General features: G+C 43.2%; 2 protein-coding genes across 2 annotated transcripts; one reads left to right on the top strand and one right to left on the bottom strand.

Moving 5' to 3' along the window:
• Window positions 1-7,950: 7,950 nt before the first annotated feature.
• On the top strand, window positions 7,951-35,272 carry LOC306737628 (glycine receptor subunit beta-like; the record flags this gene model as incomplete). Its single annotated transcript, XM_079219377.1, has 11 exons — window positions 7,951-7,969; window positions 12,876-12,993; window positions 24,831-24,937; window positions 25,802-25,869; window positions 26,124-26,350; window positions 27,023-27,105; window positions 28,226-28,363; window positions 30,331-30,483; window positions 32,889-33,037; window positions 33,849-34,004; window positions 34,621-35,272. 11 exons carry the CDS (start codon window positions 7,951-7,953, stop codon window positions 34,912-34,914), a joined length of 1,512 nt encoding a protein of 503 aa, XP_079075503.1. The 3' UTR covers window positions 34,915-35,272.
• Window positions 35,273-40,044: 4,772 nt separating this feature from the next.
• Window positions 40,045-56,772, bottom strand: LOC306737508 (uncharacterized protein; the record flags this gene model as incomplete). The annotated part of the gene is made up of 9 exons (XM_079219241.1): window positions 40,045-40,298; window positions 41,748-41,996; window positions 42,152-42,981; window positions 44,063-45,159; window positions 46,675-46,749; window positions 48,040-48,373; window positions 49,203-49,284; window positions 49,602-49,696; window positions 56,678-56,772. 9 exons carry the CDS (start codon window positions 56,770-56,772, stop codon window positions 40,045-40,047), a joined length of 3,111 nt encoding a protein of 1,036 aa, XP_079075367.1.
• Window positions 56,773-64,560: the final 7,788 nt, after the last annotated feature.

Raw genomic sequence — 64,560 nt, forward strand, 5'->3', positions numbered from 1 at the left:
ACATACAATTAACAAATGAAATACAACATATAGTAACATATTCCGTATATCCACAAACACACATCTGATACATCCGTGGACCGACACCTAGGTGTCGAGGAAGCGGCTCGGTCCAAAATAATATGGAAGCAAAAGAATACAATTACCATCTCTGGTCCATTAGTATCAAAAGGTAATTAGCTATCTTTTTAATGCCCTTTTATGTCAGCTGGTTGCTAGGCAACGGGTGGGGGCAGGAACAGCTGATGAAGCAAACAGGAAATCCTCTGTAGATCAGAGAGTCTCTTTTCAGACAGCGGATTAGGACTCAGCTTTACTTTGGCATTTGAGGGAAGTGTAATGTTGGATACAATAAGAGCCATGAAGCACAAAAGCTGAGGCTCTGAACTTTGGGACATGGGCACTTCTTCTATGCCAGTGCATTGGAAAACAATATCTAAACTACATTTTTTAATTTGTAGTATAACAACACAAATAATAATGATAACATAACCCAGCAAAATGTTGTAAAAGAAAGAGAGAGAAAAAGCTTTCTAATTTGGTTTAGGTCAAAAGTGACGGGGCATTTTATTCATGACGTTAAAAAGACTTTGTCTATTCAATAAATCCATTTCAACAAAAATATAATTACAAAGAAATGTTTAGTTATATAACATATAATTATAAACCCTATATATTCCAGTATTTGGTTTGACTTAAATTGTCTTTTTCACCTCTTAAGCTTCATGTGTCAGCATCCTGACATCTTGCAACCAAAATAAATAATCCTCAATACCACAACTTGAAGATGTCTGTTAACATAAAATCAATGAATTATCAATGTTTCAAAGCTGGAACTGAACGCTGTATCCCGTCTCTGCTGTCCTGACTGCCCTCATTTCTTACACGCGTCGTGCACTACTTTACGGGTCAGTTTGCGACGGCCTGGAGCCGGAGCAGTGACCTGTGAGGTTACTGGAGCCAGCATCAGCTGAGGGCCCCGAGGGGCTTCAAGACACAAGCTGTCTGCCATTTATATTGCTTAACAATCTGAATAATGCTGTCATAAAATGGCATAAAAATGATATAGAATATAAACCATGAAAGAGACAACAACCTGGAATGAACCTGTTAGGGTGGCAGCGAACGGACTCCAGGGAATGTGGACCCTCAGGCACAGCGGTACCTGGTGGAGACCACGCCCCTCTTGATGATGGTGCCGCCTACCTCCGCTGGATGCACTGCGGGGTTTCTGCACACACCAAATGTGCTCCATGTGCTCCATGTGCTCCTGGTCCAGCAGGTCTCTACCCCCAAGCTTCTCTAGCATCCGTTCGATGAGGTTGATGGCGGCCTCCTTACCGCATGCCTAGTGGCCCCTACTTGCCGATTCACGTGTCCACCGGACGATCAATACTGGCCGGCGCGCCCTCCTACATGAGCTGCTCTCTCTTTGCCTGCTGCATGCATCCTATACTCGAAGATGCAAGCTGAGAGGCAGCCCACAAAGGTCGGGTAGAGGGGATGAGCGTCGGTGTGGCAGCCCATGGCCAGCCCTCCTCATGAAGATCCAGATGTGCAGCCGTACGTGGCGGTATGGCCTCTCTGCAAACCCGGTATACAACGTGCAAAACGCCTCGGTCACGCAGCAGCGAGAGTCAATGTGAGGCAGCACCAGCGGTGCAACAGATGCTCCATCACACCAGAGGCCATCGCATCCAGTCCCGCCGATCCAGAACCGTCAGCACACTGGTGAGGATCTGGCCGACCTCCGATGGAGTCATCCAGAGTGCTGTCCCCCTTCCCAGGCCAGCCAGCTTCTTTGTGATCTGTGTTGTGACAACCTTAAAATTACACCCTTTTTTTCACATTATTTATAGCAGTAAGGGTAGGGAGATGTATTACACAGCACACATTAATATTAACTGTATGTAATGTTGCAACAAATCAATGTGTACAGGAGAGTATATACATATATATAAAAATGAACATGGAAATCTGTAACACAATCATATTATTTATTAGCTTTTGGGTTGAGTCCATAGGATCTCCCTGCTGTACAGGGAAAGCAGCCAGGTGGGCATGTCTTCAAGCTGCTCTCACCAGTTGTGTTGCAAGTCCTCTCCCAAAGCAGCCGAATGACACGGATGTCACAAGCATCCCTGTCATTCAAATTTAATTTAATTTAATTTGTTTGCTTATTAAATATGGACAGTGTATAATAATAAATGCACTAGTCTATTTCGCGCCTGTATTGTATGTAGTCATGAATACATTTCAGACATAAATCATTGGGGTCCTCCTAGCCACTAATTGAAGCTTCAGAGAGACAGACTGTGACCCACCAACGCCTGATTTAGTGAACTGAAGGGAGAACGCATGTTCATTTTAAGATGTAGCACACATACAAAATATGCACGACATGAATTCAGATCTGGCTGCAGCAGTCTGAGGCCACAGACTGTGACGTTTCACTATTTAGCCTGGAGTGAGTCACTCTGGTTGACATTATCTGCAATACCATATAACCAATTTGTCGAGGTCAATTGGATACCATGCATACGAGTGACACCAAAGAGTAATAGGTACTATTTATTTTACCATCTGATAGTGGTCATACTGTTGCCTTGGGGCTGGTTATTGCATCCTGCAGAAGGCCAAACCTCCTCTCTGTCTCCTCTGGCCTTGCGGCTCTTATGTTTTGTGCTCATCTTTAGACAGCATGGATATCATAACAATATCTAAATCTACATATGCATAAACATGATGTGTTGAGCAAGTGCATCCTGATGAGTATAGTGACACAGTGACTGTTAGTTAAGCAATCTTAACTGATAACGTCAGTTATTTTATACATTTACTCATTTTAATACACACATAAATACATAAAAAATAAATAGATGTGTATATCATGTCCATATATTATATCAGTCTGTATAATTAACATTAATTAAGTAGCATTACCATCACTGTGTCTGGCAGAAAGTTAGCAAACATTTCTGTAACAAAGTTACTAAACTGTGACTTAACTGTCAATACTGGGACGTTTGTGTGTTTCCACTTATAGGTAGTATTTATATATTTCTCTGTCCGGTCACTAATATCTCAGGTAACATTATTACATGTAGTCATGTTAGCGTAAGCAAAACCGATGTATCGTACAACGTAAGGTGACAACAAATTGATAACATCACTATATGTGACGGATGGAAATATAACATTTATGCCTATTAAAGAAGAACATATCAACATAATGTCAAATACATTGACAGGTTTTCTTGCACTTTGCTGACAAGTCCAATGCCAAACAGCAGCGTGACCTGTGTGTACTCACGTGACCTTGGTGTTATAGGAGAGAAGCACAGCTGTGATTGGCCGTGTCCAATGTCATACTGCAGCTTGATTGGCCTGAAGTTAATCTCTAGGTTGGACAATGAATATCGTGATTTGGTGCTGACATTGGAGTCCTGACAGACATTCTGGACCCAAGTAGCGCTAAAGGTACCCCAATAAATATATTGCAAATAGATTTTCAGTGCAAAAATGGACAGTTGCAAATTAGGGTTTAATGATCAATACTACGTACTTAAGAAAGATCAATGGTGACCGCAACAGTAGAAAATGGATGCTCTGAGGGTGTGGATGATGCTTGTGCACAGAACTACCTGTACAGTGACATAACGTTTTACAAGTGAAATGGCTACACTGGGGACAAATATCATCAGACATGCTTATAATTGTTCTCATTGGATCCACAATCGTCTCAGTTTTCCATTTATACACAAGTGATGTGATTCCAATCCATTGTTTCTGGAGTATGCCCAGTATGTTCAAATACACCATTTTAGAATAGGTGAAAATAACACCTGTCAATAAAATGATAAAGTAAAGTCTGATAAAACGGTCATGAGAATGATGGCTAGTCAAAGGCCATGGGCCGAAATCCAATACCCATTGGAAAGTCATTGTTGTGTCTGATGAGCATTTATATCTCTTAACGGTAGCTAAAGCTTGAGAGAAGGATGAAGGTAAAGTGAAGTTTTCAAAGTACTCGAATAACACGTGAATACTTGTATATGCAGTGAGTAATTGGTAAATGGATGGACCTGTACTTGTAGAGTGCTTTTCTAGTCTTTCGACCACTCAATGAGCTTTCACGCTACTTGTCATCATTCACCCATTCACACCCATCCATACACTGGTGGGTAAAGAAGGACGTGCTAGATGTGGAGGTATTAGACCTTTTGGGAACTGTGGGAAAGATGTGCCGGTTAGATGTTGTAATTGTGGAGGAGATCACTGTGCAGTGTTTGTGAAGTACAAAAGCATGCAAGAGAAGTACAAAAATGAACTAAAAGTACCAAACAAAGTTTCGTATGCAGAGGCTGCTAAGAGAGTTAACCACGAACAAAAAGCAAAGGGAATCAGCTCTGAAAGGAATAACACAAGAAACAATAGCAATGCTCATAGTTCAGAAAGCAGACAGTTAGACAAGAGACATTGCATAAGTGCAGAGTAAAAGAGGGAACCGTGTTAGTGGATAAAGTAAATGTCAAATTGCATTTCAATGTAAAGTGTCTTACATTAGATTAGAGCAAAATGACAGGAATGAGAGAATCAAAACAATAGTGGAAGCAGCAAAAGAGTATCTTCGTGTCTCAAGTACAACGTGTAAAGCAATGTGAGGATTTAAATATGAAATAAATATATAAAGATAGTATATGTGTTCAAGAAACATGGCTTACCACATCTAGATATTATTAAGCAGGATACAACTTAAGGGGGTGGTTGTGTCAAATTCATCAAAGATAATATAGCATAGAGGAATAAATCCTTCAGGTGGACATTAATGCACAACTGTTGAGGTGTACAGAACACAAGACTCGTTCTAAATAATTAACATTTACAATCCATATCCAACTTTACCTGCAGTAATGTTTAAGGAAATTCTGAGAGCGGCAAGCTGAGATACATTTGTTGTAGAGATTTAAATGCACATTGTAGTTTACTTGGAAGTGATCATACTGATAAGTACCTAGTCCCTCCTGTCACCGGGATGCCAGTACCTCCTGTCACCGGGATGCCAGTACCTAGTGCCTCCTGTCACCGGATGCCAGTACCACCTGTCACCGGGATGCCAGTACCACCTGTCACCGGGATGCCAGTACCTAGTGCCTCCTGTCACCGGGATGCCAGTACCTAGTGCCTCCTGTCACCGGGGTGCCAGTACCACCTGTCACCAGGATGCCAGTACCTAGTGCCTCCTGTCACCGCGGTGCCAGTACCACCTGTCACCGGGATGCCAGTACCTAGTGCCTCCTGTCACCGGGGTGCCAGTACCTCCTGTCACCAGGATGCCAGTACCTAGTGCCTCCTGTCACCGTGGTGCCAGTACCTAGTGCCCCCTGTCACCGGGATGCCAGTACCTAGTGCCTCCTATCACTGTGGTGCCAGTGCAATATGGTGCCTCCTGCCTCCTTCCAGCAACCGCAGTAGCTTGCTCCAGCCGGAGATCCTGGCACCAAGATGGTTCCTCTGTCTCCCACCTTCACTAGTCCCTGCTGCTCATGTCAGCTGGAGCTACTGGCACTAGCTGCCCTCGCAGCAGCTAGTTCTACCCATACTTTAATCCCAGTGGGCTACCATCAACATCATCCCGTACACCTCTCCTTCATGGGCCACCTCAACTTTGCCCGACGTATCATTCCCCGAGAGCGAGATTTTATGTCTCTCCTGCTATCAATCCCTTCTTCCAACATCTCTTGGACTATATCTCACCGGACTGTTCAACCTGCACCGAACTCCATCTTGCAAACCGGAACAGGATAACCGTCTTTCTAAGATGATCAACCGACGGACCCACAGAAAATTAGTCCGTACAGCGATGCCGCCCCTTAAGCCGTTCTGGGGGGTTTCATGACGGAAGATGATTCGCTGGAGATCAGCTCCCGGAGCTTGCAAGTACCTGCCAAGTCCTTTTTCTCTCTGCTCTACGAAATCTACCCCATAGTAGTCTCTGCCATTCCGTGGGGCCACAAATGGTCTAGCAAGTCCGTCTCTTAACTCTTGACCTTGCAGTCATTTACCTAACCAACAAAGGAAGCCGCAACGCTTCATCACCATGCCTTCCACTCACTGTTAGACATCAGTAGGTTCTCCACGTAGCAAAGATCGGCCCTCTTGCAGACACCCATCCAATATCGGCTTCTCCATAGTCCACGCTGTTGTTGAACTTGTAAATTCTCCCCAAATTTCACAAATGTATTCCCAGAGCTTCATCATTGATAACCCATCAGCCTCAACTTGTTTTACTGCTTGGAAGAGTTTCCTCTAGTTCGGCCATCAAAAACCCTGACCATCAAAATGTACCTTAGTGGAATGAACTTCTTCTCTCAGCTCTTACGCGGATGCCTGAGCCTGGTCTCCAGCCAGCTCCTGCTGTTTAACCTAATCCATAACATCACTCTCAAAGATCTTCTATGAAAAGGGCCTGCAGCTATCGTGTCACTGTTCACTCACTCTGAGTATGTATCCACACCATCCGCTCCGGATACAATAACCTGCACATTGCTCTAACTTTTTTTTCGCCTTTTTCGGTATCCTCAGATATGCAGAGTTCTCCGCCTCATCCCAACACTTCAACCCATGCCATCCCCGTTTATCATAGGTTCAGGACAAATGGCTATCTCCACCACATTCTCTTAAACCGTACAAAAACCTCAGCTCTGCTCAATTTCGGTGTCCGTTGTGGCCGGGTACTATGGATTCCCTATCGAAGCTACCTAGCAGAACTTCAGGAGCAGGACCACTACTCAACCACGCCACATTCTGCCTATCCATAAATACCTTTCCTAACCCACTCCTACTGTTCTGCTCCCGTATTCATTGCCGCTCCCTCCCATCTCTTCTCTTCCTCTCTCCTCCTCCTCTCCTCTGGTCCTGAGGGGTTCGTCATGCCTGGGCGGATTCTCTATCGAAGCTTCCCCACAAAACAGATGAGCGACACAAAGTTGAAGCCTCGCATCTCAATCACGTTTTCCTAAATCTTAAGAAAAAAGAGCTCTTATTTGATGTTATGGTCCTTGCTAGTTAATAGAAGACTGACGTTTAGACACAAAGTGTTTGCACACAAACCAACCTTCTGTTGATTAACATTATCTTTCATAACTGATTCAACACAGCTGGAAAAAGAGGGAGGAGACAACACGGCGCATGTTGGGGTTCATCATATCGTAATAAATAGAGACAAGAAGAAGTAATTAAATAAAGAGCTAATTTGGGACATTACATCAGTAATAACGTCCCTCTAAATGTATAAAAAATATTGGTAATATTAATGCATTACTTGGTAGCGATGGTGATGGTGCAAACAGTCTCACATAGCCAACAATCAGTTAATCTAATTTAAGTTATGCAGTCATGCCACAGAGTATTCTGCTCAGTGATGATGCATTATGATCTGTATTGTGTTATGGATATTGTGAAGCCTATTAACTTGAGTGCATATTTTTGCTGTAAAGGGGTTGACATCATTTAGTGGCGGAGGCTGTACTTACTGCAGTTTTGATACATTCTTCTTCATTTAATTTCTTCTAATTATCTCTGCCTCTGTAATCTCTCTAATAGGGAGCAAACATACAACAAAATATTGTTTTAGTTTTTGATGTAGCACCTGAAGGTAAACGTATCCATTAAAAAGCAGCCTATTAATGAAGACATTTCAGTAATTCTGTTAAGAAGAGAGAATAGTCAATAATAGTACTGTGCTACTTCCCCCTAGGCAGGCATAGAGGAAGTTGGAATAGGATGATAAATCAGTGCACATAAAGGAACACACACACAGGACAGCACAGCGGAGAGAGGGAGAGAGAGAGGGGGAGAGGGAGCGGGAGAGAGAGAGAGAGAGGACAAACAGTCGGGCTACAGCGTCTCAGTGACTAACCACGGACTCCCTGTACTGCAGCAGAAATAATGATTCGGCACTCTAGAGGTAAGAATCAAAGAAATATGCATTGTCACTTTCTGTCTCTTACTGTTCTATGCAGTCGGGCGGCAGCGTGAGTGTGTGTGAGTGTGTGTGTGTGTGTGTGTGTGTGTGTGTGTGTGTGTGTGTGTGTGTGTGTGTGTGTGTGTGTGTGTGTGTGTGCAGGAAAGAGAGAGAGCAATAGATCTTGTTGCCTCAGACTGAAGGACAATTCCTGGGGTTTTGCTGTCCTGTCCTTGTGTGCATGTGAGTGTAAGAGTCCGTTCCGTACCTGTGTGTGTGGAGTACAGTACATTGAGATGACTTGTCACAGGTTCCCCGCTATGAGAAAGAGTCTGAATGTCTGTGAGCATTGTCTGTGTGACAATATAACTGCTTTAGCAAGCTGTGTCATCACATCTTGACAGTGAATTCTAATGCCGCAGTCCAGCCCCCCCTCCTCCTCCTCCTCCAACCCACACACTCTCTCGTCCCCCCTCGGTCCCTCTCTCTATCCCGCTAGCTTCCCTCAATATTACTCTGCAAACCGGGCTATTGGCTGTAGAAACAGTGTGTACCTTAACCAGATGAAACCTTGCGTTTGGTCACAGACCTTCGCACAGTGAAGGAAGTAACAAACGGCGCGAAGGGTCCTGGGTTCATGTCGCCAACGAGCCCCTGATTTATGTGAAGCCGCCATGGAGAGGGTCGATGCGCAACATAAAAGTTATAAAGAGCATTCCCTCACTGGGAGGGGAACAAAAGTCTCAATGCCGAATTGCAGTGTTGGAAAAATGATGTATTATTTTAACTCAAATAAGTAAAGCGAACAATAAACTGAGACAACATCACCAAGGTTGAACCAAGGCCAAAACAACAACGACAATAATCTGTCTGCTGGCTAACCCTAAATGACACATCTGGGGGCCGAGGACAGTACGCCGCTGCTGTCCTTTAAAAAGTCAGAATGTGATGGACCAGTCAGCCGAACCCACGACTCCAGCCAGTCAGAAAAAGGCACCAACATTGACAGATCCTCCCCAAAAAAAAGGACAGGACACTCACTCAAAACTGAATCACATTTCAAAATCCCGCTGGGGTCGTAACAGGCAGGGGTTGGCTGACATTTTATGTAAATCAGCTTTATTGGCCAATGTGCGCAAATTTTTTTTTCCTTTTTTAATTTTTCTTTATTTTTTTCGTGTCTCTCTCGAAGCACACGTACAGGATGGATGTAGAAGATGTGTAAAGATGATGTCTAAGGTGGTGCGTAAATATTTATATATACTGTACATATAGTGTGTAGGACTTATGACAAATTATATGGACAAATTAGAAGAAAAACAGCGGCGGGGAATATTTTATTGTCGGCTGGTTATTGACAGTGTGAGTGACGACCTGCAGGAAGAGGCGGTTCCACAGTGTTCTGTAGCAGCTCCCAGAGGTGAGAAGCTGGTTGTGTCCACGGTGGGAAGGCTCTGCAGTGATGTGTTCTGCCATTTTCTGACTCTGGAGGTGTAGTAGTCCAGTTGGAACGTGTTTCCTCTGCGGTCCTGACTCTCCGCTGTCGTCTGTTCCTGCCCTGTTTGGCTGAACCAATGGCATGTTGTGCGTACATTGTTTTACTGTACATGTTGTGCGTACATTGTTTTACTGTACATGTTGTGCGTACATTGTTGTAGTGTGCATGTTGTTGGTGTACGATGGCATTATCCGTTGCTGAGGCAGGTTGATAATCCTCTGCTGGGCTTTTTTCCTGATGGTGTCTGTTAGGATCTGGCAGGAGGTTTGGTTATTAGCAAGTATGACAACTAAATCATTGATATCATTAAAATTATCAATATCATTAGGAGTATTAACATACTCTATATTAACAATAACGGGGCATAACCCTGGGACCAATGACCAAACTGTAGATAAAGTCTCAAGATTGGTGATGTCAAAAATCAAAGTACTACTCTACATTCAGAGTGAACAGTGAAGGTTTGAAGTCGAGCACAGGCTATAAGGTCCAGCTATTATCACGTATAGCATATGCACGTAATAATCACAGAAAACTTGAGTTTATTTACTTCACATTACTGATTAAAACAAATAATATAAATCAACAAACATCTATTTTACAACTAGCATTTAAAAGCAACAAACAATCACGTGGCGAGAAGCGTGTGTGTGTGTGTGTGTGTGTGTGTGTGTGTGCGTGCGTGCGTGTGCGTGTGCGTGTGTGTGGAAAAAGGGGGGCGAGACAAAGGAGGGAGAAGGAGCAAGATGGCGGACAATGGCGGAGGAGAGAGGAAAAAGAGGGGGGTGCACGAAGGCGGACGTATTCACATAAAGTAATCACTGAGTGAAATACTCCACAAAGGTCGCAATTATTTAAAGGGGAATAAAATACAATAAATGGTAAATGGACTCCTTGTATAGATCTTCTCTCATCTTCCGACCACTCGAAGCGCTTCAACACTACACGTCATCATTCACACCCATTCACACTGATGACAGGAGCTACCATGCTCACCGCAGGCTCAGCATGCAGGAGCAATTTGGGGTTAAGTGTCCTGCTCAAGGACATCGACGTGGACGAGCGGAGCCGTGGATCAAACCGCCGATCCTCTGATTGAAGGACGACCCCGCTCGGTAGAGCGGGGTCGTCCTTCAGAGGCCGCGCTTGCACACCATACGTGTATGAAATAGGCATGACGGCGTATGTGTGTGTGTGAGTGTGTGTACGTGTTTAGTTTGGAAAGACTCAGCGGTCCGTAAAATACAGAATAGCGCGGTGAATAATGCAGTTAACAGTTAAACAAACAAAAAACAAGGTAACAAACACACTATGACCGACCTCTGCCCAGACAAAAGCCTCTTACTTGAGATCGCTTTATGGTTATTGGTGTGCTCTTCCAACTTGGAGGCGTTATTTCTCCAATCCTAGGATTGGTGACCGTGATTGCGCTCTGGCTGCGTTAAGAATCTGGGAATCCTGTGATCTTCCATCTGCACGCTAAAGTGCAAAGTGGCGGAGCACGGGGCAAGTTAACCATTGTCTCTATCGTCTATTGTTCGACCGCCGTTCTTTTCACCTCCTTTCAGCAACTTGAGTCGCATGGGCGACACAGAGCATGGTGAGCAGTGATTTATAGCCTTGGTGACGTCATGGCCGTGTCACAGGGACTTTTCTCATCCAATGAGGCACCAGCTGTTTGGTTTAAACCAAATCTCACTCATCGGTGAGATGTTGACGCCTGATGGGGGTTGGTGCAGTTAAAGCAGGCCTCTTCCTTTGTTTCAGCCACATGGGAGATTGTGGATCCCAGAAACTTGAAGGCAGCAGACACATTGTTGGTTAGAATGGGGATGGGGGCAGTGTAGAGGAGCGGCTCCTGAAGTCCACTCCCATCTCTACAGTCTTGAGAGTGTTCAGTTTACTGCTCGTAGACTCATCGTATACTCCCTGAATAAACATAATCACATGACATGGTTAAGCACCTTTGAGCAAAGTAACAACCAATGGGCAAACTCCGGCCGACCAATGGCGTTACCTCATGAGCCTCTTACTCAGAGACGAACCTTTGTGTTTACAGGCTTAGCCACCGTTTCTTGGGGTGAAGCCAAAGACAACAAATCAGATTAATACTAAAATATGATAACACCACCATATCAAAACAGTCATATTTTTGACGACATACTCACAATGAAAAACAAACACTTGCCTCCGGCTGCATAGCAACATGAGGCCTGCATCAACTGGGAGCTGGACAGCTTTACTTTGGTGGCTGCCAGCTCCCTCCGCCACAGAGCCTCCTTCCTCTCCTGCCAGCCAACTGCAAATACACAATAACCAATGTGCATATCAATCATAAAATATGAACTTTTAAAATGTTTTTTTTTAATTGTATATGTTGTGAGGATTAATAACAGAATGCATTGAACATAATTATCATATTCTTACTACTGTACATTTAAAAAACATTGCAACAGTTTACAATCACAGGATACAAGTCTATACTGTAGGATTCCTGGCAACGGCTAACTTGCAATATTTAATTCATAATTACAACCCTTGTCTCTGGTTAGAAAACATAATGAATAGTGACATTCTTATGTGACATGAGCATATGAATCACAATATTTTCCTTGTATTACAATTATTTGACATGTGCTGAATTGGGGAAGAAGAATCAGAAGCATAGTAACACCACAAAGCCCGCCCCATGAAATACTTACACTCAGGAGCTGGCATTCATATCTCCTCCTCCCCGCCGTGTCTGGCAACACATTTTGTGGGAGAACTTGCTCCGGTCTGAACATGATGAGGATGTTTGGGTACACAACACAAATGAACTACACGTGACAATAAAATCCTGCCGCACCGGTTAAACTTTCCGTGAGCTGCAACGAGCTAGATAAAGCGCCAATAAACCCTGTAGGGGGAGTTTGAAAAAGATTGCTAAAAAAAATATTTGTGTGGGCCGCACTAATGAAAGACAGAATATGCAGAATATGTCAAATGATGTCATTATGGGAGCAGTGAGTACCAAATTTCATCAATGTTCAAGCAGCTATATCTCAACTAAGGCCTTTCACACAGTAGGGGGCGCTATGGACTCTAGCTAAATAAGCATAAACTCAATCACTGTATATTCTCAAAATGTTCACAGGTGTTTATGTGTTCGCTTTGGAGTGTCCCTTTAAAAATGCGATTGTTCCCAATAATAATAATAATCCTGACAAAAACTAGAGGTCCTTTGCGCTTTCAGAGCCAGGGACTTTCAGCCTCTGCACTTTTGTGCTCAGGCCCTAATGATCGCTACAAGAACCAAAGATTCCTCTCACTTTCAGTGCCAGGGTCCTAAAAGTTGCCAAAGTTGCTGACGTTATTACGGTTATTGTTGAATTGCATGTTACAGGCAGCATGTGTTTTATTCTGTTTTAGGTACCATGGCTTCTGGATTGAGGCCGATGATCTTGCTACTGTTGCTGCTGTGTTGTTGGAAACCGACCATAGGCAAAAAATCTAAGGGAAAGAAAGGCAACGAAGTCATCTGTCCATCGTAAGTGAATATACTGTATTCTTCAAATTTATCCTTTCTCAATATGCTGCATTACTAGCAACATTTTATCATTCTGTGACCCCACCACGTCACATTATCCAAATATATCCAAAAAAGCAAATATAAATTTGCTTTTTATCTTGATATGTTCTACTGTGTGATAATATGCTGTATGATAATATGTATTATGTTCATGTTTTTGCCCTAGAAGCGTTTGTGTTGTATCCGTTCTTTCTGTAACACTCTACACTGACGTTAAAGGTTTATTGCTGACGAATTCTAATAATTAGATATGGTTAAAAAATGTAACGTGAACAGTTGCAACAACAGACATGTGAATACCAATTTGTATACCAGATAGATAGTTCTTGTGTTGGGACTTAGTAATAAGAATGATGCCAGAATCTTGGAGATGGGTTAAAAAGTGCTTTTTAAAGCAATAAAAACAGCGAGTGGGTTATGGTCTCCTCAGGTGGTTTAATGCTGTCTAAAGAAGGACTGGGACCAATCACATGTTTGTGTTTCATCATGACAATGTATGCAATTCTGTAATTGCACAACCAGGCATATACTGTATGTCTTGGCATGATAGAGACATGTTTCAACAGCTCCAAAAAACATATCCAGTAAGTGTGGTGATGTGGAGACAAACTGTCATTGATTTATGGCCCATGCACATTATTGGAACCGATGACAAACCCCTATTGAGCAGATTCAGAATAGATTTGCACATGTGGTTGAACACTATCATGAAACCTGCGAGTTTTGTGATGATTAGAGACACACAAGTTCTAATATATAGATTAATTTGTTTTGTGTAGGGCCCTCTGGTGGTCAGGGTATGTTTAAGTTCTCATGTAAACATGTTCTGCAAGTTTTTTGGTGATTGGTTTCTGACTTTGGACTGTTTATCTGCAGAGCCATGCTCTCTTGAAGTCCATTGTTTAATATCTTAAAAACAAAATTCACAATGTGTTGATACCTTTGATAAGGTTATTCCAAAAATTACTGGAACTTTGGTAGCAATCAGACCAAAGGTTTCGGAGGAGATGTCAGAAATCTTTATTTCCAAAAATTCAAACGGAATGCAAAGTCGGAAAATGTAGTTAGTCCGACTCTGGTCCGATGATCGGGCCGTGGCATCTTTGGGCACTTCAAGGGTTCTGGCAGGATGCAGGTTTATATGGCCGTGCACTTCTGTGACCATCAGACCTGCATGCATGAGTTAGGCAGTACTTCCTCTGTGAACCAGCAGCGTCGGCAGCTCATGTTGCCGGGGCTCAAGCCCTGAATGTTTACAGTACAGTCGAGTTAGACCTTCATGCCACGGCAGTGTTGCTCCATGAAACCTCAAAAGCATTGCAATTTAGTATTGTGAAGGTCTTTAGATTGTCCTGACCAAAATTCAGATTGATTCTGTTTGAGGAGTTTGTCAAACTACAGCGCCCGTAAACGGATGAAATACACACAAAATTCCAAATAGCTGACTTCCTGTTGTGTTTAGAGCATCGCCCCAAGCGACTTTCATTCAAGTCTACGAGTGTTATTTTTGCCTTCTAAATCTCATGCCTCTAAGTGAAGCGTACCACGAGGGCTGCTTCGTTGCAATTTTGTAAAGGACACTTTCGAGGTTCTCTTGCTGCACTAAAGCACAACAACTATAATAGATCATACAATTTACCACCATTAATGTGTCACATTTCCTTCATTTTCAAGCCACCCTAGGCACCTCAACAACATTTTCTTGTTTAATAGCAAATAATGTGTCGCGACGGCATTCCCTAATACCTCAAAACCTATGCTAATGAACATAATCAAGGGCTTAACATTAAAATAAAAAAAAAATGAGGGTGATCTGGTGAACCTGCTAAGAGTAGGAAGCCAAAGTATGGAGAATGTAACTTCCTGTTACCGGTAGATGGTTCGATGTCTATGATTCAAATTAGTCATGTAGATTTCTTAAGGCCGTGGCTATCATCAAACGTGAAATTAGTCAAATATCTGTGGATTCAAGTTATAACTGTTTGTTTTTCCATGGCAAAACATTGCGCTCCTGTTGCAAACCAGTTTACCAGAAAGGTAAAAGATTTGCAACACAGCTTGATGAAGGTCACCTATTAAGCAAAATGCACTTTTTCATGGCTTAGAAACACAAATGGGTCCCCTGCGTGTCTACTGACCCCAAAGAGTCTCAAGCTAAGAACGCTACTTGTTCTGTTGTTGGCTGCATGAACCAGCAGAAAAGTCTTCATGTGACTTCCTTCCATCATCTGAGGATGTGAACCCTAAGTGGATTAACTTTAGTTTTCTTTAGGAATTGTTATTGAAATACAACAGGAAAACTAAATCTCAACAAGGGTCAGTAACATCTTCCTGAAGCTCTGGATGGATCTGTACCGGCTGTCTGTGACCCCATTTCAAACGTGGAAGCTGTAAGTTTTGCCATTTGTATGTTATTTTAGTTACTGTTTATTTAGCAGACTTAACGCTAGCATGCTGCACTGCTAATGCGGCTAGCTTCGATTGCAGGTCCACAGGCTGAAGTAATGAAGTAGTAGGTAATACACAGAGACCGTGTGGGCATTAAGTCTCTTGTGAACCCAGTTAAACAACGACAGTAATAGGTTAGATGTGGGTAAATGTTTTTTCCATCTTGCCTTTTTGTGAAACTCTGCACTGCAATGCAGTTCAACTGGCTTTGTTTGCTGCTCTGTTGAGTGTGCAGATTTACTTGACTGACTGTCCTGAAGGCACAGATGTGAAAAAACAGTAAAACTGTTATTGCATTTAGAGAAGCAGTTATTCCTTCGCTTGGTTGTACAACGTTAGCTTTGATTAGTCAGCACCAGTCACTAACTCGCTCAGGCAAGAGACACAAGCTAAAATAACCTCATTGATATCATGTCATTAGACTTTTGCACTGTGTTCATATGCAGATATTCACCAAGACAAATTCAAGACAAGACAACCTTAAATGGGCTGATGTTTCTTGGCTATAAAAACGATTAACCTAGCGAGTGAGAGGAATTATTAGTTAAGTGTGTAAACCTCTTCTTGGTGCTTCCCTACCACCGAGAGCAAAAAAAGACTTTGCAATGTGTCAGCGTCAGTGTCAGGCTAAACCATACATAAAAGCGTAATACTGGCTGTAGCGACCAGCTGGACAGTGTGTGTAACGTTAGGAACGTAATGATTCACAGACACACTGTAATGTCACTGACACGCTGTAGCAGTGCCAGTGTATAATGTTAACTCAATCTGCCATGTTTTACAGGTGATCTGAGTGACCTGCAGCTCCGATGAGCTGATCCTGAACCCAGCACTCCCCTTTTAAAAATGGTTTATTTGATTAGAGGACAGTGCACATTAATACAAACATTTGTGTAAATGCGGCAGTTAGCCAATAAGCTTTTTTTTCATCTGTAGTCCCGAGAGGCAGATGTTACAAAACAAACATAAAAACAATATTGACGCTTTACAATGCATGCATAAACCATGAATAGAGTGACGATATTAATATACGTAAGATCACCATTCAGGAGACTCTTAGACAAGTCAAGTACTAACAAGACACACACAAATTAAATAAGGGATAACTATGTTAAAATATAATCTGGACTAAAGACTAGATTATGCTGCATTGTTAGACAATAAAAAACATCCATGCCAGAGGCACGGAACATAAAAGCATGCAGAGTATGAATTATATAAATCAGTCAGACACAGCTAAACAACAATAGAAGACATGCAGGTAGATGATGGTCGACCAGCAAAGTCAAGACAGACAGACAGCTGACAGCAGACAGACAGAGGGAAAGTTGAACACAGACAGGTTGAGGACAGTAAGGATCAGTTCTGTTCTAGAGACAGAGCCGGGCACCAACTAACCATTTCTTTGACTGAGCTTTAAGTGAACTGTATGTTCCATCAGAGGACGACCACTGACCTGAGAGCTCCAGCAGGTCTTCTCTTGTATTAGGCAAATACACTTTCACAAAGGTGTTATGTAATTACTCAATTTAAACAAGTGACATGAAAAACGTATTTGATTCCACGCATGCAGAAAGGTTAAAGATCCTGGACCGTTTAACATCCTGACTATGAAAATGTAATGCTTTGCTAAAGGTAGTAATTACTGACTATGAGCAACACATTTATCTGTTCCAGTCAAACGTTGTTGGAGTCGACAGATGACAATCTGAATGATGCCATATGCTATACAGCATGGGTCATAATCGGCAGACTAATAGGCACGGCATTATTTCACAGAAGAGAAAAGTGGACGGCAATATCAGAGTCTTTAACCAAAAATGGACAGACTCTTATATTTTCATTCTTGTCATGAGCAGTTCAAACCTGAATGGAATTAATTTAAAACTGCAGGGCGAGGACAATTTAGTTCAATACATTTTTCTAAAATTAAGTATTTTATTTTAAAGTAAAATGTACCTTATTTTTTATAAGATGCACAAAAGCTTTCTGTTGTGCATTTTATTTTTAAATCCAGCCCCAACATATATGTATTATTACAGTATATGTTATCTATATTTCATCCAGTTCAATTAGAAAACTAACAATAATGGTTGAGATATTATCAAATTGAACTTTCATTTTTTGATTGGAAAGTCACTTGTTGACGTTGATACAAAGGTTAAATGTTCTCTAACTGGACCTCGTTGCATTTCAATTGAAAACCATCACTCACTATTGTGAAAGTGTTTCAAACATAATTTGCAGCGTTAAAATATTTAACAGCATAAATAAGGCAATCATTTTCTGACGAGTAAAACCGTCTTTACGGATACATAAGATTTGTAAATCCATCTTCGATTCTGTTGACATGCTGCCTCTCTTCGGTAAGTGCAACTGATCTGACATAGTGTAGATGAATACACTACTAATATCACAGTGAACACACACATTGGGGGCCAGATGGGTTGCACCTTGGCTGATATGTGGTGCCCATCTGGGCCTATATGTGTTGATGACAGGCCCTTGATGGGCTCTATACCGCAACCCAGATAAGTCCTATCTAGTGCTCTTAAGGGCCACAGCAGGTTTATATCATATTTGTCTGCTCTGGTTATATTTTACAGTTACAAATTAGTTCAGTTAAATTTTTCAGTACAAATGTTATGACTTTTGAGACCTTTTTAATACCTCTAAAAGGAAAACCATCGCTTAGGGCCTGCGGCACAAGAGAAACAACAAACTAGACTTCAGTATATATTGTTTACTTTAATATCTGCTTATAAAATGTGGATTTACAATATAGTGTACCATTAGTTAATACCAAGTTGAATGCCTCCTACAATTCCAGACATTTTTAGATCTTGAATGTCAATATTTTTAAGACTTTTTAACAATCTATGGGGCCCCTTCTTCTAACTGGGTGTTTAAAAGTTAACTAACATGTAAAATGCATTACTTTAATGAAATGAGATCGATAGTGTAGTTCTCAGGCTTTACTTTCTAGAAAAATTATTCGATCGCTCCAAAACATTACGTCTCCTAAATTCACAAACGGTCGTTTTATCTCTTTCTGTATGTATATATGAAACAAATAAAAGACGTTGTGTTCAGAGGGTTTTATGAGAATGAGCCATAACAGTAAATTAGCGGACCATAAAACCAAAACAGTGAGCTGATGCTCTGTAGGGAGAATGCCTTCGATGCATTAATGAACGGACATGTAGGGATCAAGAGCTTTGAGTGGTCAGAAGAATAGAAAATCCCTCTTCGAGTACAAGTCCATTTGCCATTCACAATAAAACATATTGATTTAAAGAACGGAAATTAAACTGATTGATGTTCTCATTTTACTCATACATGAAATGTTTATTGGGACTCAGTTGTGCTGTTAATGACTTTTTGACTCCAGTTATTGACCGAGGGCGACTGTGGGTCAGTGGTCATCCTTCAATCAGAGCATCGGTGGTTTGATCCCCGGCTACACTATTCCATGTCGATGTGTCCTTGAGCAAGACCTAACCCCACATTGCTTTGGCGGGCTGTTCCTGTGGTGTGTGCTTGGGTGTGAATGATGAGTTAGAGTCCTGATGGGTTGGTGGCACCGAGCCCGTCATCAGTGGGTGAATGAGTGAATTATGACATGTAGTGTTAAAGTGCTTTGAGTGTCCGGAAGACTAGGAAATCACGATACAAGTACAGTCAATTTATCATTTAAACAAAGTATTTCCCAAAAAATAAAATAAAATGCCGTGCAGCTCCTCACTCTCTCCCAACTGCTCTTTGAAAGCGCTTTGAGTGGTCGGAGGACTAGAACAGCGCTATACGACTGCAGGCCATTCACCATTTAATTCTTTTTGGGACGATTCATAGAGGGTCAGTGAGCCGCTCTTGGTCCGGCCCCTCTCCAGGGCCCACTTTGTCTTACGAGGCCCACCAGGAGCTATTGCCCCTGACAACACATCGCCCAGGGTCACCATACAAACTCCACCGTGGTACGGTGATGATTCATTAGAGGGGTCAGGCCTGCAGTGACATGTCAAAAGGGCTTTTTTTTGACAGTTTTAGCTTCCCTTGGCTACTGAACCATGTCAGATCAGACTTTAAATTGTAAGTGGACACCCCGTCCAGCTCTACTTAAACCTTCTGCTCTCATCAGGATGCTCCTCTCTCAGAATACAGGGCGTGTGTGGGGAAACTTTAATTTGTTTTTCTTTTTAAATTGTAAATGTGTACGAATTAAAGACTAACTGACGAATCAGTTTCGGTTCCAGATGGCACCTTTATTTTTCTGTGTGTAGAAACGTAATAAAGTACGAGTCACACTAGTTCAAAAATGATATGGGCAGAAAAATATCAACTTTTGAAATTCTCAATACGTCTATGTTTCTTTGAAATTTGGATAGTTTTAATGGGGAAAATTATTGAGCAAATGAGTGTGTATGAGAGAGCTAGACCCATAATAAACTGTGAGCGCTGCAAAACACTGCTATGTTTTCTCAAAAACTATAAAAGATATGAATAAATAATGCTGTGGGATACGTTAGCGCTAAAGTAAGTCAACCAAACTGACTCAACTCAACTTCAACTGTCGGAGGGGATGGCGCCTGTGAGGGGCCTTGAGCAGTAATGGATTGTTGCGTGTGTGTGTGTGTGTGTGTGTGTGTGTGTGTGTGTGTGTGTGTGTGTGTGTGTGTGTGTGTGTGTTGTTCACATTTCCAATGTTGAACTTGTATTTGTACTAGAGTTGTTGTACTTAGTGGTATACGTACCAGTTAATGATTTGAAAATGTCCGTTTGTTCAGAAGCAATTCATTGTTCAATAAAAGTTGTATAATGAAACACAGAACCTGACTCTGATCTGTTTATTAAGTGTATGGACAATTGTAATTGACTACATAGCAAGAAACCTGTGATGCTTTGTGTTTGGGGACAAACACTGAGTTCATAGAACCAATAGATCTCGTTTTTCTCTCATAAAATTGTTGCACAACTTAATTTCGCTTTTCATGTGTGTAGCCTACACTGAGCAATAGCTTGTCATTTAACAAGGAAGCGGTAATAATAATGAATAGTACTACTTCATAATAAATGAGAAATTAGTTTTTAGTTAAAGGTGCCCTTTGCCAAGGGTAGCAAACATCTGTAATTTCTTAAAAGTTAAGCAATTTAAAAAGTGACAGTATTGTTATATTACTACTATTATTAAGCATTGTAATACAGACCCGTGTTGTGAGCAGCTTATATATGAGCACCCTGTCGGAGGAAAATGCTAATTAAAGAAAGGCTAGTGGTCAGAGTTAAGTGCATCTCTCTATGATTATTATGCGGAGGCAAAATGACCTCATGAACTCAATATGTAGCGCTGAATACATTTTGTTTCGTACAGGCCAGAAGATCATCCTGCAAAAGGATTTGTATTTATGCATTTATTCTGTTCCATGAAGAATAGTTAAAAGTGTGAACAGTAAATAAACTTGAAAACTGATTCTTGATAAAAAAACAAAACTTTTGTCAGCATTTTCTCTTTTATTAACAGACAGTTTGGTTTTATACGACCAGCTTTAACAGTGGCCTCGTGAAATATAGCATTTTAATATCATCAACGGCTTTGTCTACACCATGGTGGACATATTGATTTTGGTCATATATTGACGGGTCTTTCATTGGATTAGATGAGTCTAAGCCATGGTGAATGTGTCTCTGCTGTCTGGAGCCCATCTATGAGTAGGATATCATGTATACAGCTTACTGGGTTCCCCATTCGACCACAGAGTTTATAGAGCCATTTATCTGATTGTGGTCTGAAAGGGAGATTTGTCCTCTGACCGTAAATGTACTGATATTGGTCCATGTCAGTGACGACTGCACTACCATCGGGCTGAGGAGGTGCGTCCCCCTAAAGCGTCCCCTCTGAACCCACCTTTAGCTACACAGCTGTTTCTAGTTCTCTGTGCCACCGACAGAATGAATGTAATATTTATGAGCGCTACATGAATGTGTCTGTGACAAAAATAATTGTATTTCTTTCCTCTCTATTTGTATTATTATTTACTGATGAGAACGAATTGTCTATCAAAATGTTGTGTTGTGTTGATAAAATCTCGTTCTCATTTGTGGCATTACTGCTTAGCCAATTTAATCATTAATGAATTATTATTGTACCGATAATGAATAACTTAATCATGAATCAAACACCCATGAATTAGCAGCCAGCAGTGGCTTTGTCACTGTGTGTTGTCAGAAAGCGGTTCTGTGTCACAGAACATAAATGCACTCAAGCTGTTTTAGTTAAGTAATCTGAATCACTGTTACACTGTTTTAATTTCCTTCAACAGTTATATTGTGCATACTGTCAATTAAATTGAAAATGTATACGCACTTCAATGTTTCTTCATTAAGTTTACAATTACATATTAACAAAGACACTCGTTTTTTGTAAATAAAAGCAATAATAATAAATAAAAAAAACATTACGTTTTTACCATTGTGTTACTTTTGACCCATCTGTGTGTTGCTTTTCGTTCTGATGTTCGTTCAAAGTAAAATTACATCGAAGTCGTTCGTCATTTGTATAAAACAACACTTATTATATTGAGAGAACACGTGTGAGTTGAGTTGGTGATCATAATGAAAATCAGCTTGTGTCTGTAACTATTTACTTTCATTATTCATCTGAAAAGTTGTACTTTTGTACCGGCTTTCCGCTAATAAACAATGATTAAATAGAATGAATGAAGTGAATAAAGGATAAATAACTGAATACAATGAAGATTGTGAAGCAATTTCATGAGTTCAAATGTAAGTGCGATCCTACTTCAGGTCTCAAGCTCATTAATGAATGTTTATTAATTTACCAATTAGTCGAGCATCTAGTAACTCATATGGCGTAAACCTACTATCATTAACTAATGTTAATTCTTGTATAACATGTATTTAGTTCTAGTAACATGAAACTCATTCACATCTTAAAATGCATTCTTGTCACAGACGGTTATTTCTGATGGGCAGATGAGAGGTTGCTCTGGATGGAGCAGCCACAGTTTCTCTTTGGACACTCAGCATTTTGGATCCTGTGGGATGTCATTAGTAGTTTGCTTGGATTGTATTTTTCCATCTCTCATCCCAGAAACAGTTCTCATTGGCTCCTCCGGTATCTTTGAGCCTGGTTGTCTCCGACGTGGAGGTTCGGCTTGAACCTTTTTATTTTTCTCCCTCTCTTCCCGCTGAGAGAGAGCAGCAGGGGTCATTACGGCATCACAGTCTCTTTTCTGTTAAAGTCTCTTTCTCTTTATAGTTGCCGGCACAGTCCGCAGTAGTCGCCGGGTCTGTAACACAAGACCAGAATAAAGAACCGGCAGAACCGGCAGAGCAGCGAGGGAGAGCTTTCTAAGGTCGAGTAGATGTCCTCTCAGCATGTGGAGATGTTCTTTGAGTCTGCAGACACACCTCCCCGCTGACAAGCCCATGCAGGGAGTACAGAAACCTCTCTCATCTCACTGACACATCTTGATTCTTTAATTTCTTTAATTGCATCTTCTTATACAGAATTAATAGTGGTTAACTCGCAAAATTAATTAGCGCTGTCACCTCACAGCGAGAGGAGCAAGGGTTCGATCCCGGGCTGGCCGGCCCTCCTCAGTGGAGTCTGCATGGTCTCCCTGCGTTAGAGTGAGTTGTCACCGGGTTCTCCAGCTTTCTCCCGCAGTCCAAAGACATGCAGCTTTGGTTAATTGATGTTGAGCGTGAATGGGTCATGTTGTGTCAGCCCTGTGCGACCTCCCCTTCGGCCAATGGGATCCGCTCCAGCACCCTGACTATGATAAGCGGTTACAGATGATGGATGGATGGACATTCGAAAGCTCGATCCGAAAGATTAGCTTGGCTAATTTTGTCCTGTAGCACTATATCATTTCATTTAGAAACGCTTCTGCAACGCCGGGGACATGGGCCTCGTTGGCGTAGATGCAATTTGAGGGAAGGGAATAAACTGTGCGGTCCAGAGTCTTTTCATCAGCTGGTCCAAGTGGCTCGCATTGGAGCATTCTGAGATCTCCAACCGGCACTCGTGATGTTTCTGGCTGGGAAAAAAACAAGAAAAAACATAATAAATGAACTCACATTGGTGCGAAGCCGGTACTGCTCTACATTGCATTTGATTGCTGGCCGTCACAACCAGCTGGTATCACATCACATATGCACAACTATCATATATATATATATATATATATATATATATATATATATATATATATATATATATATATATATATATATAAGCACAATAATCAATAAACAGCTTGGACTGCTACATCTGCAATAAACAAGCATAAAGACCAACAGGCAAGCCTGTGTGTGTGTGTGTGTGTGTGTGTGTGTGTGTGTGTGTGTGTGTGTGTGTGTGTGTGTGTGTGTGTGTGTGCGCATGTGTGGGTTTGAGAGGGGAAGGCCTTCAAAGCAAAGAGCCTTCTGAGTGGGGCTGAAACACACAATAGCAGTTCTTTATCGCTCAGAAGCTCGGCACGCAAACTCTGGGTCGCTGGCCTGAGCCCCGGTCCTCCAAGCAGGAGTCCACTCAACACAATCAATGTTGGGACAACACAATCAATGTAAAAGTGATCAAGACTGAAACACGGAGCAAGTCCAATGATTGAGGTGGTCTCAACAGAGCAATAGACAGGACTCAGCCGTCTGTCTAATTCGCAACACACACAAACGCTTAGAGTACAATAAACACAACTATCATTCAGGAACTCTCCTGAGTTTCTGTGGACCTCGTCCAACGGGGAGCCAGGATCTGGATTCAAACTAAATACAAAATGTTGGCTTCGTCCAATTGTTCTGGCTTTCCATGTCAGCATCGGCTTTCAATTCCACATGAAGGCCTTTCACCCACATGGGGAGGTCCCAACGTAATTCAGAGCTTCATAGGTAAACTATGTCCTGGCTTCAATGAAATAAATAAACATGCAACCAGTGCTGGGTAAAAAGACTCAAACAGTAATACCGGAGGAAACATGGCTTCATGTATGGTAAACCCAGTCTTCTTCTACTAACTCTCTGTTTTTGAGAGATTTCTGCTGGAAGAATCTCACCCATTTTACTACCAAAACGATTCGGGCTTCTTTCTGTTTGCCAGATTTAGCTATTTTTCCTTTTAGAGTGTTTTCGAGCCAAGCAACAAATAGGACAGTTAGTGCTTTGCTATGTCACTCATTAGGCACATTATGACCATGTTTTGTCAAATGCACTTCACCTTGTTATACTCTAACTTCACATGTAGGCAGCATTTTTGTGTGAACAAAAAGCTTCCTATACCTGTAGTGTTTTAAAATTGTGTGTTAATAATATGTTTTCTAATTTAACAGCGAGTTGTCCGCAGAAGACTTGGCCCAGGTCCCTCCTAACTCCACCTCCAACATCTTGAACCGTCTGATGGTCAGTTATGACGCCAGAATAAGGCCCAACTTTCAAGGTAATGCCACACACTAAGCAGGTAAATAGTGACACACATTCTGTTTTGGGGAAGATGGTGGCCACACTGGACCAAATGGTATGTTTCTGTGTACTCATCTATAATAATAATAATAATAAACTACGACTGAAAACACTAGTGTATAACCCAAAGAACATACATTTATGTCATGATAACACTTTGAATCAAGTGCCTTTCTGTTTGTGTTTATCAGCATAATAATAATCAGATTGTGTTTGTCTGTGGAGGAATGCATTGAAAAGTATAATAATATTAAAGTACTTGACTTCCCAAGCACCGTAAGGAGACTCAGGATAAGTATCCGTGTCTTGAGTTTTGTTGTTATATTTTCTTTTTACTGATATCATGATTAAACGGTTATTTATTGACCTCTCCACTGCAAACAGATATGGTTGCAACATAATATATATAATAACATATAAACATTCATCATAGATATTTTATATGCATAAATAAACATTTCTCATGGATATATTTAATATATGTTATGAACTTATATCTTCATATATGCAGATTATGTATTACGTGATAACAATATATAATTTTATATGGAACATATATGGCAACGTCACTCTTGATATAGGGGCATATATGTCATGTTTTACCTTCTGTTTGGACTGATGGATCATTGACATATTACTTTGCACTCCTTCTGGCAGAAAAGAGAACATAATGTTGGATGTCACGGTGCACTGTATGTACTTTTAGTGTATCCATATGGGATGTCCGACTGGAGAAGGCGGTTCTCTAAATGTATTGAGTAACTCATCAGCATCTGATCAGGATATAAATACTGAAAAGTCTGGTTTCACATCACTCCCTGTTTGTCTATGTGTGTTTCAGGTATCCCAGTTGAGTCCCGGGTGAACATCTTCATCAACAGCTTTGGGTCCATCCAGGAGACCACTATGGTGACACACACACACACACACACACACACACACACCACAGACACACAAAGCGTGGTTGTTCTGATTTTATTCTATTTGGTTGAAAATTGTAAATAATGTTTTCTTATTTTGGGTGAACCAAACCTTTTACTGTGGTCAGAACATGGTCGTATCAACATAGTAGTATTGGCAGTAGATGTACACGTAGTAGTGGGTGTGGCAGCAGAAGAATGGGACATGTTGACAATCATCAACGCAACATGTGTCTCCCTCAGGACTACAGAGTGAACATATTCCTCCGGCAGCGATGGAACGACCCTCGTCTGCGACTCCCGGTCGACTTTAAGAGCGACTCCCTGACTATTGACCCCAACATGTTCCAGTGTTTGTGGAAGCCAGACCTTTTCTTTGCTAATGAGAAGAATGCAAACTTCCACGATGTCACACAGGACAACATTCTGCTCTTCATCTTCAGGAACGGAGACATCTTAATCAGTATGAGGTACGCACGTGTTTTTCATATTTTTTCAAAAATCCCCAGGAGCAACGATTTACCCGTGTAGCGTTTTTGCTTGTAGCACATTTGATAGATATTAGGTATAATAGATCATATCAAAATATCTGACAGTTAAATCCCAGTCATGAATCAATCATGAACCCATTAATTAGTATAAAAAGGGGTCTTATTCTTCATTAATTGGTGGAGTGTCAAGATCGACCCCAAGTTGTTGCATCTTATCTGCAGTGAGTCTAGAAGAAGTGTATCAGTTCATTTGAACTCATGTTTTTGTCATCATTGTTATTATCACATTTCAGTTGATATCATCTTTCCGTCGTAATCCGCAACGTCCTTCACGCTTTGAATAGCATTCACTCCCAGCCACAGAGCCGCTGGTGTCTTTCAAAATGACCACATGTCAATGTTGGTTTGTTGGTTGGCAGGTCCACGATAAAATATATATTTCTAAAACAACTATTGGAAGGATTGCCTTGGAATTTGACTCATACATTTTCACGACTTTCCACCTTGCGCTGCGCTGTCATCACATCAAAAGACTAGCATTTCATTCCTCTCTTCACTCGTGTGTGTGTGTGTGTGTGTGTGTGTGTGTGTGTGTGTGTGTGTGTGTGTGTGTGTGTGTGTGTGTGTGTGTGTGTGTGTTTCTGTGTGCAGGCTCTCGGTGACTCTCTCTTGTCCTTTGGATCTTGCACTCTTCCCAATGGACACACAACGGTGTAAAATGCAGCTGGAGAGCTGTGAGTCCACACACACACACACACACACACACATACACACACACACACACACACACACCAGTGGCGGGCCGTGGATTTTCTACCTGCGCAAGCTGGGACAAGACAGGAGCTGTGCAATGAGAAAACTAATTATAATACATGTAGTGTATTTGTGAAAAACAATTAAATTATAAAGTAGCTATAACTTTGTGATTCTGTTTAGGTCAGCAAAGAAGGCTTGGCAGGCCACTGACACACACACAATATTTGATATTCACAGGGAGTGAAACAGCGTTTGACAGGTGTTAAAGTCAACTGTAACATTCTAAAAGTCAGGATAAGGGCCTTGTATTTATTTTAAGATGGATAAAAACAGAAACCTGGCTGATGTTTGTCAAGTCAGATTTCCTGTCATACAGAAAAACTCTATACAGTCATCCTCCAATAACTCACCAGCACTTCAGATTCTCTCTGCAAATGGGATTATGTTTCACGAACAGTGAATTTCTCTGAACAGTATGACAGAATGCACAGGCGCCTCAAACATTGTCAGGAAAGTTTCCAGATCTTTTTTCATTAAATCTGGGAACAAACTTAAAATCTCTCAAACCATCAACTGACCTCGGAGGGATTGGGCGTAAGCAGGACTTTAGCCGCCACCTTTACGTGAAGAAAACAAATGCAGCCAACATGGAAGTGCCAAACAACACAGTTCCTCAAATTACCAATTGAGTCCGTCTCAATGCCAGTCAATCCTCACAGACTGCATGTTATTATGCCCGGCTTCACAACATAATACACATGTTTACAGCCTGGTACAAAAAACATGGGAGCATATGCAGCAACAGGGACACACACACACACACACACACACACACACACACACACACACTGCTGTGTGTCCATTGGGAAGAGTGTAAGATCCAACGCATCAATTACTCCAACCGGCATGTCTTTGGACTGGAAGCCGGAGCAGCTGACACGGGGGAGAACAAGCAAAATGGCCGCCGCCCCCCGGCGCTGTGAGGCGTGAGAGCTAACCACCACACCGCCGAGGAGTTTCAAAAGACATTTAAAATGCCTTGTGTGGCAAAGGTGTTGATGCTGAACATGAATACTAATTTTGAATCGTATGTTTTAGTTGGTTACACCACCAGTGACCTCGTGTTCATGTGGCAGTCGGACCCAGTCCAGATGGATGAAATTGCTCTCCCGCAGTTCGACATCAAACAAGAGGACATCATATATGGAAACTGCACAAAATTCTATCAAGGAACAGGTTAGTGTGTATTAATCATAGCATTATGCCTTCATGCTTTTAGCAAATGAGCAGTTTACAACCACCACTACAAAGCAAACGGTTCACTCTTTACTGCTTTAACTGTGGCATTATATTTTATCATTGTTATTACTACATTTAATAATGTTGGTATATTACTGGAAGGTAATATGGTAAGACTCCAGCATTGTCATTGAACTTTAAATGTGGTATTTAAAAAAAAATGTCATGCAAAACTGTCAAAGTGCAATTACAAAAATAATAGATATGATTCATTCAAATGACATTATAATGACATCCAACCTCTTTTCAGTGATGTACCCCCTAAACCAGCGCAAAGCCCTTTTGATTGAAAAACAATGTAATACACAGCGCCGTGCCATCAGTGTCTGATTTAATATATAATATATACAATTCAGTTTAAGAACGTTCACTTATATTATTGAATATTTATTAAATAACTATTTTTAAAGGATTTTTGAATTTATGCTAATTTTATATATATATATATATATATATATATATTTGTTTAATTTCAAGTACCCCCATTTGAGAACCACTGGTCTAGTTCAGCTTTTGGCTTAACGACCAAAGGCTCGACCAAAAAAGTTTGCTGCCCCGACTAACCACACGAATATGCCGTGTGAGCATGTAGCACAACCACACCGGATGAGTGGAACCTGTTCATTTGTGACTGAGTGAGCTCGATATGAAGTTACGGATTTGACACAAGCTTTGGTTTTTCACTCATTTTGAGTCAGAAAAACAAGTCCTTACAGCCGGGGGCTAAAACTCAATGTGGCTTGGGGCCACTGCTGGTATTGTCTTCTCACAGGAGGGCCACTTCAACGCTCACGTCCGACAAGAAAGACATTTTTCCCATTTGGCTGTGGTGCATTGGACAGAAACTCAGCAATTCTTCGGTCATTAATGCCCCTGACGAATATGGCGAGCTGAGCATTGTTGCTTTCGTCGAGCGCCCCGGAGAATGCAGTGAAGCCTCTGGCTCGTTCGCCTAACTGATCCCAAATGTCTCTCGAGGGCTCGTTAATCCGCTCGGCCACTGTGTGTGACCGATAGAGAGATATTGCTGAACAAGCTCCTCTTTTCTGGACACAGAATATCAGCGACACGACAATCATTCAGAAACTGCCCTTCGGTGAGCGGCTTTCCTGCTTTGCCGATTAACTCAGTCACCACACACATCGCCTCAACCGCAGCATCAGCATCCTTCTCGGCCTCATGAAAAAGACTTTGCTGAGACGGAAGTCCTTTCTGAAGCAGCGTGGCTCGTCTCCTAGAGGCTTCTCATACTGTTCTCCATGTTTAGTCGAGTGATGGCGCTTGAGATTATATTCCTTTAAAACAGCTACTTTTTCTTTGCATATAAGTCAAGTGGCCTTTCCATTGAACTCCATAAAAAAAAAGCCCAATGTCCATCTATCTTCAAACTGTCTGTTCATCATCCACTTTGTTGTTCGCAGCCAAACATATTGCATATTGAGGTTGTAGTTTGAATTTCTATGAAACAACAACAAAAGTAATTAAATTAAATAATAGATAATATAATCAGATAATATAATCATTTGGGCATTTTGTAGTGGACTGTAGGGAGCGGGGCCTGTAAATGGCCCGGGGGCCGGCAGTTTGAGCCCTGCCTTAAATATACGTCTGGCAACATTGAATGCATTGTGATGGTGAATTCATCTTACAACAAATCCCTTAAAATGACAAAACTAACTCCAGCCTGAAAGACCCAAACCAAACAGACAAACAAGAGTTCACTTAAATCCAAACCAAGCAGGTTAGTTGTGAAAGCACTCAAAATTTCAACATTATAAAAAAAGAAGAAGAATTGTGGGGGTTTTTACACAGTAGAAACCAAGCCTTTTTTGTGAGAGTGAAGACAAAGTGTGCTGTATCCTTACAAAAAACTATACAAATGGTTGTCCTCTGTCTGTTTCCAGGGTACTACACCTGCATTGAAGTGATCTTTACGTTGCGTCGGCAGGTTGGTTTCTACTTGATGGGAGTTTACGCACCAACTCTGTTGATCGTCGTTTTGTCCTGGTTAGCGTTCTGGATCAACCCTGATGCCTCAGCTGCGAGGGTGCCATTGGGTGAGAACCACAAATGTACATTTCACATGCTGGATTCGCATCAATTTGCTTTCAAGTATGCAACATTTAATTATTTACCGAAGTTACGCACACTCACAGGGAGGTGAACCCAACATAAATCTGCCACTGTCTATGTTTTGGGGTTTTCTGCCAGATGTATCACTGTCCTTTCTTCATCTGAGAATTGAGGGAGGTGTATCTCCACTGGATAGACCTCATACAGAGGGACTTAAACTCTCATGTAGTCAGGTTGATAATTCATGTTCACTATGCAAAGTACTCCATTCTTCAACAGATGCATGCTCCAATTAGGATAGAATCTATTTTATTCTACTTCCTCAGATCTCTAGAGGAAACCATCTGATCCCATGATGGATCACCTGCACAGCTCGGTCATAAATGTGTCCTTATTTTTAGACTTGAGCAAAACCACCTCAAGGAAAACCACTCTGTGGATTATAACTGGGCAGTCCTGACTATAGGGTTTTCTTTCAGTTAATAAATAAGATTAACACTGAAAATATATTTATAAAAATAAAACTTGCACTTGAATACAGGAGTTAACACAACAAGCCAGTGGAGAGAGGAAAGAAAACCCAGCAGGAATAAAAAGGACCCTGAAGACAAAGATCCACACATTTAGCTGGTTGGAGACAGCGTTGCTAACCGAACCTAATCACAGTGTAGCAAGGATCCGTTCTGACCATGGATTTGTTTCAGATATTCATAATTTTCAGACGGGTTTTCAGAATTTCAAGATAGTAAACGTTGTTAAATAGTGATACCCGTTTATATCAAAGATGTACATTTCTAAAACGTAATGTTATTACGTATAAAGCTGGGGAGCTAACATTAGCGGAGCATGTTAGCGCATCATTAACTAGCATTAGCACAAATGAATAAAAATGTTGCTTTGGCTTTTTAATGATCGTAACAGTGAATACTGACGTACCGGGCTTTACAGGAACACTGTTCCTTCATGTCGTGATGTGATGGTTCACTTCACGCGGATCTGTAGGCTTTAGCTTCTCGGTTCATCTTTTCAATCGTTTGTTTTGCCGCTGAACCCGTTCGACATCCTGGATTTGTCTTTTGAAGATAATATTTATTCAGGGAGTGCAGTAAGTGACCGTGTGAGCTCCGTGGTAACTCTGACAGCTCGGGCCCTCGTAAAAAAGAACTACGTGTCTGTGTTGCCTGTCAAATGGATTGTCATCTTGTCTTTGTGGACAAAGGAGACAAAGGTAATGAAAGGTAAAGACAAGAGAAATCCAGGCTAAAGTGTGCAGAGATTGTCCAAGCGTCGTTTACTGGTTGTCAAAGGCAGAACCTAATCTCTTCTTCTGTCAGGGCTGGGAGACTTAACGTTTGAGTGGATGTTTGCCAATTTCCCTTCTGCATTACAGCCACTCTATTCCTGGGCACAACGTAAGCCCCTTTCAGACATAGACTAACGGCAGTGAGTTACTGATGGATTTGACTTTATTATGCTGTCAATCACAGATGCAAGTGACGCTGGCCACACTTCATCAGGATGCTATTCCAGAACAGATTCTGCTGCCCGTTTTATAAAGTGCGGATGAGCGTTTAATGGCAGAATTTTGAAGATGAACTCCAAATTGTTCGCATGCTGTAGTCACATGCTGCGTTTTGCTGGATTCATCTATTCATCTGTCGAGACGAGTGAAGATTGGAGAAGAAAAAAAGAAAATAGAGGGAGATGTTGATGCATAGAAATGAACGGTTCTCTGGGGAGAATGGCGGCAACTACCGGGAGGATGACGAGGAATTCTTCAGGGGAGGTGTGTCGTCTCGATGACAACTTTTGTGTGGGAGGCGGCGCACGCGTTGTGTGTACGTTGTGTGTACGCACAGTAAATAAATGAATGTTTGTTTTTACCTCTTCCATCCCCGTCGGAGCACGAGGGGGGAATAGTTTTTACAGACTAAAGTGATACGTTGCACATTGTTTCCTCGCTTTTTAAACTGTTATTGCGCGTCAGATACGAACATCGAGGCGTATTAGAGGTGTATTGCAGCGATCTTAAAGGGCGCATCAAGAAATAGATTTATTCTCTGTGCACCGTCTTCAGGTTCATCTTACAGTATTCACTTCAGACTTTGTGGTGTGTGGAAATGACCCACACTTAAATAGTTGATACTAGTCTTCACAGCAGATTACAATGTCCCATTTCTAACACACACTCCCCAATAGAATGAGTTCTAATCGAGAAAACATTTAATTCATTATTGATTTTCTGAACTCCGCCCTCATCAGGGATCCTATTGAGCCACAAATCCATCGATTCATCGACACACACTTCCTTTGTCCCGCTATCTCACAATCTAGCTGATGGTAAATTACATGTTGACATCATCCCAACATGTGTGTGTGTGTGTTCCAGGTATCTTGTCGGTTCTCTCTCTGTCCAGTGAGAGTATGCTTTTGGCGACCGAGCTGCCAAAGGTTTCCTACGTAAAAGCCATCGATATCTGGCTCATTGCCTGTCTACTTTTTGGCTTTTCATCACTGGTGGAATACGCTGTGGTGCAGGTCAGTTCTTACACTCAAACACATAACTAAACACACACAGGACATCTCCACCTCCATCACTGGGGTTAAAGAGTCTCGGATGATGGAAGAAGAATCGAGCATGTATTGGTACCGACACAACAAGTCAAACGGACAACTGGTTTTGCACAAAGACAGAAGTAACTTAATGGGTCCTGCGTTTGCCGAATGTACAACGAGGCACGGATGATTATTACACTACACAAAGTTGAACAACTCAGTATGTAAAACGGTATGATTGTTAAAGAGGTCTGTTATCGAAGGTCCACACAAATGTACTGAATAATACAGAAAATAATGATGAAATCAGTCGAAATTAGGGCTGTGCAGAAGTTCTTTTAAAAAAAATATTTAAAGTTTCTTTTGCAGTTTTCGAATGAAGCTTTGGAAGTCTCTCATCTTATTTTATGATGTCATCACCTTAAAAAATCTGGAAGAAATATAATTGTGTTATTGTGGTTATGCTCCGAGGGCTCAGCGTCAGCAGGAGGCTCCTGCTTGGAGGGGATGACAGTGCAGAAAGACACACACACACACACACACACACACACACACACACACACACACACACACAGACACACACTCAGAGTGGAGGAAAAGCTTTTGGACATCAAGTGATTGGACATTTAAAAGGTTATCAGTATCTCTGAAAGCAAGCTGTGCCCGCGAAATTCACAAAATCCACTCTCTCTCTCTCTCTCTCTATCTCTCTCTCTATCTCTCTCTCTCTCTCTCTTTCTCTCTCTCTCTCTCTCTCTCTCTCTCTCTCTCTCTCTCTCTCTCTCTTCTCTAGGTGATGCTGAACAGTCCCAAGCGGATTGAGGAGGAGAAAACCAAAATGGCCGAGAAAGAGAGAGCGTTGCAAGAGAAAGAAGGAAAGGCTGCAAGTAAAGCCAACAACACAGTGAATGGGACCGGTGGAACGCCCATACATGTCAACACTCTGCAGGTAAACACCACTCGGCCGTGTGGACCAGCAACTCAACTAAAGAGCTTAAAATCACACTTTTCCTCAGGGGGCTTTAAATGTTACAACACACGACTCCCAGGACCCTCACATGGGAACAGGAAAACCTCCCCCCTAAAAAACCTTTAGCTAATAATAAAGGAAGAATCCTGAAGGAGAGCAGCAGAGGAGGCCAGCAGCGAGCATGAATATATTTCTGTCGCTTACATAATTTATGGTTGTGGCATCACATGTGAAGGATGATATTATTATCAACAGAGTAAATTAAATGTCATGTACAAAAAAACAGGCTCATTTAGAATAATAGGAAACTTGTAACAAGAGTAAACGAGTCAGAATGGCATTGAGCAAGAGCCCAAGCTCCACATGTTAATGACTGCCGTCTCCTTTCTAAGCCTATTTAGTTTACAAAACAAGCTGTCCCTTAATCAATGCTGAGACTTTGTGAGTCGTTAGGAATGCAGCGTCATACCCATAAACAAAGACATTGCATAAGCACACACATTGGCAATCCTTAATGTAGAATAACAATGATAATCATCCATAAAGTGACATTATCAAATGGTCTGACTCAGTGTCCGTCTCTGTCTCTGACCAGGTGGTAGAAACTCGCTGTAAGAAAGTTTGCACGTCCAAGTCGGACCTTCGCGCCAACGACTTCAGCATCGTGGGATCCCTCCCCCGAGACTTTGAGCTTTCAAACTTTGACTGTTACGGTAAAGTGGTTGAGGTGTTGGGGGGCCTCAAGTCCCAGAACAAAGCCAACAAGAAACCAGCGCCGCCCAAGGCCGTCATCCCTGCTGCCGCCAAGCGCGTCGACCTCTACGCCCGGGCCCTCTTCCCCTTCTCCTTCCTCTTCTTCAATGTTGTCTACTGGTCCGTCTATCTGTGAGAGGGAGAGGAGGAGAGCACTGTGGAAAACAAAGTGGTTCGCATCCTGTTGTTCCGTCCCCATACTGATATTGAAACTGCATTGAACTTGCGAATGACAAAGCAGATATTAAATTGAACGTGTACTATCTCAGAGTCATGTTTGCAGAGCTCCGGAGGCCGCTGTGGTCCCCGGGAGTGACTGTATTCACCAAAACCACTAAACCGTGGGGATGTTCCCTTGAATCCCTTTTAAAGCCCGGCATTAGGTAGCACTGCATGTGTGTGTCTGTGTGATACTGCACAGCGTATAAACTAAACCCTGCTGTGGAGATTAGAAATACAGGCTTTTTACTGGAAACACTTTGATGTGAACGGTACACAGATCTAAAATGGCCAACACTAATTAAAGACATGTAAAACCTGAGAAAATGTATGTACGAATATACAAAGACTAAATGAATAAGTATATTGTAAACCAGAGTAAAGCAATTGAATAAATCCTTACATACGTCGTCTACGTTGTTTCATCATCGTCTCATTTACATTTTTGTGTATGATTTTTCCAGATTATTGGAGCTTCCTTTGGGTTCTGTGCATTAAGTATAATTGTTCACTTTGTTAAATAAAACACGTCAGTTTAGAGGTTCACTGTCCTACTTGTGCTAATGCTAGCTAATGCAAGCTAATGTTAGCGCTGGTAACGCTTTGCCCGTTGTTACTTGACTGAAGACGTGCAGTGTGAGCCAGAGCACCGAGGCGTCGGAGCGTTACAGTTGTGCATATTAAACACGTGTGAAGAAGAAATGAGGAGGAAGAAGAGGAAGAGGAGGCGGATCCAGATCCAGGTATAGCGGCTAACTTAACCACAGCAGGAGTAAGGAACCCTTCATGAACAACATTGTGTGAAATGTGTGTGTTGTGTCAACAACATGGTTGCTCTCCTCCACATTGTTATTGTTGCTACTACACATACTACTGCTACTGCTACTACTACTACTACTACTACTACTACTACTACTACTACTACAAATACTCTGAATGCTGTTGTTGATACTCATCTTACTACTGATACTATTACTATTATACTGTTACTGTATACTGTTTTACTGCAGCAGGTGTCTACTATACCTGCTGCTACTGCTAATATTGATACTACTACTACTACTACTACTACTACTACTACTACCATTACTGCTGCAGCTGTTACTACTGCAAGTACTACTACCGCTCCTCCTGATTCTACCACAACTACTACTGCAACTGCTGCTGATACTGTTACTTAATGAATACCTCTTTAACCCGGTTCCTTACATGATAAACTTATAGCAATATATTCATTCTGCATACCCACATAATGGGAAGAGGCACGGCTAAAAAACAGTTTTACCGAAATCAAACTGCACAGCAAAAACACGCTCATGGTGCATACGCGCATATTATTGTTAGCGATTTTGCTACTTCATGCTATCCACACAAATAAGGCATTGTGAAAGCTGGGACACCACAGATTCTAGCGGCATAAGTCTTATCACTCTATGACCCAAAATTGACTGAACCATCAGCCGAAGAAGATAATAAATAATCTTCGCTTCATACAGCCATAAACATAAACCGCGTCCGACATGTGTTCCTAACTCGTGTCATATCAACGCGGCTAATGGCCACGCCAATGCCTCTGAATCCTCTTTGGGTCGATTCCACCATGTTTCCAGAGAGAGCCTCGTCTGCAGACTTGCATGTGAAAACACAGTTGATGTCTCCATCAGCTGGAAGACGTGTGCTACTGCACTAATTCTCCAGGCATTGAGCTTGAATAAGTCCAGAGTACTCCACATAGACCAAAGGGTTCTGGTTTTCTCTGAATGGGAACATGAATACGGGTCTGATTGATATATTTATTTTAAAACAAAGCTGAAAACAATGGGATTAATATTTACAGTAAATGGTAAATGAACTTAATGGTTGTGAATGGAGTAGTCTCATTAAAACCCTCATAAAAGGTGTCACCTGCCCATAAGAACTGTCTTACCATTCATATGCTGCAATTTTTGGGTTAAGTGTCTTAACACACATCGAAAATTTACTAGCGGATCGAACCCCCGATCCTCTGATTGAAGGGCGATCCCGCTCTACCACTGACCCACATGGCATGTACATTTAATTAAATTAGATGCCTGAGAGCATTTCAGATGGCACAGATGGTATCCATATGTACCCAAATGGCCAATTTGAAGATTCCTTTCTCAACAAGCCTCTACTGAATGAGTTAGCATTAGTCTGTGCACAAGTTGTGTTCATGTTGTTATGATGTTGGTTTGTTTGGTGTCCTGTCTTATTGTGAAGTCCTTGTCTTGTGTGTCCTCTGTGTTTCTGAACTTCCTGTCCCTGTGATTGTCTGTGATTGTCTGTGATTGTCTGTCTGCCCTGTTCCCTGATTGTGTATTCCTTTCACCTGTACTGCCCTCATTGTTTCCACCTGTTCCTCGTTACCCTCCTCTTGTATTTAAACCCTGTGTGTCTCCTGTCCCGTTGTCGGATTGTACTGTTTCCCCCCGTCCGTTACGCCTTATAAAAGCATACAGTTTTGTTTGGAAAAACTGTTTTAATTGTTTTCATTTACACACACTCGGTAACAAATATATACAACGTATGCTTTCATATCTGCAGAAATCTCACAAACGTTACCTTTCTTTTGATTATTCTCTTCATTTTGGGGAGCCTTTTTGGAGAAGAGGTCATGAGGTTAACAGGCCTCAACACAAGTCTAATAAAGATCTAACTGTGGGAAATAAACTATTACATTACATCACATTAGCGTGCGGTACAGTGCTGTTGTAATGCGTGGCTAATTAACCTCTGAGAAAGCCTTCACTGGGGTCTAACTGTGAAATACAGACGCAAGTCCTGGCAGCTTCTGTAGCCGATGATGTCACCGTGGTCGCATCGTGACGCGGCACTAAGCGGCATGGCGCTGTCTCTTCTAGGAGAGCAGGGCGTGGGGGAAGCGTGGATGTGGCTTGACATTAGTTTACGGGGGCTGGTTTTCTCCTGACAAGCAACAAATGACCCTCAAGTGAAACGAGGTTAAATAAGGCCTAATAAAATGTATTGTTGTTCCCCGAGGTCTCAAAGGATGTGCCCGATCTACTACGGCTCCACATCACTCTACACAAAGGCTGCGTTGTCCAATGAAGTTGGAGACTTGTTTGTTGTGTAGTTGTGATGGCGCCTTCATGTTGGGTCTTTCATCCAGAAAGAAGAAATACTTGAACTGATGTGTCACCAGAGGAGAAATCTGCATCCTCAGAACCTTTGATTTCTGAGAACGGTTTATGATTCATGAACCAACAGCTCCATCTAGTGTCGTTGACAGTGAACTGCACGTGGGAGACAGAATGCATTCTGGGTTTCTGGTCCCCCTCCCCCTCCAATAACATCAATCCTAAACAATTACGTAATACATGACAAAAACGTTTTCGACGGAGAAAACCGTTTCACTTTCGGTGAAAACGGAGCATTGAAGGAAAAACCACAACACAATCATGGAGCTTTACATTTTTATAAGACTTATAAAAAAAAGAAAAAACATAACACAATAACCAAGGCATGTCATACATTGTGTTTTTTCTTCGTTTCTCTGATGAGTATTTACAAACAGGCTTATTTACAGATAGCAATAGCTCAGAAATGAAAAAGAACAAAAATGAAAAAAAGAGAAGGCTACATATAGTCTAGCACAAACAACCAGTTAGCCATATTGATAATATATTTGTTATGTACAATGTAACTGGCACGGCTAGAGCAAGAGAGAACATAAAGATTCTGCAAAAAACGTTTTAAATAACTTCAAGTAATCTGTCTTGAGGTTTCATGGAGGTTTTAGTCCGGTGGAGCTGCGTGTAGTGTGGCCGGACAGGAGGAGCTCTAGCCAACGGGCAAAGACAACACAGACAACGCAACTAACGTGGCAACAAACGTGGCAACAAACGTGGCAACAAACGTGGAAACTAACGGAACCACCACGTCTCTGATAAATGCCCACTTTTTAAGAAACTTTGCAACACAACCAAGGGAAGTCTCCTCTCCACATATAAAGTGATATTCTGCTCATTGGCCTACAGCACTTCTTTTTTTTCTTTTTAATGCTTTGAATAACAAATGCGCAACAGGCAGAAACAACAACAAAAGGAAACAAGACCCAAGTTGTTGACTTCTTGGGTCCAACCGCGTTTCCGGAACCGTTCTCATGTTTCTGTGTCTTAACTAAACATCTTAGGTATCCCAAAGGAACTTCACTACATTCTGCGACCTTTTCATTGTCTCTCACATGAAACCCACACTCTGGAGTTTAAAAAAAAAAAAAGAGAAGAAACTCTCCATCGTAATCTCGTGTTAAACACTTTAAACTAAAGTCCTCACCTAGTACCGTACATGTAAATATGATGGTCCGAATATATAGCAAAACCATTGTCAGAATTGCACGGTCAGCAGTATGAAAAAGACGAACTAGCTTGCGTGAAATATCTGGTTATTCTTCTAGGTTAGAAGTAGTTAGGCCTACCCTAATTATATAGCCGCTAGAAAGGAAAGTCTGTCCTATTGAAGTCTCCATAAAACACTGACGCTACTTCACGACGTTCAACAACACTGGAGGAATCCACCGCCCTCCTCGTGTACATTTCAGTTTAGTGTGTCCTTTTTGGAAGGAGAGAAGAAGAAAAAAAAAGTCCATATACAACACAACAAAGGCTGCGGCCCGTGCCGTGGTCTCTGAACCCGCCTCCCTCAGGCATGTCTCAAACGGCCTCCGTCCAAGGGCGCTGCTTTAGATAAGGATTGCACTGCGGCCTCCTCGAACCAGGAGCACCATCAAGACTCTATAGTGTCATTTTCTTTAAGACCTTTAAAGTAGAGCAGCAAAAAAAAAAAAATATAAAACAAATTCAGGTTTCCGTTGTTGTTGTTCGGCTCAAAACGAAACTGACCATCAGGTGTCGAAATTAGAATACAAACTAACAGAAGAGTGAAATTTAGGACCGTCATCTCAAAACTAGTGCGCTTCCTGGGCAGCTGGGTACCATTTGAGAATCTGCTCTGATTACCTGCACCCCTCCCTCCCTCCCTCCCCCGAACACTCCCCCCTCCCTCTTCAGCAGACGATGAGCGGCAGGGGCTCGTTCTCCCGCCGCTGGTTCTTCTTCAGCAGCTGGATGCGATTGTGGCAGTAGAACTTGATGGCCCTCCAGTCGCGGTGGTTGCTGACCAGCAGGGGGCACTGCTGCAGGCAGCGCTCGCAGTCGGCCTTGGCGGGCACGCGGAGCTCGGCGATGTTGTGGTTCAGGTGCTCCTCCACCGCCGCGCGCTCCGCCTCCGACCAGGGCCGCTTCAGGACGCCGCGCTTTCCTGCAAACGGGAAAAGGAGGGATGAGTGGGCGTTTCACCAGCTCGTCTCGCTCTCACCGTCTTCCACATGTCGGAGGCCGATTGGGTTTTAAATGCTTTAGCGTCAGGAGCTGTTAAAAATCGACATCCGAGTAAATATTTTGCAGCCAAATCCAATAGTTTACATGATATTCAACCTTGCTATATAATATATTTATGACTGGACTTGTTTATTAAAAGGGCTTGTAAAAAGACAATAAAATAGCTTATTATTATGTGAGCTTACAGATAAGTAGCATCCCTCCTCGTCATAGTGGAGGTTAGTTTATGACTTACACCAACAGTCTGTGTTCATCTCTGAGTTTCACTCGTTGTCTTTTTGATTCCTCACAGTTAATTTTGTTTGTTCGCCCTCTGGTGTTTGGGAGAATAACGCAGCGCACGACACATTAAGAGCATGAACGCCAAGCGTAAGTAAATGTGAGCTATTACTATAAATTCAGTGGTTGCGATGTAAGAAAATGTTCCACACATGCTTTGAGTTTTGTTTTTGGCCGCCTGTAGTTCAGGTTAGTTTGCCCTCAAGCCAGAAAGCGAGCGAGCCCCGGCTGTGTTTCATATCCAAATCAGAACAAGGGATGGAAATCTTTTCTACTGTTGACATTTAAATGACACAGTTACAACTCATCCTGCTGATTGATGAAGATCTAGGCCGCTTCCAATTAGATCTGGGTCATTTTCAATCAAACACAAGTCACTAGCAGTCCTCTCTTCTGTGTGTGTGCGTGTGTGTGTGTGTGTGTGTGTGTGTATGAAGGACTGTGTTTACATGTAACCAAGTTGTGTGTAGGTTTCAGTGTGTTTAAAGGGGATGGCAGTTAAATGTGTGATGGGTAAAGAGAGAGTGTGTGTGCGTACGTGTGTGTGTGTGTATGTGTGTGTCCTATACTGTTTGTAATCTATCAATTTGAACGATGAGTCAATTCATTGAATAGTTGATCTAAAATAAATGAACAAAAAGTGTAAATGTTTGCTTCTTTGCCTTCGACGACAGTGAGTTCAATGTCTGATTCTGTGCTGTTTGGACAAAGAAATGTCACCTAAAAGAATTGTAATGTCCATTTTTCAACATTTTCGACTAAACATGCTTTTTATTGTTGTATTATATTTTATGCATCTTCAATAGTAGACCTATAATACTGCAATAATGTTCCAGTCTGAGAAGCTCAAAGACAAAACTTATGCTCTACACTCATCACGGCCTTCGACTGAACTGATCGAATGAATCTCCAGAGCCTGATGTGGAGAGGGTCGAAAAGAGTACGCAGGGGAAAGTCTCGGCCGACTGAAAGCACGAGCAACGCACCTTTTTTTAAAAATCTCACCTGCACAATTTTATTCATTCGTCTTCCAGTTTTGTGAAATCAGGCAATCACACTTCTACTTGTAACAAACCTGATTTGGGCTGACCTGAGCCTCTCCTGCGGTTCGCAGTAGGAGGTTGAAGAGAAGGCGGAGCGGTTTGCTGCAGGTTCTTGAGCTTCTTGGGTCGCCCCACCCGCCCGTTGTTCTTGCCCTTCCGCACATACAGCAGGGTGGGTGTGGGGATCGGAGCCGGAGGCGGAGCCGGAGCGGGGGCCGGCGCCTCCGACTTCTCCTTCCCCTGCTCCCCGTCGGACTCTCCCTCTGAGTAGGAGTCGGCAGAGTTTCCCGACATCACTGGAAAGAGGAGGCGAGAAAGGTACAGAGAGAGGAGAACTGAATTAGTCTGACGTTCAAGCAAAAAACTGGAAGAAGGGTCGTGACCCTTTTCCAGCCATGGGGTGTCTGGCGACACAGCAGCTGGTTAACAGACGACACTCGTTCATTCTCACCATCCAGTTCCAGGCAGATGTGGTTCAGGCTCATTCCTCTGAACAGCACTCCATCCCGCTCCCCGCAGAGCACCACTCGGCCCACCCGGCCCATCAGGCCCGGGTCTTGGCCAATACCGGCACAGTTCTGCGTCACGTGGTACTCCCTCTCCAGGAAGTGCTCCAGCCTCTCCACCGCGCTGCCCCCGGGCTGCCCGGGCTCCTCCCCTTCTCCCAGCAGCAGCAGCTGGGTCAGGATGGCCACCTGCCGGCGAACCCGGGTCTGGGTCAGGGCGCGGGGGTTGCGGGTGCCGCTCGAGCGCGCCAAGCTGCGGAGGAGGTCGGTGCCTCGCAGCGGCGTGGCGGGGGAGTGGTAGGGCCGGGCGAAGACGTATGGGTTCGCCGGGTCCACTCCCACGTCCTGCCGCGTCTCCAGGAGGAGCTCCAGGCACGGCTCGCAGTGAGGCGGCAGGATGAGCGGCTGCACGCGTCCACGTTTGCCCTGGACCCCGACTCGGGGCAGGTGGGGGAGCACCAGGCGCTCGAACGGGGACAGGGAGGCCTCCAGCGGAGTGAGAGCCGGCGGGGCGCCGGGCGGGACGGGAACGGGGCACTGGGGGGTGATGCGAGAGCGGTACTCGGCGATGGACAGCTTGGAGACCTCGCACTCGCGCCGCCGGTTGTACAGGATGAGCAGAGCCAGGCTGGAGTGGCAGAGGAGGCGCCAGGCCTCGGCCGACTGGAGCTGCCGAGAGAGGGACAGGAAGGCCGAGTGCTGCAGCCGGCGAAGGTACAGCACCAGGGAGGACAGGGACGAGAGGAGGGGCAGCATGTGGTGACGCCCCGAGCCGCTGAAAGGAGAGGGAGAGAGCAACGGGTTACTTTAGTCATTCGGATCATATTAGCTCCAGCTAACATAGAGGTAGTTTCCTGCAATCAAACTGCACCTTGGGGGAACATTGAGATGGAATCTTTGTGTTCAGTCGCTATATTTGCTTTGTTTGTTTTGGGGCTGCAACTAATTAGTGAATTGAATTTGAGTAATTCATTAATCTGCCGATTCTTTTCTGTGATAATAATCATGCTTTTCTTTGTCATACACGATGGTAAACTGAGGCCGCTCCGATCGATCGGCCGGTATTTGTTGGCTTGATCGGTGGCTAAACAGAAGAGACGCAGCGGTTCTCATCTTTTAATTATTTTCATCTGCTCTTGGAGCGACACAGCTGGACACATGCAGCTAAGCGGCCGACTCGCCATCTGCAGCCGTAGTTTTTCCCGTCTGCCGGATTCATTGTTTCACCTCAAGCGAATCCGGCAAGAAAACTCACTGATGATCTATTTAAAAAAAAGATACGGGCCCAAGGGATATATAACTCGATATAAATAATCTGAATCTGATAAATGACGCCAACCGTTTGGATTTTTCCGCGCCGAGAGAGAAGCGAGCAGACACCTGACATGATGTCGGGCGGAAATAATCCCCTCGGAGCGCAAATCCTTCTATGAAAGAGTCTTTGTTCTTTTATGAATGTGTAGCTGATCTGTAACTCATCAGCGTGCGTCCACGAGGCAAGCGGGAGTTTTGAAATGTTGTTTTTGAAAGGCTGTACTCCAACAAATATGGATTGAATATTTCGTTAGATAAAAAATCATTTTGTGAATTTCGGAAATGATCACATCTATCTTTACACAAATGTTGATTTTTTTTTACTTTAACTCTCTGGAGTTATTGGAAATGTTTGGATCACAGGCGTCCGATGTAGCAACACTGAAATGTATTCTACAAATAGGCGTGCTTTATTTTGTTTTGTCTTCGGGTTTTGGACAAAATAGTTTTCTGTCAAAATGATGAATCAGCAATAAGAATAGTCATTAGCTGCAGCCCTAATCTCGAATGTACTCACAACGCAGGCAAAGACCACAAGTTACCTCAGCAAGTCCTTTTCCTTATCCTCTGCCCCACTTTCATCGTCCACCTCCATCACTCCATTCTCCTCATCCTCGTCCTCCTCTTCCTCGTCCTCCTCATTTTCCTCCACTTTTGGCAGCTCCATCTCTTTGGCCAGCATGTTGCTGAAGGGTTGAGAGCACACCACCTCAACATCCTCCTCCTCTTTGGGCCTCTTCACCTCCACGACCTCCACATCGTCTTCGTTCTCCTCGTCCTCCCCCGGCCGCTCTGTCTTTATCCTCACCGGCGCTCCCTTCCTGGACTGCGGCGGGCACAAGGGAGCCGGGCTTCGCTTCAGCACCGACACCGGCACTGCGTTCTGTCCTCGCGGGGGAGTCAGCACCGACGGGGCGGGGTTTCTTCCAGAGGAGGCGAGGGATTGGTTGGCTGCTGTGAGAGTGGGCGAGGGCATGGAGAGGTCCTGGACGCCGAGCTGTGTGAGATCTGGGCCCTGCGAGGCCTTGGAGTGCTGCAGAGCGAGCGCGGTGGCAGGGTTCGGGCCCGGCGCGTGCAGGCGGGGCATCTGCGTGTAGCGCTCCACCAGGGCCGAGCACACCTCCGGCTGGTGGGAGTGGTGCTTATCCAGGTGGCGACCCAGGGAGCGGAAGTGGCGTCCACAGTGCTCACAGGTTTGGCGCATGGAGTCTATGGACACTCCTCCTCTGGGGATATTCATGCCGCCCTCGTCTTTGGTGATGGAGCCCAGCGGAGCCGGAGCTTTGAACGCGGCCTTGGCTGAAGAGGAGGAGGAGCAGGGAGGGGAGGACTGCGCTGCTGGGTGGGATGAAGGGAGCGGACGGTGGTGAAGAGCATTGCCGGCGTGGTGGACCGACGGCGGCCGCCCGGGCGGGGTCCGGTGGGGGGTCTTCTTCTTTAAATGAGCGCCGCGCCGCTTCTTGCGCCGGCGTAGCGCCCGCCCCCGGGGGCTGGCGTTGTCTTCGTCTCCGGCGTCTGAGTCACTGGCGTCAGAGTGGGAGATGGGGGAGGAGGAGGGAGAGAGCGACCAGGAGGGGGTGACGTACTCCTGCTGCTGCCGCTGCTGCTGCTGGGCTGTCAGGGAGAGAGGCTCATCCTCCTGGAAATAAGAGACAGTGACAGAGTGGGAGAAAAAAACAGAACATGTCATCCGCTGTCCAGAGAGATGTTTTTGCAGTATTCATATTTTTTGTTGTTGCAAATGTGTGTGTTAAGCCGATATATATACACACACACACACACACACACACACGCGTTCATCATTTTGTATTTTCTCTGCAAACACAATTTACAGAGACCCGTGACATTACTTTGCTGTTGTCAAAAAAGGTTTTACACTAATGGATTGTTTATTTTATTACTTTGAAGCAATTTGGAGCTCGTAAACCCCAAAACAAATTACACATCATAATGATGTTACCATCTCCTGTTTGACCCTGCAAATTAAACGCTAATAGAATTCAAAATGTAGTCATGTAACGATTTCAGCATTTCTCTAAATTGTCTGTTGATTCTTTTTTAGAAAACTATAATATCAACGTGAACATCTCGAACCTGTAGCGAGACTTTTTATTTATTTATATGGAACCGTTTCTTCCTTTTATCAACAACAGTATGACCGTCATGTGACACGACATGAACAACACTCCTTATTTGTCTCTACTCCCTGAATTCTGCGCTGTAAAACATTATAGACTGTCCTTTATGATCTCTGAAAGCAATATAATACAGGACGTATGGGGCTTAGCCTCATACGGTATTATTGGGCCGTTAAGTATAAGCATTGGTCACGTTTATGCTGATCTGACGCATTTGCTGAATGTGACGGGGCCCATTCAGAGATTATTCATTCATTCTTTTACTTTACACTTTAAAACCACTGATTTGACAGATAAGAGATTTTGGATTCTAGTGAAGATCACGGTGAATTTGGATGAATTTGGATGAATTTGGAGAAAATTGTGTCTTAAACCTGAACTAATTGTATATGTTGGCCACTTAGGGGCAGCATAAACAACAACAACAACAACAACACTGCAGGATTATCTTATTTAAAGTTGATATGGTGAACTAGTTCGTAGCTAATAGTTGCCTGTTTAAACATCCAGCAGCTGGCAACAATATCATTGGTTTGGAGTGTGGATTGTAAATCCAATATTCACTCTCATTCGGCTGTTCGGCGTTTTTTTGGGACTCTTCAGCTGCTAAATGCCGCGCTATGTTCGCCAGCTGGTCGCTAACTGTCTGTGTCTGCCATTTAGAGAGCAGGCAGAGTGCAGTGGGTCGCCTAGATTTGGCAATTGTTGTCACTTCTTAAAATAATACAACTTGAGTTTTTTCAGGTCTAACTGTGTGCTGTTAAGCTGCTGTGCCTTGAGTCGTTTTCTATGTGGAGAGCCAATGGCGTGGCGCAGCGCTGGAAATTTCCGCTGACTAATCCAAGGCCAGTCTTCTCCCCGCCGTACCTTATCATCTCTTCAATTCAATTTATTTTGTAGAACCCAAAATCGCAAATTAGCCTCAGAGGTCTTTACAACCTGTACACACACGACATCCTCTGTCCCGGGACCTTCACGTCTGAAGGCAGCTTTAGGGAAAAGGTTCCTTCTCTTACCTTTTTGACATTGTTGTTGTTCTCTGTGTCAGAGTTACACTCGTGCTGCGCTGGAGACATGGTCCCACGGAAACCCTGCGGGCGACACAAAGCGGTCGTTAAGAAATGGCTCACTTAATGTCTGCTGTCACAATCAGCCCCAGCTGCCACTCAGGAGTCAGGTGGGCCCCTGAGGCCGATTAGGACTCCAAATCTCTAACAAGCAAACAAAAGAAGTGAAAAGAGATGTTCTCCAAAATCACATGTCGACTACTCATGAGTAAGGCACATTGATCAGGTTTCTTGAGGATCAATTAACCTCAAAAAACTTTATTTAAACCAAATTCCGGATATTAAAATATGTCTTGCAACCGTGGTTCCACTTGTCTCTCACGTTTGTCACCTCCGCTTCCTTAAACGTATTCTGGTGTCATCTTTCTGTTGAGTATAATTGATCCGATCTAATGAGATCCATTAAAGGAACAGATGTCATGCAATAACCATGGTTACTGTTGCTGAAGCACTATAGGTAGAGAGGGAACTGGAGCTCAAGCATCACCATGGTAACCCCATGCCTTGCTTAGCTTTTGTGTGCGTGTGTGTGTGTGTGTGTGTGTGTGTGTGTGTGTGTGTGTGTGACAGACAGCAATTGTGTGAAACTAATCAACAGTGTGTGAACACACACATGGCTGCCTATCCGAAGTCATCAAAGATGTGCACGCTGTGTTTAATGTATTGCTATACTTGTGAGGACCAAGTGGCCGAGGACAAACAGGCAGTGAGAAGGTTTCCTGCTGGTTTTGGATTAGAAATGTTAAAATCAGGTTTTGGTTCGGGTTAGGCTTCACAATCAAAGTGTGACAACTTCAACCAGGAAATTAAGCAGCGGGGCGAGAGCACGCATGAGCAGCTCTGCTCAGCCCAGACACAATGTCCTGCGGCTGCATTGTGTGCTGGTCTGCTGAGGGCCTCTGTTGGTGGAGGGACGCATTTTACTTTGTAAACTCATTTCTTCCTGAGTGAACGGTGACAGTCAAGCGTAAAACCTGCATGACGCCTTTGCTATTCAACTTCCACAACAAGTTGTTGTTTTTTGGATCGCTGCCAATATTTCCTCAGACTTCCGTGCACTGGAAGTCAGTCAGGTTTGTCTATATGCATCTTAGAATTTAGCAGCAAGAATAATCAAATGCAAGACATTAATTCCTCAGCGAACACTGACTTAGACACTTAATTATACACTTGACACTTTTCATAATCGACTTAATTTGTTTGTTTAAATTGTGTCTTACACTATTGCACTCATGCCAAATTCCTTGCACGTGCAAACGTACTTGGCAAAATAACATGAAAGCATGAAAGGAGAAAGCTGTTTAAGGCACTGACCAAGTTGTCTCCCCACTCCGTGAGGCTGTAGTCCACGGTGATCTCCTCCCCCTTGGTGATGTCGCGGATGGCGATGACGACCAGCCGCACCTGGCTGCCGCAGTGGACCTCCCGGATGCGGCAGTTCGGGGACGGCGGGAACGAGCCGGCCGTCGGGGCCGGAGCCGTGGAGGCGGGGGTCACAGACGGGGCCCGGGCCGAGGCCGTCGGCACAGGAGCGGGCAGCGGCGCCGGGGTCGGGGCCGAGGAAGCGGCGGGAACCGGGGCCGGCGTGGAGGCCGAGCAGGAGCTGGTCTTGGATCCGGCGGGGACTTTGTCGTGAGCCGCTGGGCCGCTGGGAGGGGAAGGATGGGGGGGATACGAAGAGTTAAATAAATACACGACCGTCATCTGACAATACATAAGTGCTTTTTGTTTGTTCGTTTTTTGATGCTGTGTAGCTGTTAGGTATCCGTTTGTAGTTTAAACAATTAGTAGTTTGAAAGAAATTTAAACAACAATAATTGCAATTGATTAATTGTTTAAGTCACATTTATTAATTCCAAATGTGATGTTATATTTCTCTGTAAAATCTAAAATCTTTGATTTTTACAGTTGTAAACTAAATGAACCAAATAAATAAATATGTTTTCCCCCATAATGAAATTTTGCCGATAAAACAAGTGATCACATTTTATTTTTGTAAATTAAACAATCCGAAAAATCATCATTAATTGCAGCTATTTCTTTCAGTTGTGTCCCATTCCAATGTATCCGTCCCTGTGAGTGCAGACTGTATGTAGAGGAGGACATAAGTCACATGTGGGGTTAAAGGTCGATACTGGGATGCTCCTCCAGGATTCTGCCGCGGCTGTAATTGGGGGGTTTTGTCGCTCGAAGGTAAATGAGCAGGAAAGACAGAACTCCCATTGTGTTTACACTCGTCTAGCCGTAGCGCTGCTTCCTCTGCTGCCGGGGATGCGCCGCCGCCGAATGAGTTCAGAGCAAACAGCACAACCTGGCCAATGCCAGCGCTACGTGCCGGTGATGCTCAATCCGCAGTCCTCAAAGAGTGCTGCAGATTTTTCACAGAACAGCCATGTGTGCATGCAGGCTTTTAGCCACGGCGAATAACAAATTATATATATATATATACACATACATATACATAAATGTACACTCACCAGTAGTGGGGAGCGGGCTCCGTGTTGTAGAAAGGCCCGTCCAGCATGGACCGCTTATTCTCTGCTGCTTCTTTACGATCACCTGAGAGCACAGCAACAGTCAGTATAAAAGGATTACATACAAGTATGCAGGGACACACACACACACACACACACACACAGGTCATCACCTCATCTCCTGGAGCACACACACACACACTTACACACACACACACACACAGGTGCACATACGTAGGCACACACACACACACACACACAGACAAAAGTAGGTCACACTCACTTGCACACGCTCCACCTCCATACCAATCACACAGACAGATGCACGCGCGCGCATACACACACACACACACACACACACACACACACAGTAAGAATATGCCGTGCAGATATAACACACACCTGGGCTGAAGCTGTGTTCAGGCACGCTCTCTTCCTCAGTGTGTGTGACAAAGACTTTCACGGGCGTCCCCTTCCTTTTCCTCCCACAGCCGCGCCTGCAGAGAGCACACACACACACACACACACACATGATTATCATTTCATCAATCGACCCACTAGCTGAACGTCAATAAGGGTCAGAGAGTGATCGATAAGCCAATGGCCACCGGATGGATCCATATGAACTGCGTTTCCCTCCTATCTGAGCAAACAATACGCCCCCCGAAAAATAAAAAATAGAACCACAGAAACAATCAGACATTAACAGGACCACCGTTTAAACTGCTCTTTGCCGTTTCTTACCGGTGGTTTGAACGAGGGTGAATCGGCTCAGTGGGAAAGAGACTCTTGAATTCACGGATTTTGAAAGACTTGGCCATCTTTGCTCCACACACACCAGATTAATGTGAAGGTAGAAAGAGGCGAAGTATTGAGTAGCGACCTCTGTTGCTTTTCGACCTAATGGCATGTACTTCACTGATCTGTGAATACTGTCCCGTGTGGGCCACCTTAGGACAAATCTTTCCAGTGCATTCGTAGCCCTCAGCCACTATTTCGCTTTTTAAATGTTCAAGCAACTCTGTCAACACACACCTAAAAAAACTACATTTACATTTTTTTTATAGCAGCCTAAAACAAACCTGATCAACCAAAATAAAACAACCACAACGGCATAAATGGCTGGATGTGACTACTTTGTGATACTAGTTCTGATAAGATGAGACCAAGAAGAGACCAAACCCTGGAGGAATCTTCAGAACAGGTTTCTCAAATGTAAAACGAAAATGCCATCAGCCATATAAGAACTTTGCCCGAATAAACTGCGGGCTAAAATTAGTGGAGTGGTGATGTAAATCAGAACCCCTCTGAGAATAAATAAAAGAGATTGTTACAGTGATACCAGCTTTCTGTAAATGTACCTCAAATGTACAAACAGGAACTTTTCCAAGATTAGTTTTATTAGACTTAAAGTGCTATCGTTGAAAATAACATCCGATGAAACGATGAAAAGAAAGTGACACACCGTCAACAACAAAGTGACTCCAGCTGGGTGCCATGACGACATGAAGACAAACGCATGAAAGAAGACGCACCAGCGCGGGATCCTGCGACCGGGTTGGTGTCCACAGTCGAGAGCTCTGACCCCGATCGCCGCTCAGGAGTGTGCCGTTAAACGGCAGCCACCTGTGTGAGCCCAGAACGGCCGGGCAAGATTATCTCTGGAGGGCTGTAAATCCCCGGCAAAAAATACAACTGAAAAGACCGGAGGAGCCAAACCGATCCCGGGCTCGTTCTGCTGCCACAGATCTCTGTATTGTTTTTCCGTCAGTCTATTTTTTACTCGCGTGACATTGGAGGCTCCTAAAAAGTAGGCCATAGGAAGATCGTGCTTTGGATTTTGAGGTGTTCATTACTCTCTGTGCACGTGCGCATGTGTGTGTGCGTGTGTGTGTGTGTGTGTGTGTGTGTGTGTGTGTGTGTCTGCAGAGAAGAGAGAAACAAAGAAAGAGGAGAGGAAGACGGGCAAGAAGATGAACGGGCTAGGAAAGCAAGAAGTATAGACAAAGAAAGGAAAAGGGAGCAAAAGGGAAAAAGATGAGATACAGGGAGAGAGAGAGAGAGAGAGAGAGAGAGAGAGAGAGAGAAGAGATATCAACCAGACCACTGTCTCTGTATTGATCCTCTCTCATCTGGACTCGTGATCACACTCTCTCTCTCTCTCTCTCTCTCTCTTTCTCTCTCTCTCTCGCTCTCTCTCTCTCACGCGCGCTCTCTCTCTCTCTCTCTCTCTCTCTCTCTCTCTCTGAGTGTTTTGTGCTCACACATGAGAACAGATTTTTTCCTTTTCTTTTTTCTTCCCCTCTTTTTCCTCTGCACCAGCAACACATCTCGCCTTTGAACATACAAAATCGGAAGAAAATAAAATCAAACACGATAACAAATGAGATGCAGGCCACTCCACTTCCAGCAACTGTCCTCTGTGCTACTGCGCCGACTTGTGGTCGTTTACCCACAACACACCGCTGTGAGCGTGGTAATAATAATAAAAATAATAATAATAATAATATTAGCTCAACCGCCCTGATGAGACACCGGCAACATCCTCTGTGGCGTCCGACATCCCTCATCGACACACACTCACTCAGGAAATGTGCAAAATTAGCTTGTTTTTTTCCCCAGTGTACTTCAAAGGCAACGCAAGAAATCAACGCAGTGATATTAATAAGAATATCTTACCGACGGTGAAAGATAATCAAGTCGGGTTGAGCGTGAATGTTTTGCTCATTTCCAACCTTTGGGGAAAACATAGGCGGACAAATAAAACCTAGCCGTTCTCCAGGACCCCTGAGCGACCCCCACGGGCCACGATGGAGGCCACGGGACTGCAGGCAAAAAGCACACTTTCAACTCTTAAATTATATATTTTTTCAAAAATCAAACTCGTTGCTTTTGTGAAATTTACAACAAAAACACTCATTTAAAAAAAAAAAAAAAAAAAATGTTCTTTACTTTTCCGATAAGAACTTGTGAGAGAATCATGCGATCGCATTTTTTTAAAGCGACGAGCGGCCATTTATGCAATCGTTGCACAGACCTGGAGTCAGTTGTGAAACAGATCTTCAACAGTTGTCCACGCTCTCACAGACGGGCTTAGCTAGCACTTGATCCCGACAGGTCACCGGCTTTTCCCAGAAAAACACTGTTTTCCTCGGAGTTTATATTTTTGCTGTTTTTTTGGAGGGGGGCGGGGGGTCTGTATATTTAGTTCTGGTTCAATGGGTTTCTGGGAACTTTCCTGCCAACCAAAATCTGTCTCACCTCCACCTCTTCAGTGAGCTGACCCTTCAGTCTCTCCCCTCCATTCCTGTCTCAGTCCATCTCACCTTCTCCATCGATTCTCTCATTCTTTTCTCCCTGCACAGTTCTCTCCCTTCTTCACTCCAGCTTAAACACACACACACACACGCACACACACGCACGCACACACACACACACACACACAAGTCCATACTCAAGACCCACATATGCGTGAGCACACATACGGACACACGCAGCTTGTACAGTCCACATGTGCACACACACACACACACACACAGTAACACACTAACACACACACACACCCCTCCCCCTATCTGGCCCACATGCATGTAGAAAAAACACACACACACAGGCTTGCAAACAGGCACTCATACACACGCACACACACACACACACACACACACACACACACCCCTCCCTCTCAGGCTTACAGGCACGCAAACACACACAGAGTACACACAAATATCCTCTCTCTAGCCAAGCTCACATGCACGCACGCACACACCCCTCCCCCCTCTCTAAAGCTCACATGCGCACACACACATTAGGGGAAGCTCGCTCAAGTGTGCACACACTCTCTCTCTCTCTCTCTCTCTCTGTCTCTCTCTCTCTCTCTCTCACATAACCAAACCCACAGTCTCATGTTCCATCTCTGACACACACACTTTTTCCCCTCACACACACACATTACAGATTCTCAGACTCATGCATATCTGGTACACTATATTTCCTCCACCATTATATTGTGTGCACGCACGCATGCACACACACACACACACACACACGTTCAATCAAACACATTATTCTTTCTCAGCCATATATTACGTGTGCACGCACGCATTATACACACACACACACACACACACACACACACACACATAACCACTTGTCACGCAACTGTTTCTCCAACATACGTTTGGATTACACACAAACACACACACACACACACAAGGCACAAATTCACTCAATACGCCTCATGTACACTCCGTCCTTCATGCAGAACGTTCTCACTCTCTCCAACACACACACACACACACACACACACACACACACACACACACACACACACACCTCAATAATAAAACAGATACAGACACACACCAATCCCCCCCTCACATATACCATACCACCCACACACAGTGTGCACATACGCACCAACATACTTTTCCTTTGAGCATGTGTACACACACACACACACACACACACACACACACACACACACACACACACACACACACACACACACACTGTCCTTTCCTCTTTCATAAACAAAGTAGATGCATAAACACTCTCTCCTTCCCTCTGTATGACACACACAAACACACTGCCCTTGTCTAGGAGACACACACATACACACAGATACACACACACACAAACCTTGTGTCTGTCTCTCCCCCTTGACACGCACCCCTCCCTCTCTTACTGACTGCAGAACAAACACACACGCACACACGCACACACACGCACACACTCACTCACTCACTCACTCACTCACTCACTCACTCACTAACAGAGACAGACAGGCACACACACCTCTCCTTCCAGAGCAAATACACAAACACAGAAAAGACACACATACACACGAAGAAACACACACCATATGCACTAGCTACCAAGCCTTCTTTTTCAGTTTCCCACACACACACACACACACACACACACACACACACACACACACACACACGCACACACCCGCCCCTTCTGTTTCAAAAGCTTGCACACGCAATTAGGTGCACACACACACACACACACACACACACACACACACTCACACTCACCCTCGGTCACACACTCCCTTCTCTTCTCCTCTCTCACTCTCTCTCTCTTAAACACATACACACACACTCAGCCTGTGCTCTCTTTCTATCTCTCTGCAACACACACCCTCCATCCTCTCTCTTCTCTTTGAGACACACACACACACCCAACCTCCCGTTCTCCGTTCGTCACAAACACACACACACACACACACACAACCACACACACATACACACACAACCACACACACACACACACACGTCTCTCAGTTTCTTAAAGACAGACACACACCCTTTCCTTTCCCACTTTCTGCATTGTATCCACAGCATCATCTCTTGCACCCCAAAAACTATATTTTATTTTTTTACTTTTTAGACACCACTCACACACACACCGACACAATTTTAAAAATCCTAAACATCACACACACACCCACACACCCACACACACACACACACCCACACACACACACTCTCTCTCTCTTTACCCATCACACATTTAACTGCCATCCCCTTTAAACACACTGAAACCTACACACAACTTGGTTACACATAAACACAGTCCTTCATGCTCACACAGACACACACCTTCCATCCCTCTCACTCACACGATCTCGCTCTCTTTCTCTCTCACACTCTCTCACTCACACACACACACACACACACACACACAAACAAACACATTCCCTCCCCCACTCGCCTAACACACACGTATGCGCAAACACACTCTCCCCTCCCCTTCCCTGTGCCTCTAACACACTTCCCCTCTATCTCTGTCTCTCTCTCTCTCACACACACACACACACACACACATACACTTTTTATATGCTCCTTCTCACGTACACACACACACACATACATGTCCTTCATAGTCCCTCTCTCTCTTACAGTAAACACACCTTTATTCCCCGCTCTCTTTTTATTCCACACGCACACTATTAGTTTCTCTTTCCCACACACACACACACACACACACACTCTAAAAAACACATTTAAAAACACATTTTCCCTTCTCTCAAACACACCCTGTCCTCCCAACACACACACACACACACACACACACACACACACACACACACACACACACACACACACACACACACACACACACACACTTACTCATTCTCTCAACCACACACACACACACTCACTCACTCATTCAATGCTACACACACACACACACACACACACACACACTACTGTTCTCTTTGTCACACACTTCTTACACACTGTGCTCCCCCTCCCTCTCCCCATCTCACACACACACACACACTCACACACACACACACACACACACACACACACACACAGTGTCTGTCTCTGTCACGCACACACTCTCTCCCCCTCCCATCCCTCTCTCACACACACACACTCCCTCCTCCTTCCTCTGCTCTAGTACACACACACACACACACACACACACACACACACACACACACACACACACACACACACACACGCAGAAGCACAAACACACCACTCCCCCTCCCTCTCTGTCTCACTCTCTCACTCACACACACACACACACACACACACACACACACACACACACACACACACACACACACACACACACACACACACAGAGCGGCTCCTTTCTCTCTCTCACGCTCTCTCCCCCTCCCTGTGTGTGTGTGCCTTTCTCTCCCACTCTCACACAACCACACGTGTATGCGCGCGCACACTACACACGGGTCCGCGCGCGCACTAACAGAGACACGCACACACACAGGCGCGCGCAGAGAGAGAGAGAGAGAGCGTGTGAGAGAGAGACAGAGAGAGAGAGAGAGAGAGAGAGAGAGGGAGGCTCTGACAGTATGTTAATTCCAACATTTTCATAACTTTTGCCATATTGAATCGCAGCATTGTACGTTTTGATCCTGAAAACTTTTGTTTGGGTTATTTACAGTTTAAGAAACAACATTATCAAACTTTCAGGGTTTAGCTGAGAGAAAGTAACGCATCCCAGCTCGGCCCTCATCACGTGTTTCTGTTGTTGGGATAGTGCGGATTTGGTAAAGTCGCTTTATAATGTTATTAAAAAACACATTCAATAGGGGATTTTAGTGTCAGACACACACACACACACACACACACACACACACACACACACACACACACACACACAGTGCATACATGGGGCGCGCACACGTAAACGAACGCGAACTCGCGCTCGCGCGCACACACACCTCTTCGGAGCAGCTTTGTAAGGTAGCGTTTCATGTAAAAACTAGCATGACACGAACGAGCGGCGTTTTCTCGTCATTTACTCCCAACTGGACTTTAACTTCACACATAACGTGTGTTTACAACTTTGGCTCCATCAAAAACACCCTCACTCTCTCACACACACACGGGCGCGCACACCCACCCGAGTCTCGCTGTCATTGGGGAAGAAAACAGTCATGAAGCAGTTTTCTTTTCAATATTGTATACGTCGCGGGCTAACTGACTCCTCACCCTCGCAGCGGCGGTGCCGGTTTGACGCCTTCTCCGTCGCTGTCCAGGCTGTGTGTCTCCCTGTAGTCGAAGAGCGAGCGTACGGTCTCCGCCATGTTCACCCCAGCGATCGCTGATCTGCCGCCGCGCGCCGTTCAGCTTCTCTCGCTCGTCTCTCCTGCCGCTCAACTGGGCTCACACCAAGGTTATTCCAGCCGCTCCCACCGCGGCGGAGCGGCGGGGGTGCGCGGCGCGCGGCAGGCGACATTAATAACCCGTTAATACCGGTTATTATGCCTATTTTCTGAGGCTAAACCGGGCCATGGCGTGCTTTTCAGAACAATAGGTCCATATGGCTCCCCATGTGGGTAGTAAACATCGAGTTGTGGGATAGTTTTAATAAATACTTCGGTGTTGGCCACCCCTATGGAGGAATGGACGCGCCCACCAAGCAGATGAGAAAAGAAATCGTAGACCGTTACTAAGAAGAGTGATTAGCTCGTTAACTAAGAGAAGAAATCAAGACAATAAAGTGGGGACGACCTTCAGGTCAAGTTTGTCTTTATTTAACAGAACAACATGAAGGTATGTGGAGAACCGTGTTCTCGTAGCGGACTGTTTACACACGCATATGCGCACCATCGTGTTTTATCAACAGGTTAACCCAAATCCTGACCCACAAATTGTGTTAATTGGGTATATTAAGATTCAATACGTCCCAATTGATATTAATATTCATTCAAATGTAATTTTCAATAGTGTGATCAAATGACCTGAAAAGCCAACAGTGATCACCTTACATTATTAGTATGCATTAGTGACGATGGCAAACTGTGACGGATAAACTTTTGTTGTGTGTCAAAAAACCTGAATTTAAGTCTGAAAAAATATATATGATCTCGATGATATTAACAAACGTGAGTCCCTTGTGTTGGTGAGTTTAAAAGTAACATATTGTAAAGGTTTTGATAATCAATTATTAGTTATTACTCACAGTTTTTAAACAGACCTCTGTTTATTTCAGAAATCTGGATAAATCTTTCTTTTTGAAAACAGAAGGTGCTGGGACATTGCCTTTAACAACAGCATCTAACACCAAATTTCAAAATCAACATTCACATTATCCAGAACAAGTATAAAGTACACACATGGACACACGGGTCAGACTGTATTGATAGGGTGAGAAAACTCAGCTTCACTATTTACATTGAAATGGCTGTGATACATTTTTTTGTCATCTAAGACAGGTGTTTAAACTAGTCTTAAAATTCGTAAGGTTTAAAATATATATATATATATATATATATAATTCATATTTATTATATATGTATTAGTGTATGTGACTAAAACAAGAATTGGAAATAATTAAAAATAGGAGCGTGTGAGACTTGTGCTGGACAGACGCATGTGGCACACATTACATTGTGTTCCAGGGGTTTGCTAATGAAATGCTAATCACTGGGGAAAGCACACTACTGATTAGCTACTTCCTCCACCTCTGATTTACACACAGTAACCGTGTTGTCTGGACTCAATTGTAATTAAAATCAACAGGTAATTCACAATATTCACAGTGTTACAATACACTGGCCGCATGAAAAAATAAGTGAAATGTTCTTTTTGTTTGCACAATACTGGAAGTAAATCATATAATTATTATAAAGGTGTTATAGCAAAACTGTCATTGTACCTCTGGGACTGAAGAGGGAAGCACACATTTGAATGACCAAATAATTTCCCTTGAAACCTAAGCCACCTATGATGACACTATGTATAATTTTTCCACTATTATTTCTAATTCCATGGAACTTTTCAGGACATCAGGTGAAACAGTGTATTTTTAAACCCATATTACACGCCCAGCAGCATGTTCATGGCTCAGTCATACAATTCTTTTTTTTTTTATCATAAAATGACAAAAGACAAATATCAGCTTCTGCCCCCGTTAAAAATGCCTTGGATCTAATTCATATTTTCTACAGATATTTTAAAACTGGGGCTTCCAAATGTACAGCCTTCAAGAAGCACTTCTCTCCTCCCAGAATGCATCTCTTCCTAACATGGGCTTATTTTCTAAAGTGAATTTTCAGGACTTCCATCTGTTTTTAGAAGTACGTTCGATAAAACCAACACGGTAACATATTCATCATCAACATGGCCAAGCAAACATATATGAGGGAATGATCTGCGCTCATTGAATGAAACACATATTACCAATAACTTACCTGGGTCATTATTTGTTCTTTATCTAGAAATAAGACCGTGGCTTAAAGCATGCGGTGCTTAAAGGCCAACCAAAGGGATGATTATGAAAACCGTTCTCAAAGTTCTGTATCTTCTCACAAACCTCTGCATGTGGACCGGGTCTGGACCCAAAGACCCCGGAACGTGCCGCTGAACTGGGATCATGTTTGGAAATGTACAACTGATACCTCAAAAAAACACAATCATCAGCAGATCCTCCTCAACAATATGCATTCTTTGTACGGATGGACTTGTTGGTTCTTTGTAACTGTCTTTTACAATATGGTGCGCTCCATTTTTGGCATTTTTTTGAATGATGTACTTTACTTGATGTAATTGCATTGTATCATAACCCATTCCTCAATGTATTATATAGAGATATATCTGGTGTCGCCATCAAGGGGGGTATTTATTATTGTTTATCATTATTGTCAATATTCTTTCCAATAATACGTTTGTCTTTTCTTGATGCATTAGCCTGAAAATCAAACAAAAAATGTCAGTGCTTTTACATTAAACTATCCATTTGGTCTTAATGGCCATAATATTGCCTGAGCAGCCCACCATACACATACAAGTACAGTGTACTGTGTGTGTGTTGGTAAGTACACGGGTCAAACGGTTCCACCAATGCTCTGAGAGGTCCATTAATAATGTACAAGGAGGGAAGACAGAGGGGAGACCACATAAAAGAATACTCTTTTTCAATAATAGAAACAGCATTTGGTCTCCTCTAACTTGAGCTTTCCTTACGTTGCCTATAGCTGCAAACATCCCTCAGATCCTAATTTGGCCGGTTACAATTTCAGTCGTATGCCATTAAAGGTGGCCTCAGACCTGTACATAGTGCGTTCATCTCCGCTAAATATCTCAGCATGCACAAATATCCCTCATTACGTCTGTGTTTTAGGTTTCCTGATAATGTATTTCACATCTTTCTGTCAACAAGGTAATATTAATTAGTTTTTCATCTCCATTTAGCATAATTTTCTATCTGAGGCTGGACATTCTTTATCACACAATTACCCTTTCTTGAGCAAAAATAAATAAACACAAAATCAACACTTAAGTTACTGTATGTGTATTATTATTATTGTTGTAATTATTATTTAATTGTCAGATTTTTGTGTCAGTTCCATTCCCAAATCGTTGAGGTTAAAACATGGATTAAAAACTCCCACTGTGACAGCACTAAACGGCCAATTGATTATCCGTTTTTAGAGATACCTTGTCATGTTAGTCAAGATTACATTTTTTCCCTGACAGCGGCACCGGTCAAAGGTCAGGGGGTCGCAAGGAATTATCACCCTGGGCGACATAAATATCCATTTCGAATTTGATGACGGTAATTTGGCGGTAAACTCTGGACCAACGCGATGAGGGGACAGACGGACTGACACTGCGGACGTCCACAACCACATGAGCCCACAGTTCAACATGTCGACCACTTCACAACTTTAGCTTGAGGCCATCTAAAAGAAACAGACCCCATTTTTTATTTTTGATCAATTACCAAAATATGCAAAACTTCTCAAGGCATCATGTTTGATGTCGTCTTCAGAAAAACAGCCACATAAAAGTGATGTTTTAGATCAGGAGAGATCTTATGAGTAAACAAGACTATAAAACCAAGACCAAGAATTCAAAGCCAACTTTCGTCACTCATCAATACTTGATGCTTTACAGACACATTTCAGTCTGTGCTCACAACGTGTTCAGATCCAGTACCTTGTCTGCCAGTAGTCTGCAGACCAGACAACATTTTGAAAGCCCAGTTTTCACTTAGATCTGGAACACTATTATGTCAGAAATAATTGTGGTGGATCAATGGTGGATAGCTTGAGAGACATGTGGAGAACCGCTGCCATCCATGTCCAGATGGCATATCAGAAGTAAAGTAACGAATGCCTTCGTCCGGGCAGAAAAAAAACTGTTAATGTGTAAATTATTGAAATAACTACCAAAGATCTATGGAACAGTCTTTCCGGAAATGACATCTGTCAAGTGTATTCCTCCATGGCATTGCCAGCCCACAATAAGCTGTGTTGTAAGGTCTTACGGTATAATAGAAAATCCCATATGCATGTATTTGGACCGATGCCTGTCTGGCAAGTTGACCCATTACAGTTAACCAGGTGCCACACAGGGGCTGTTAGGCCTCTTTTAGGGGGGCTCCTTTTATTGTGGTGATGTCATTAAATTAAACTATTATTTTTCACATGCACAAGTTATTTAGAACTCTAAAATGCTACGTATGTGCGTGCGTTCTGGTTCGCATGTTTTTCCCGCTTCAAATTACAATCCAATAGCCTATCATCATACTTAACTATAGGGCACTAGGACCTTGGGGAGGCTGCTGCGCTGGCTTTCTCACTTTGCCAAGTAACGTCTCTCGTCAACGACAGCAACATTATACAGAGGAGTTTAGCTCAAAGTAAATGATGCACGGAGGCAATGTAAGTACAGGTAGTTACAGAATGTGGCCATCTGTAGTTGTTAATGATGGTTACCTGCTTACATTTAGGTTTACTTCAGGCAAATTAAATGGAATATTGTAGTAGGCTATATTAACACTAAACTAGCTATTTTTGTGTATTTTTTTATTTGCCTCTAATGCTTCCTGGATCTAGTCCGATGGTATTTTTCTCTGTGCATTGCAATCCTATTTTGACTTGAGTTTAGTGAATGCATTGCGTGCCTTCCATTTCAGCCCATCATACAATATTTATCATTCGATAATCAAGATGTACTTGAAATGTGTTTTTTGTTGTTTTGTTGTTCATGTTTATTTTGCCATTGAATGTTATATTTGACACTGCACTAGTTCATCTTTATCTCTGTGAGTGTCCAAATAAGCATAAAATACCACTGGTATGTAAAAGCTACACGGACAACAAAATAGATGTAAATTTTGATCAACATCGTATTCCCTTCTGCTCATAATAAAACAAGTAAACAACTCAAAAGTTGACACTGTCCAGTCCATTCTGTGCAAACAGAATTTGGGAGTGATGCAGATATGAAAGCTAGTTTATCCGTTAAGCAGGAAAATGATTTATCTCTCTTTATTTGAGAAAAGATCATAGTTGTGTTCACTATGAACCTGAACTTCTGTCTCTTGTGTTATCATATACTGAATGCAAGCTAAACTACAGAGCAAAATCACACTCTTTTTGATTGAAGCAATCTATGAACTGTTTGAAACAATGGATATCCGCGGCTCCAAATGGGCCCCAAAAATAATTGCTGCAAACATGCCACTGCCCTTGGGGCTAAGCCACCCCTTTCTTTGAATCCTAGAAACGCCCCTGTGCCACAACAGAACCATAGAAGACATCCATCAAATAGCTGGATATTGATTTGATTTCACCTGTTAAGAAACCTTGCCATCTCCAGACTAGTCTCCGAGCTGGTTGATCTTGGGCCCAATCTCTGATTCCTCATCTGGAGAGCACCGGAGAAGTCGAACACCTGCAGATACAGTGATGCCCGAGTGAGGCACTGATGAGGCCTTTGACCACAGATCTGGTGGGGATTCTGTCAAACTCCTTGGTTAGCTGGAATTGGTCAGGTGTTTGCAGACAGGTTGTCCATTTGGAGATTCAGATCACTTCAGAGCATGCCATTTTGATATGAACAACACTAGGCTGGGAAGTTGCAATAGCAGCCAATGCCCCATCCCCCCTCCAATTGCATTTTAATGGTGAGCCTTGCTGGTTATCAAAGCAGGAGGGGTTATCTCAGGTATCCAGCGCTCCAGAAATAAAAGTCCTGTTCATTTGGTGCATAGACAATGGTGGGCGACTGCAATTGGAACGCTTCCAAGCCTTGAACACTCTCACATGAATCATCAGTACAAAAGATGAGCAACTGTGTTAGAAAATATATCCTTGAAAAAAAGTCAAAGGTAAGCCAGTGGACACAAAAACCTAAGGAAGCATGTCTGTAAAGCCCCTTTACCCCTGGACATAAAACAAAAATACACAAACTTCCACTAACATCTGGCTTGTGTCTTCAGTGGTTACAATCGGCATTCATTCCAAGGACAGATTACTCTGCAGGTATCTGTTGGCAGTGATGGAAACATGTCACATTTCCCCCCCTTTTCATGTGTGATGCGCTTTGAAGTGAATGAACAATAGGTATGGGCGCTTCAAGCTAAAATACTATTTGATAATCAATGGAAACTATTCAATAAGTTTCTCGAAGATCGATCGATTGCATGGGAAAGGTGTCTACTGCCTATTTTTGGAAGGTTGTTTAAAAAAAACTGCATACACGCACACATTTTGGTGGACATAGACATACAACATACAATCACTAAACTTAAACATCTGTTCTGGTAATTGCGCTCAGTAAGTGGAAGATGAGAAAAAGTATGCATTATGGAAACCTGATAATAATAATACATCCCTCTGGGATTCTGGGTCTATTCTGTGTTACTTCAGCAGGAATGGTTCTGTGTAAAAACTATAAAAACAAAGAGTTCTGAATTGGCTAAAAACTCAGTTTGGCCTCTTTTCCAAAGCGACGTCAGCTGAGGCTCATGGGTATTGTAGTATTTAGAAAAATGCAGCAAAAATGGAAATTCCACTTCATTCTATTTTTTGTTTTTCTTAAACTTGAAATAATTCCAATTTATGTCTTAAGATAAACCAACAGCATTTTTTTGTTTCTCCAGAAAACTCCAGTGTTTCTATATTGAGGAACATTGAGGATATCAATGAAATAACTCTCATGGGAATCGACAGCGGTGGACCAGTAGCTTCTTCTACTTCGCTTCTCCACGGGGCTACATGGAAGCAACAAATATAAAATCCCAATACTTGGAGCAAACTGATGATGTATCGGCTTCTGTGTATTTAATGGGTCAAACTCGACTGATCATGGTGCTAAAATTAGGTTTAATATCAGATCGCAGATTAATGATCAAACTAATTCAGACACACATCTAATCCGTCAGTATTAATTAAAGAAGATGTGTATCTCACAGACACAACGGGCATATCAACGATTTTTATTGCAAAAGAATGCAATGACGATGATGATGTCATCAAATTTATTTGGAATATCTGGACTTATCTGGACATCAGTGAGACGTAAATACAGGCCGAGGTAAAAACAAACCTTTTTTTGCGGGCCACGAATCGCAAAATAATGCCTGGAAAATGTTCCCTGCCCCAATGAGGAAGCCTCTCGTTAGCTCCTATGGCGCATAGTTAGCCATTAGCTCCGGTTGTGCTTCATATGGTGAGGAAGAAAAGGTCCGTTTCTAAGGTGATGGCTGCTTATTGAGCTGTGCGGCGTTTGTCCGGCTCATCGCTCGGACACGCTCCAGCGTTCCGATGTGCGACCTGGAGACTGGTGGCTTTGTATCGTCTCTAATCTGAGTTTTTGTGCGCTGACGCTAAACATTTGGCACACGTCTAGCGCCGGGTATGTTTTGAGTAAACAGCAGGATTTGCTCATGCCGTGCTAATGTTGTGGCGAGGCTAGACTATCCAGAATGAGCGTAACTGTGCTCTAACTTGTGGCGCAGTCAAATGGCAGGAATCTAGTGAATGCTGAGGTTGCTTTTTTAAACGTTAAATGTTGGAACTACTTTCTTTCAACCACAGTTCCTACATGAAACTGCTCACAATAAGGTCTGGGGGTTCTCT

The sequence above is a fragment of the Taurulus bubalis genome (genome assembly GCF_910589615.1).
Source record: "Taurulus bubalis genome assembly, chromosome: 6".
Classification (NCBI taxonomy): domain Eukaryota; kingdom Metazoa; phylum Chordata; class Actinopteri; order Perciformes; family Cottidae; genus Taurulus; species Taurulus bubalis.